Here is a 71,460-nt window from a genome sequence, read left to right as displayed (position 1 = left end):
GTTTAACCATAGTTCTTTCTTGGTTTTTTTGGACACCATAGTCTTAAAACTGGAAAATAATGTTTCTTTATTCAGCGCTACGTGTAACATTATGTCCATTTCCTTTGCTATGAAGCTGTGGGACCGCTTATTTCAGTTTTTTTCCGTCATATCTTATGTAAAAAAATAAAAATAAAAAATAAAATGTTGATTTTGTGTTGGTGCGTTTTGCTTATTGGTGCGCTTTTACTGAAAACGTCAGCTAATCATAGAAAATAGTGAATTACACCAGTAATGTGATGGTGCTTCTGCCAAATCAACCCTGATTGCAAAGTCATTTAAGGCACTATGACAAAGATATTAAAATAATGTAAATAAAACACGACATGCCAAAGAAGGCGTATAGCTACAGTGTATCCGGAAAGTATTCACAGCACTTCACTTTTCCCACATTTTCTTATGTTACAGCCTTATTCCAAAATGGAATAAATGTATTTCTTTTCTACACACAACACCCTATAATGACAACATGAAAGAAGTTTTTTAGAAATGTGTTCAAAATAAAAAACTAAGAAATTTCCTGTTTCCACTGATCAACCTTGAGATGTTTCTACAGCTTAATTGGAGTCCACCTGTGGTAAATTCAGTTGATTGGACATGATTTGGAAAGGCACACACCTGTCTATATAAGGTCCCATAGTTGACAGTGCATGTCAGAGCACAAACCAAGCATGAAGTCAAAGGAATTGTCTGTAGACCTCCGAGAGCACAAATCTGGGGAAGGGTACAGAAAAATTGCTGCTGCTTTGAAGGTCCCAATGAGCGCAGTGGCCTCCATCATCCGTAAATGGAAGAAGTTCGGAACCACCAGGACTCTTCCTAGAGCTGGCCGCCCGTCTAAACTGAGCAATCGGGGAGGAAGGGCCTTAGTCAGGGAGGTGACCAAGACCCTGATGGTTCCTCTGTGGAGAGAGGAGAACCTTCCAGAAGGAAGAGTGTATGGTGGAGTGGCCAGACAGAAGCCACTCCTTAGTAAAAGGCATATGGCCTGGAGGCACCTGAAGGACTCTCAGACCATGAGAAACAAAATTCTCTGGTCTGATGAGACAAAGATTGAACTCTTTGGCGTGAATGCCAGGCGTCATGTTTGGAGGAAACCAGGCACCGCTCATCACCTGGCCAATACCATCCCTACAGTGAAGCATGGTGGTGGCAGCATCATGCTGTGGGGATGTTTTTCAGTGGCAGGAACTGGGAGACTAGTCAGGATTGAGGGAAAGATGAATGCAGCAATGTACAGAGACATCCTGGATGAAAACCTGCTCCAGAGCACTCTTGACCTCAGACTGGGGTGATGGTTCATCTTTCAGCAGGACAACGACCCTAAGCACACAGCCAAGATATCAAAGGAGTGGCTTCAGGACAACTCTTTGAATGTCCTTGAGTGGCCCAGCCGGAGCCCAGACTTGAATCCGATTGAACATCTCTGGAGAGATCTGAAAATGGCTGTGCACCGACGCTCCCCATCCAACCTGATGGAGCTTGAGAGGTGCTGCAAAGAGGAATGGGCGAAACTGCCCAAAGATAGGTGTGCCAAGCTTGTGGCATCATATTCAAAAAGACTTGAGGCTGTAATTGCTGCCAAAGGTGCATCAACAAAGTATTGAGCAAAGGCTGTGAATACTTATGTACATAGTTTTTTATTTTTTATTAATTTGCAAAAAATTCAAAAAAACTTCTTTCATGTCGTCATTATGGGGTGTTGTGTGTAGAATTTTGAGGAAAAAAATGAATTTATTCCATTTCGGAATAAGGCTGTAACATAACAAAATGTGGGAAAAGTGAAGCAGTATGAATACTTTCCGGATGCACCGTAGATGGCGTAGCCAGAAACCGCCTCACTAACCGTATATCGAATTTGGTGAAAATGATATATACGGTTGGATAATTTAGTTTGTACATTTTAAATTCTATTAATACGTTCCCACCAGAAATGATGAATGCAATAAGTATTCCTGCAGTGTTTTATTAAAAAATAAAACTACTTTCTCTCATAACGCAGTCAAACAGTCGCTGCATGGAGTGCATAATGGATCTTAGAGCAAGTCTATGGGCCTAATAACATTGCACGTAGACGCTATCACTTAAGCAACAGCCTAAGTGATAGTTTGGGGAACACACATAGAGAAGTAAACAACCTTAGTAAGGTATACCTTCGAGAGTCTTCGTCAAGCGCTAAGAGACATCGTTATCAGGAAACGCACCCCAGACTGGTTCAAGCTGACAGGAAGTTGACTGTAACTCAAATAACCACGAATTACAACAGTGGTATGCAGAGCATCTCTGAACAAACAACACATTAAACCTTTGATTGGATGGGCTACACAGCAGCAGAAATAAGTAACAGATACCTCAAAGTGGTCACTGCCTCGGAGATATGGAAACTAATACAATTAGAAATGTATCACTGATGGGGCTGCGGTGGCGCAACAGGCTAAGATGCAGCAGACTTGCGGTTGCAGTTCGCTGCAGTTGCACACCGGGGACCGGGGCTCGATTCTCGGTCCTGCCAAAAGCCAAGTTTGGCCGGCTGATGTGGAGTAGCATAATTCTGTGTATCTAATACTAGCTCTAATTGAATTAGATGGGGTACAATTGGCTACCAAATTGGAAGAAAAAAAATAAGCTTAAATGCTGAAAAATTTCCAAAAACTCACCCAACTTGCCAAACTTTATATAATAAACTTTATATGTGCCCAATATGCAATTACAGAGGTAGGACTGTCTGTCCTGTTGTTATCAATGAGAGATGTGACTTGTTTTCATTTAGTGCACAAACTGTCCAAAGAGAAGCCATTCATATTAAAGATCTTGGTAAATGGGTTCATACCCTGTTTAGTAGTCCAGTGAGTCTGTTACTCTGGAGTTTGCATTTATTTTGCTCAACTTTATACATCTAAGACAGGCATTCTGGTGGCCCACAGAATGTCAATTTGTGTTGTCTCTGCTTGCCCCATCTGTTACCAGAAAACACCCTCCCAGTTTACTGCATTCTTTACTGTCTTTCGTGTCAGTTGACCAGTGAATCTGTAACATTTGTATTTCTTGGACTGTTCTTTACTATATGTATATATAATTTGATAAATGACACACATACACGCATACCTCTGATGACATATGACAGAATCGTATTAATCCCTATCATTTTATTAAAGCTGATACTCCAAGAATTTTCTTTTTTTGCCCATTCTTTGTGAAAGAAATTCTCAAGCTTAGTGACGAGTTTCACAGTTAGCCATTTTGCCTCTCGAAGACACAGCAGCATCACTTCTTTCACCATTACTGAATGGCCCTCTCTTGAAAGATGGCCAATGTAAATAAACACAACCAGGGCCACTGCTTCCCTATCCACGACAAAAGGCTTTATTGTCCCCTATTGATTTACGCCTGTATAAACAAATGTTAATAAAGAGGTAATGGGATTTTGGAAATAACTTGGCAAACTGCCAACTTAACCATTCAAAAACCCCAGAGTGAGAGAGAGAGCATATGCAAACATGCTTTGTGCATGTGACTTATGTGTGACATCCATTGTCAGAGACCAGGTAAGAAGGATTGCCTTCATGGCTGAATACTGTCGCTAAGAAGCTAATAACCGCATCAGTTGTGGCATTAGAGACAAACGCCACTTCTGGCCATTGACTGTAGTAGTCTGTAAGAGTGATGGCATAATGGCAGTCCCACCTGGCACACTCAAAGGGACCTGTTATATCAATGGCCACTTTTTTCCAGGGTCCATCTGGCAGTTCCACAGGTGTAAGTGGTGCGGGTGCAGTCACTGCTGTTTTGTCATCATCAATCATATTCTGTACATATTTGTCCATTTGTGGCCACCAATATAGCTCACGCAGTCTTTGATCAGGACCTCTCATGATAAGTGAATTGTCTACAGCTAGTTCATCACGCAGATTAAAGCAAGTTCATCTGACACATTCTTTCGGCTTTTCGGCCAGCCCTTCTGTATCTGGTGTCGCAGTTGTGTTAATTCCGGACAGGACTCACAGGCAGTGGTGGCCTGTAGGGATTGTCGAAAGACCGTAGCCACCATGTCTGGTTCCTCGTCTGCATCAGCTGTAGTAGGCAGGGGAAGCCTGGACAGGCAGTCAGCTGTCACATTTTGTTTCCCTGGACGGTAAGCAACATCATAAGTAAAACGAAGCAGTTTCGCTGACCATCTTGCACGTCGTAGTCCAGCGTGGCCAGTCCCTTTGGACGTGAGCAGGGTTGTAAGTGCTTGGTGGTCAGTACGCAGCACAAAGTGGTGTCCCCAAAGATATGCTCTCCACCGTTCTACTGCCCAAACACATGCCAATGCCTCACGTTTGACAGTTGAATACTTTCTTCCAGCAGGTGAAAGTGTCCTGGATGCAAACGCTAGAATCCTCTCTGTGTTATCTGGATGAAGTTGTGCGAGTACACCCCCTAGTCCATAGTCGGAGGCATCAGTAGTCACATAAGTAGGTAACAAAGGATCATATAGAGCCAAGGCAGGCCTCTCCAATATCAGTCTCTTAATATCAGAGAAACTGGACTCAGCTTCAGCAGTCCATTTGAACCGTAGCGGTTCAACAACGGTAGAGAAGTCAGGAATAAACTTACTGTACCATGATGCAAGGCCCAAGAAGGATCGCAGGGAGGATGTGTCCTTTGGGACAGGGGCGTCGGCCACTGCTCTGACCCGATCTCGGTCAGGGTGAAGTCCTTCTTTGGATACAGTGTGGCCTACAAAACTGAGAGAGGTCTGGTTAAACTTGTTCATCCTGTTTTGAAAAGCAGATGGAGCGGATGCGAGTCCAAATGGAACCCGGCGAAAACAGAAAAGGCCTTTGTGTGTTATGAGTGCAGTTATGTCACGACTGTCTGGGTGTAGTAAGAGCTGGTGGTAAGCAGAGGCTAAGTCAATGGTAGTGAAGACTGTGGCTCCTCGTAGTTCAACGAACAGCTTATCGATATGAGGTAAAGGATGACAATCACTGACAATTGCCTTATTTGGCTCCCTGAAGTCAACACACCTGCGAGGCATTCCTCCCTCCTTTCTCTGGGTCACTGCAATGGGGGAGACCCATGGTGATGCGTCTATACGTTCTATAATGCCCTTTTCCTGTAGGTCTTGGAGCTCATCTCTCACAGCCTGCCTCACCGAGAGTGGAAGCCTCCGCAGTTTCTGTTGTACTGGCACAGCATCTGGTTTAAGTTGTACTTTATGCACAAATCCTTTTGCACACCCAATCTCCTGCACCTGGGCCTCTGATGCAGCCTGTGGATTTGGGCCTGTCGAGTTAATGACTTTATTGCCCTCAATAAGCATGTGCAATGCCACAAATAAATCTAGCCCTAGCAGAGCAGTGCCTGACTTAACCACTGTGAACGAGCCTGGAGTAGAAAACCCATCATGACGTACTGTGGCATGCATACACCCTTTTACAGGTATTATCTCTCTTGAATAAGTGAGCAGATTCACTGTAGGTTCAGCAAGAACACATGTAGGGAAGAGAGTCTGGTAAGTGCTCTCTGGAATAATAGAAACAGAAGAACCTGTGTCCACTATTAGCTCAATATCATGAAAATGTTCATTAGCTTTCACTTGAACAGTACAGAGGATTTTATCCTGTGCAGCATCAGTCATGTAAAGCACAGTCAGTTCATTTATCACTACCTCACGTACCTCCTTGTGGGCAGATTTACAAACTTTGGAAAAATGTCCGACTTTACCGCATGAGTTGCAGGTTACTTTAGCCGCTGGGCATGAAGGCTTGTTAGCTAAGTGGCTGGTGGATCCGCAACGGTAGCAGGAACTACGATTCCCGGTAGATTGGACCGCGGAATCTGCAGTCATTGAAGCAGGTTTCCTCTTTTCCCATGGGCGGCGATTTTTCGGCTGTTTGTGAATTGCCTCATGGGTGCAGCAGCAGTGGAAGTAGCGTCAGAAAGAAGGTCAGCATTCCGTTGTTCAGCTTCGATCTGCAAAGCTAGTGTAATAGCTTTAGCCAGGGTCAGGTCAGATTCTAGCAAAAGTCTATCTCAAATATGCGTATTGGAAACTCGTTCTAGAAATTGATCACAAAGCATTTGCTCCTCCATGGCACAAAACTCACATGGAGCAGCTAGCTCACGTAGTGAGGCAAGAAACTGATTAATAGACTCGTCAGGTCTCTGCGCTCTCTGGCGAAATTTGTGACGTTCAGCAATCACATTAACTTTAGGAACGAAGTGTTTTTTCAGACCCTCAACGGCAGACATGTAGGTAGTACCTGTATTTGGTAAAGCATAAAACAGTCTTTGTCCCTCAGTGCCAAGCGCATGGAGAAGAACAGCACGGTTTCTTAACTCGGGCCAGCTGTCTGGTAGCATCGATAACTAGCATGTAATTTTCAAACATTTTTAACCAAGTAGGGAAAGGAATGGACGGTTCACCTGGACAAGGCATGAAACGTGTGGGTAAAGGTACTGAAACCGACATCCTCGTCGCCAAAATGTGGTATTTTACCGTGTAGAAAGTTCAGTCAGAAAGCAGGCGCCATTAGTATGCATTCAACTTTATCCGAATCCCACCAAGCATTCTCATTCTTTAAATCTCATACATGTTCTCTCGCGCCACCTAGGCATCACTTAATGCCAGAACAGGACACAACACATGCTTTCCCCAGCCTACATGTAAAACCCGGGATTTCCATCTCTCTAGACCATGAGAGGGCGTGCCGGCCACGGTCAGCATGAGACGTTACCTTCCGTATGCAGAATGCGGGTATAATCACTGCAGATTGTGGTCAGCTGCGTGGAGAGCTATTTAAGTCTCTTCCTGGCACTGCTCTGGGCTTTGGTGTTTCATTCTGACACATACATTGAGTAAAGAGGTAAAGATGTGGTTGGAGAACTGAATTGCTTTTAGTCTTGAAAGGCATTACGTTACCTCTTTAGAATTAATTAGAAGCATAGGCACTAGTAGTTCTACTTTGGTTGGGGTGTTCCCCTGGACCTTCTCTATTTTAGTTTCTTAAGTCATCTTCTGTTTAGAAGAGCTAGCGGCAGAGTTCACCTCTTGGGGTTTAGCTTTATCGAAACTCTTCCATTGAGGAATCTCGTTTTTCCCTGACCAACATTATTTCTGAGGTAAATTTTCTGTTGGCGAAACAGCGGGGAGTTTTGGTTGTGTTTTTTCAGTTTTTTTTTTTCACGTGAGACTCGCCCGTTTCCTTGGGCAATCCGTGCTAGTCTGCACATACCCTGTTCTACAGACTTTGCAGTTTTGTTTCAGTTGGCATTTCACCAGGGAGTTTCTTTCCCGTTTTATGTTTTTCCCTCTCCTCTAGTGGCCCCACACATTCGTGAGGGTTTCCAAGATTATATCAGTGGTTATTCAACTTCTCATTTGTAATTTTGTGATCCCGTCCTGGTTGCTCTTGGTCTCTCGCCCCCGCTCCCTCACAGGGAGAAACTGGGAATAACAAATGTTGATTGGATCCAGGCCAAGAACAGAAATGCCACACTGCTGCAGTAATAATGTATCTCACAGGGAGGCTGCACCTGTGGCTCTTATTCCCTAGGCTGCATGTTACACTGCAGTAATATGTCAGAAGCAGCATCACCCGTGTTTCAATTCATTACATCATCACTGAGTGTGGGGGCGGTCCTCTCCTGCCTAAATGAGTGACAGGACAGAGAGGGGAGGGTCCCTAAAGGGCAGGATAAAACCTGAGAACCCGTCAAGAAGAGAGGACTGCTCACCTGAAACCTAAGACAGGTATTTACACCTTTACATTTACAAGTACAGTCATAGAATGGTTCAGTTACTGCGATTCAAACTAGATGATATTGTGTGAGCAATGGGAACAGTACAGATGATTCTTGCAGACATTTGAAATAAAAATAAGTTATTCCAGTTATAATAATGGGATTTCTCTGATATATATATATTTGTTTTCACATCAGTTTTTGGTCTGTTTTCAGGGTCTGCTCTGGGACACAGGCTCTCAGGCACCCAGTCAAGCAGCTTTCTGAACTTAATTAAGGAAATGTGAAAGTCAACCTGACGGACTTCTAGGACTTAGAATATGAGTTGTGTCTTGAAAATAGAATTTCATCTTGGACTAGGCTTCATTGGAGTCTGCAAAATTGGCCCATAGTTCATATTAAATCTGTTTGAACTTTAACCTCATATTCATGGTTTTATTATTTGTCATGTTCTGGTGTATGGAGCCATGTTCAAGAAGTTAGGCACTGCATAATATTCTGCTTTTCTCAGTCTGACAGAATTTCCCAGGAAATCTGTGATGAACATAACCTACAACAGTCCCATCCTGTTGATTCAGGGCATCGACATTCCCCATCGTTTCATTTACCCAGCGTTTGCCCTGCTGTTGGTCCCCTACCTGATCATCCTGACCACCAACATAGGGGTCATGCTGCTTATTTTGATGGAAAGGAGCCTGCAGCAGCCAATGTACTTGCTGTTCTTCAGCCTGTCCTTCAATGACGTCCTGGGAAACACGGTGGTTCTGCCTCGAATGATGTTGGACATCGTCTCCACCAACCCGTCCATCAGCTACTCCTGGTGTGTCTCCCAGGCCTTCTTCACCCACACTTATGGCATATCCTGCCACACAGTGATGATGATCATGGCCTTTGACAGGTATGTGGCCATATGCCACCCTCTGAGGTACACCTCCATCATGAGCCCCACCATGGTGGCTAAGCTGACTGTGTCCGCATGGAGCACATCGATCGCACTGAACTCCATCACACTGGGCCTCGCAGTATGGCTAACACGCTGCCGTTCCATTATTCTGAATGCCTTCTGCGACATTTCATCTCTGTACAAGCTCTCCTGCCAGGACTTAAGCATCAACAACATCACCGGGCTCACCCACATTACCATAATCAATGGATTGTCCATTACCAGCGTGGCCTTCACATATTTCAGGATCCTGATCAGCTGTGTCTCCAAAAAGAACAAGGAGCTCAACAGAAAGGCCGTGCAGACCTGCGCCTCCCATCTGGTCCTCTATCTGATCATGCTCTGGTCCGGATTTCTCGTCATGATTTCGCATCGTCTCCCGATTCACAACGGCTACCGGACATTGGCGGCACTTCTCTTTCTCATCATTCCCGCCAACATGAACCCCATCATATATGCTCTACAGACCAAGGAACTTAGGACCAAGATTGTGCAGATACTTTATTCAAAAGTAACCCAGCTGCAGTAATGAAAAAATGTGGCTTTTAAACCAACTGCAGCATAATGGATGCTCTTATCTACATGTTAAACTAGTGTCTTACACTGTCATATACACTTAGTGACCACTTAATTAGTTACACCTGTACACCGGCTTGTTCATGCAAATATCTAGTCAGCCAATCATATAGCAGCAACTCACTTCATTCAAGCATGCAGAAATGGCTAGGAGGTTCAGTTGCTATTCAGACCAAACATCTGAATTGGGAAGAATTTGACTGTTGGTGATGGTGCAAAAAAACCAAAAACATTCAGTGAGTAGAAGTTCTATGGGCAAAAATGCCTTCTTAATGAGAGAAGTCAGAGGAGAATGGTTAGGGGTGCGTTTCCCGAAGCCTTCTTAATGCTACGTCATTCATAAATTGTACCTTAAGCTCTACCTTAATGCTTTAGTGTGTTTCCCAAAATGTTCTTAACTAAGTATACCTTCTGTACTGAGATAGGTGCGTGGGGCGTTGGACCCAAAATGCACGATTCAGAAACAGGGGTATAATAAAGTCCCGTCAGGGCTTTATTCAGGGAATGTCCAGTGAGCGTAGTCAAAGATCAAGCAATGTTCATCCAGCCAAAAACCAAAGTACAGTACCAAGAGAGAAGGCAGTCTCGTAATCGGTACACCATGCAAAAACGGTAGGCAGGCTCAGGGTCGATGACGGCGCAAGAGTCAAGACCGAATTCTGCTCCACGGGGCAAAAGCACAAAGACAGCAGGCAAAGTCGTGGTACACTTAGGCAATGGTCAACAAAACAGAAGTCAATAATCTTTGGTCAATAAACAGGCTTGGATCGTAACGGGTGGCTTGACAAAAATGCTAAAGAGATCCACTGACGAACAGGAGGCAACAATTTTGCAAAGACAAGACATGGAACTGAGCTTATATGCAGGTGAAGACAGGTGCAGACAATTAGCTTGAGAGCAGCTTGAGAATGGAAATCAGGTGTGGAGGATTGACATGTTAACAGGGTAATTTGTAATCATTAGTAATAAACCTATCCTGCCCTAGCGTTAGTAAATTAGTAAATGACATGCACAAGAAACGTAAGGTAACATGAACACATGGTTAGAATGTTAGTATTACCCAATCCTGATCTAAAGTTAGTAGATTAGTAAGAAGACAAGGGAAATTGAAACAATTAGGTTGTGAGTGACAAAAAGAGAGAGAGAGAAAGCAGGAATGCAAGGTTTGCAGAAAGACATGAAAGAATGTATGCAAAACAATTAACAGAACCACATAACATGAAACAAAGTTAAATTATGACAAACTATATAACATAACATGGCAAGACAAAGAAAAAAATGGTAACAAGAACTAAGCATGAAACATAACATGACAAAACAATAAAATGTAACAAGAAATAAAACATAAAAACATAGCGAGACTAGACTAACATAATACGTGACCTGACAATAAGGTAACCAAGACAATAACTAAACATGAAACATGACGTGACAAACATGAAGCGTGACATGTACGTTGTACGTTCGTAAGTTTGGTCTGGTAAGGTACTATGACAAAGATGTTAAAATAATGTTCAGCAATATGTACACTAATAATTGTACAGTTGTAGTTGGCTTATAATATTACTAAAATACCATTTTAATGGCACTGTTTTCATGCAAATAATAAAATTGTAAATTACGAAGGATGCATGTTGCCTAATTGCCTTTTAAATGATATTCATAAACTGACGATTTCCCACTCTCTCTGTGTCCTGGAGTGATGTTTAACCCTAGTTGTTTCTTGTTTTTTTTTGGACACCGTAGTCTTAAAACTGGAAAATAATGTTTCTTTATTCAGCGCCACATCTAACAATATCTCCTTTGCTATGAAGCTGTGGGACCGCTTATTTCACTTTTTTTCCACCACATCTTATGTAAAAAAAAGAAATAAAAACAAACAAAAAAAATAATGTTGATTTTGTGTTGGGCGGCACGGATGGTGCAGTGGGTAGCACTGCCGCCTCACAGCAAGGAGGTCCTGGGTTCGAATCCCTGTCGGCCGGGGCCTCTCTGTGCGGAGTTTGCATGTTCTCCCCCTGTCTGCGTGGGTTTCCTCCGGGTACTCCGGTTTCCTCCCACAGTCCAAAGACATGCAGGTTAGGCTGATTGGAGAGTCTAAATTGCCCGTAGGTATGAGTGTGTGAATGAATGGTGTGTGTGCCCTGCGATGGACTGGCGCCCTGTCCAGGGTGTATTCCTGCCTTTCGCCCAATGTATGCTGGGATAGGCTCCAGCCCCCCTGCAACCCTGTTCAGGATAAGCAGGTTCAGATAATGGATGGATCTTTTTCTTTTCTTTGCCCATTCTTTGTGAAAAGAATTATCAAGCTTAATGACAAGTTTCACAGTTAGCCATTTTGCCTCTCTAAGAAGCAGCAATGGAGGTTTTGAACATGGCCCACTCCTACTCCATGTCCCCGGTCTCCCCCGGGATGCGTGAGCAGTTCCTCCGGAGGTGGGAGTTGAAGACCTCGCGGACGGGGGGCTCAGCCAGATGTTCCCAGTTCACCCTCACTACACGTTTTGGTTCATGGGGTCTGTCTGGCAGGCTCCCCAGCCACTTGATCAAACTCACCACCAGGTGGTGATCAGTTGGCAGCTCTGCTCCTCTCTTCACCCGAGTGTCCATGGCCGCAGGTCTGATGATACGACCATAAAGTCTATCATTGATCTTTGGCCTAAGGTGCTCTGGTACCAGTACACTTATGAGCTACCCTATGCTCGAAATATGGTGTTTGTTATGGACAATCCATGACCAGCACAGAAGTCCAATAACAAGACACCGCTCGGGTTAAGATCAGGCAGGCCATTCCTCCGAATCACCCCCTTTCAGATTTCTCCGTCATTGCCCACGTGAGTGTTGAAGTCACCCAGCAGAACTATGGAGCCTCCAGGCGGCACCTTTTCCAGGATGCCGCCCAGTGACTCCAAGAAGACCGGATACTCTGAACTGCCATTTGGTGCATAAGCACAAACAAATTAGAATTTGAATTTGAATCTATTTGTTTATAATGTCGTGGACAGTCCCCATTAATTAACTGTAAACAGTAAATGGAGCAGCTTTAGCCTACATGACTAATTTCCAGCTGTAGTCCCCGGCCAGTTGACAATAGGCTCCCTAAAATACATTAGTTAAAAAAATGATAAAATTACAGTTGCAGCAAGCACACACAAATGGAGCAAGACATACAAACATATCAAGCACAATTGGAGCAAGCACAAACATGCGGGGAGACAAGACATGCAAGCACAAATGGCAGCAACATCAATGCAGTACATGAGATAAAACAGTACAAGGGGACAAGGGAAGAGCAAATAGTCATAGCAGACATACAGACACAGCAACATACAGACATAATAGCATACAGACATAGTAGCATACAGACACAGCAGCATACAGGCACAGTAGCATCCAGACATTGAAACAAATACAGACATTTGCAGGTGGGTAGCAAAGATGGAGGTGTACATAACACACGTCATATCTGACAGAGATTAATGTATGCAGTTGTAGTTATCGCAAAGCCATGTTTTAAGGTGTGTTGTAAAGGTGGAGTATGTATGTATATTTTTTATGTAGGTAGTAAACGACAGTCAGAGCTTTCCCCCCAGCGACACATAGTCGCAAAGAGGCGACCCTCACGTTCCCCGGGTGAAACTCCAACACAGTGGCACTCAGCCGATGGCTTGTGAGTATCCCCACACCCGCCCGGCACCTCTCACCCTGAGCAACTCCAGAAAAGAACAGAGTCCAGCCCCTCACCAGGAGTTTGGTTCTGGAACCAGTGCTGTGCGTGGAGGTGAGCCGAACTATATCTAGTTGGTACCGCTCCGCCTCCCGCACTAGCTCTGGTTCCTTCCCAACCAGAGATGTGACGTTCCACGTCCCCAGAAGCAGTCTGCGACGCTGAGGATTAGCACACCCGGATCCTCGCCTTTGCCCACTGCCCGTTGGGCAAAGCACCCATCTCCGATGCTGACCCCTGCAGGTGGTGAGCCCACAGGGTGGCGACCCCACGTTACCAATTCGGGCTGTGCCCAGCTGGGCCCCATGGGATAAGGCCCGGCCACCTATAAGAGAAGGGCAAAATATATTTTAACAATAGAAATGTTGTTAGTGAACACACATATGTGTTGCACTTGTCACCCCCCCACCCCGTACTTGACCTGTTTGACTCTAGGAAACCCTTCACCTGAACTCTGATGCAAGCAACTTGGGCCTTGACGTAGTCCTGTTGCAGCTAATTGAAAAGGGGGAGAAGGTGGTTGCCTTCCTCAGTTGCTAGCTCAGCAAAGAATGCAATTACTGCATGAGGAGATGGGAGCTGCTGGCAGTGGTGGTTGCGCTTCATCCCTTGTAGATGTACCTTCAAAGACAGTAGTTCTGGCTCTGTACATGCCATGCAACTGTCCAGTGGCAGCTCAGATTCAAAGAGACTGGATTGCTTGCTGGATTGAACTATGGCAAAACCTTCACTTCACAGTAGAGGACCAGCAGGGGCCAAGCACAGCAGTGGAGGCGGGTGCTCGCTTGGCCCTTTTACTATGGAGGGCAAAGTGGAGTTTTAGAATGTAGACCGCTGTTTGTGCACGTGAGTTCGCCAATACATTTCTCGCAGAAAACATAATTTCTCCACTTTTTTACTTCACAGTATAGGTGATCAGACTTACAATAACTAATGTTCTAAGCCTTTACTGGTCCCTGTACGAGGTTAGCATGATGTAGCTAGCATAGGCGAATAGCACAAAGCCATAAAATTTGCTTTTTAACGGCACTTGGTCATTCGAACGATAGAAATAAAAGCATTCGATTTCGTTCAACAGCACCAAATATTTCTGTCGCACCCTCCATAAATCGCAAAAGTCCTACCATAGGATTTATTTAAATCTTTAAAAGTTATACATTTTCTGAATCGTCATTAATTTATCTTGTTGCTATCTGTGATTCGGAGTGATCCGAGAGTTCAGTTGCTATGTACATTACGTTAGAAGGATACAACACGGTTATTTGCTACTTAAACGTAGACGCACGCTCGAGAGCGTTAACATGATTGAAGTCTGACATGTCTATTGTCAAAATCCATTGAAACTATTAAAAAGTAACCAGGGACTTTGGACTTATAAGGCTGGACATACCGAGTATCCAGCGAACATATTGACCTGGCTACAGTCACAATTCTGAGAGTTCGAACTGCCACCAACTGCCATGTAAGAGCGCGTGAAGTAAACCAGTAAAAGCTATTGCTGTGTCACCATTTTCGAGCTCCATAAATGTAAACAATGGAATGTTGGGGGAAATCTGCCTGTTTTTTGGTGCCATCGGGGTCCAGCATTTAACATTGATGGAATGCTGGTAAAATGAGCGCTTAAAATCCACAAAAACAGTAATTACATCACATTAAAATTCTGCCTAAGCAGAATTATTATTAACACGTTAATTCAAGGTTAAACTGAGATTTTAATCATAATATTCATGTTGATTTCCGGAAATAAATTTTTCGGTTGTCCTCCCTACTTTTACTAGCAGCTCCTTTCGTCACTGTGAGCAGGCCATGGAGAAATAGTGGGAGTGTCATGGTTTCCCCAGATGACATATGGAATGTCCAGGTTTTACCTCTCTACCACGTGAGGGCGTGCCAGCCATGGTCAGCATGAAATTAACTTCCACATGCTGAATGCGGGTGTAATCATTGACGATTGTGGTCAGCTGTGTGGAGAGCTATGTAAGTCACTTCCTGGCAATGCTCTGGGCTTTGGTGTTTCATTCTGACATTTACACTAAGTAAAGAGGTAAAGAGTTAGTTGAAGGACTGAATTGCTTTTAGTCTTTGGTTGGGCGGTTCCCCTGGACCTTCCCTATTTTGGAGTGAGCGACGTTCCATTGAGGAATCTTGTTTTTCCCTGACCAATGTTATCTCTCAGGTCAATTTTCTGTTGGCGAAATGTTTTGGTCCCCTTTTTTCAGTTATTTTTTCACGAGACTTGCCTGTTCCCAAAGGCATTCCGTGCTAGTCTGCATTTACCCTGTTCGATGGATTTAGCAGTTTTGTTTCAGTTGGCTTTCCACCTGGGAGTTTCTTTCCCGTTTTATGTTTTTTCCCTCTCCTCTAGTGAGGGTTTCCAAGATTATATCAGTGGTTATTCAACTTCTTATTGGTAAGTTTGTGATCCCGATCCGTTCCCTCTTGGTCTCCCGCCCCCCCGCTCCCTCACAGGGAGAAACTGAGAATAACAAATGTTGATTGGATCCAGGCCAAGAACAGAAATGCCACACTGCTGCAGTAATAATGTATCTCACAGGGAGGCTGCACCTGTGGCTCTGATTCCCTAGGCTGCATGTTACACTGCAGTAATATGTCAGAAGCAGCATCACCCGTGTTTCGATTCATAACATCATCCCTGAGTGTGGGGGCGGTCCTCTCCTGCCTAAATGAGTGACAGGACAGAGAGGGGAGGGCCCCTAAAGGGCAGGATAAAACCTGAGAGCCCGTCAAGAAGAGACGACTGCCCACCTGAAACCTGAGACAGGTATTTACACCTTTACATTTACGAGTACAGTCATAGAATGGTTCAGTTACTGCGATTCAAGTTGAACTAGATGATATTGTCTGAGCATTAGGAACAGTACAGATGATTCTTGCAGACCTTAGAAATAAAGATAAGTTATTCCAGTTATAATAATGGGATTTCTCTGATATATATATTTCTCTAATCACGCGTCAGTTTTTGTTCTGTTTTCAGGGTCTGCTCTGGGACACTGAGGCTCTCAGGCACCCAGTCAAGCAGCTTTCTGAACTTAATTAAGGAAATGTGAAAGTCAACCTGACTGACTTTCAGGAGTTAGAATCTGAGTTGTTTATTGAAAATAGAATTTCATCTTGGACTAAGCTTAATTGGAGTCTGCAATATTGGCCCATATTTCATATTAAATCTGTCTGAACTTAAACCTCATATTCATGGTTTTATTATTTGTCATGTTCTGATGTATGGAGCCAAAACACCAGAAACTGTTAATGTTCAAGATGTTAGGCACTGCATAATATTCTGCTTTTCTCAGTCTGACAGAATTTCCCAGGAAATCTGGGATGAACATAACCTACAACAGTCCCATCCTGTTGATTCAGGGCATCGACATTCCCCATCGTTTAATTTACCCAGCGTTTGCCCTGGTTTTGGTCGCCTACCTGATCATCCTGACCACCAACATAGGGATCATGCTGCTTATTTTGATGGACAGGAGCCTTCAGCAGCCAATGTACCTGCTGTTCTTCAGCCTGTCCTTCAACGACGTCCTGGGAAGCACGGTAGTTCTGCCTCGAATGATGTTGGACATCGTCTCCACCAACCCGTCCATCAGCTACTCCTGGTGTGTCTCCCAGGCCTTCTTCACCCACACTTATGGCATATCCTGCCACACAGTGATGATGATCATGGCCTTTGACAGGTATGTGGCCATATGCCACCCTCTGAGGTACACCTCCATCATGAGCCCCACCATGGTGGCTAAACTGACTGTGTCCGCATGGAGCACATCAATAACCATGATCTCCATCGTACTGGGCCTCGCAGTACGGCTAACACGTTGCCGTTCCATTATTCTTAATGCCTTCTGTGACATTGCATCTCTGTACAAGCTCTCCTGCCAGGACTTAAGCATTAACAACATCACTGGGCTTACCAGCAGTATCATACTCATTGGATTGTCCATCGCCAGCGTGGCCTTCACATATTTCAGGATCCTGATCAGCTGTGTCTCCAAAAAGAACAAGGAGCTGAACAGAAAGGCCATGCAGACTTGCGCCTCCCATCTGGTCCTCTATCTGATCATGCTCTGCTCCGGATACCTCCTCATCATTTTGCATCGTCTACAGATTCACAATGGCTACCGGACGTTGGCGGGACTTCTCCATCTCATCATTCCCGCCAATATGAACCCCATCATATATGCTATACAGATCAAGGAACTAAGGACCAAGATTGTGCAGATACTATGTTCAAAAGTAACCCAGCTGCAGTAATGAAATAATGTGGCCTTTAAACAAACTGCAGCATAATGGATGCTCTTATCTACATGTTAAACAAGTGTCTTACACTGTCATATACACTTAGTGACCACTCAATTAGTCACACCTGTACACCGGCTTGTTAATACAAATATCTAGTCAGCCAATAATATAGCAGCAACTCACTTCATTCAACCATGCAGAAATGGCTAGGAGGTTCAGTTGCTATTCAGACCAAACATCTGAATTGGGAAGAAATTTGACTTTGAGCTTTGTTGGTGACAGAGGGAATGGTTTGAGTATTTTAAAAACTGCTGTTCTCCTGGCATTTTCACACACAACAATCTCTAGAGTTTGCAGAGAATGGTGCAAAAAAACCAAAAACCTTCAGTGAGTAGAAGTTCTTTGGGCAAAAATGCCTTCTTAATGAGAGAAGTCAGAGGAGAATGGTTAGGGGTGCGTTTCCCGAAGCCTTCTTAATGCTACGTCATTCATAAGTTGTACCTTAAGCTCTACCTTAACACTTTAGCGTGTTTCCCAAAATGTTCTTAGCTAAGTATACCTTCTGTACGTCGTACATACGTGAGGTTGGTTTGGACCGCTCTTAGCTATACCTTAGCGATGTTGTCAGCTCACTCTGCTTGTGGCCACCACTGTTACGACCGCAATCCTCTGAAATCAGCTGTTGCTCTTAGTTACATCTCAATCTGTTCAGCAATATGTACACTAATAATTCTACAGTTGTAGTTTGCTAATAATATTACTAAAATACCACTTTAATGTCACTGTTTACATGCAAATAATAAAATTGTAAATTACGAAGGATGCATGTTGCCTAATTGACTTTTAAATGATATTCATAAACTGACGATTTCCCACTCTCTCTGTGTGCTGGAGTGATGTTAAACCATAGTCCTTTCTTGTTTTTTTTGGACACCGTAGTCTTAAAACTGGAAAATAATGTTTCTTTATTCAGCGCTACGTGTAACATTATCTCCATTTCCTTTGCTATGAAGCTGCTTATTTCCGTTTTTTTCCACCATACCAAAAAAAAAATATCTATATATATATAAATAACGTTGATTTTGTGTTGGTGCGTTTTGCTTGTTGGTGCGCTTTTACTGAAAACGTCAGCTAATCATAGAAAATTGAGAATGACGCCAGTAATGTGATGGTGCTTCTGCTAAATCAACCCTGATTGCAAAGTCATACAAAGATATTAAAAAAATTTAAATAAAACATGACATGCCAAAGAAGGCATATTGCTAGATGGCGTAGCCAGAAACCGTATCACTAACTGTATATATAATTTGGCGAAAATTATATATACAGTTGGATAATTTAGTTTGTACGATTTTAATTATATTAATACGTTCCCACAAGTCATGATGAATGTAATATTTTAAAGTATTCCTGCTATGTTTTATTAAAAAATAACAGTACTTTCTCTCATAACGCAGTCAAACAGTCACTGCATGGAGTGCATAATCGATATTAGAGCAAGTCGATGGGCCTAACAACGTTGCACGTGGAAGCTATCCCTTAAGCAACAGCCCAAGTGATAGTTTGGGGAACACACGTAGAGAAGTAAACAACTTTAGTAAGGTATACCTTAGAGAGTCTTCGTCAAGCGCTAAGAGACACCGTTATCAGGAAACGCACCCCAAACACACCCCAAACCAAAAGCTTAAATGCTGAAAATTATCCAAAAACTCACCCAACTAGCCCAACTTTTTATAATAAACTTTATATGTGCCCAATATGCAACTCCAGAGGTAGAAGTGTCTGTCACGTTGTTATCAATGAGAGATGTGACTTGTTTTCATTTAGTGCACAATCTGTCCGAATAGAATAAGAAGGCATTCATATTAAAGATCTTGGTAAATGGGTTCATACCCTGTTTAGTTGTCCAGTGAGTCTGTAACTCTGCAGTTTGCATTTATTTTGCTCAACTTTATACATCTAAGACAGGCATTCTGGTGGCCCAGAGAATGTCTATTTATTTTGTCTCTGAAAAGCACTGTAAAACCCCACAGCTAACCCAATGACGGAATTTAGCGGGGGCCGAAGGGGGTTTTGCGTGCTTGTCCTTCTGGCGTTGCTGGGAGAACATTAGTTGGGTTAATTATTATCCTCCGTACAAGAACAGAGCACAATTATGTTTAAGAATATACTGGGTCCGTTGCCATGGGTCGGATATGGATTGACCTGCCCCATATCCCGCTTATAGCTGGCCAGAAACGGATCAGTACAATTCTTAATATTCTCCGTTCTCAAACGGGGCCGTATTGTACGCTTAGTGGTTACTATAGTTTTACTCGTTTATCTGACTCCATTTAAAATATAATTTAGAAATTTGGGTTTGCAACTTACGCGGACCTCGGGAGTGATTACATTCGACTTGTACCTGCGCCACCATTACTCAATATATGCTCCCGGGATTAGCATTACTGCTGAAATCTCAGTTCGGTGGAGAACTCAGAGGCTGAGGGTCCAGTCAACACAATACATGCAAACCTGCCATGATAGTTGCGAGCCCAGGTCGGCGTAGCATTAACTGGGCTCCTTAGAGCTAATTTGGCAGGAACCAGCGCCGTAACGCCCATGGGTTCCCTTCGCACCAGATTACAAGAGCCGTGCGTCCCCCGACCCTTAAGGGACAGAAATTGCTGGCCACACAGCTTAGAACTACCACAGGTGTACCGCCCCGCCGATCGGTCGGTCTTTGGCCACCATTTCCCCCTGAGTATTCAGTTGTAATTTAGGCTGAAAAGGTACAAGATGAATTAGAGTCATGGAGATCACGCAAGTTACAAACAAAATAGTTTATTCGCAGACAGGTAGGTTATTAGCTTCAGAATATCATAATCAATTATAAAATACACAAATTAAGAATAGAGAGTGTAAATAATCATACCTAGCCTGCTTGGACTACACACAAACACAGAGTATAGAATATGCCGTATGGAAAGTCGAATACGATCTTCCTGATACTTACATACACGTACAATATGCTGTGTGGGAAGTCGAATACGATCTTCCACTGCTACACATACATACATACATACATACACAAGACATGTTGTGTGGGAAGTCGAATACGATCTTCCCAGATTGGTCTGTCTCCCTTGCTTTTATGCCAAATCATACGTTTGGAACCAGGCGGCAGTGCCATAAATCAACCTGGAGGGGTGGTCAAATCTGGAATTTAGACCCCCACCGTTGGGGGTTGTTGAGTAGGGAAAATGAGATGATTACCAGGAGAGGACGTGTAGGTTTTCCCTTGGGATACTGAAACTATAGTTTATTAAATTCCATTTGGTATGAAATGTATCTCATCCGATTCCTTGATTTTATCAGATCACATCCATACCAAACAGATTACCCTTATGTTTTATTATGTTGCAGTTATCATGAAACTTCCCTCCTGATTATCCATTTTACATGCAATTCCTGTTACCATTACATAAGACTTAATGCAATAATACAAGGATCACATGGGCAATGTTTTCAAGGTGTTACCGGGTCTATTTACTATCTTAATAGCAGTTTTGAATATTTAATCCAAGAGGGCATTGTCCGGAGTCTTCCCCCTTGGAAGTGACCAGGTATGGGGTCACAGGGAGGTCACCAATGTTCGGGATTCTTTTCCCATGACCCGACTGGCCTTGGACCACTCATACATCTTAACTCCCCAACAGGTAGTCTAAACAACATTGAAACCCCAGCTCTCAGGCCCCTCACAAATGGCAGCCCTTCCTGACCTTAACCACTATGCTACAGGCCGCCCCATCATATCTATGAATGCTGTAGTTGGGAGTTTTCATGATAACTGCATTATGCTGTAAATATGTCTTTGTGCCTCTCATGGTAATATACCTTTGGGATAAACCTGATTTGGGTGAATGAAAGGAAAGGAGACATCTCAGACTGTTTGGTTTCTTCTCCTTATCTCCGAAATCCAGGCCTTAGTTCTTGACCCTAAAAGTGAGTCACCCATCTATAATTTACAGCCAGGCCCACCAGGCAGGGGGCTAAAACACATGGCTTCTACAGAGACAGCTTTTGCCCAGTTTCCCCTCGGCTCCTGAATGGTTATGATATCAACGGTAGACTGTTACAAAAACTAGACCATTACACCAGTCGCATCAGAATAACACCAAACATCAACATATTCTGACCTGGGATTATCATGAAACATCTTCATTCCATCTCCAATATTCCTGTTCTGGAATGTGAGAAAAGATGGCCCAAGAAGGCGCCTCTTAGAATCCTTCTCTAGCTCTCCCCCACAGGCATGTGTGCCAATGGTGGGGGCTAACAATGTATGCTCCAGGAGGGGGAAGTCAGCAAGCTGACCAGCACATGAGACCAAATGTTACTTATGACTGGCTTACAGCACCCTCCCAGTTTACTGCATTCTTTACTTTCTTTCGTGTCAGTTGACCAGTGAATCTGTAACATTTGTATTTCTTGGACTGTTCTTTCCTGTATGTTTATATCATTTGATAAATTACACACATACACGCATACCTCTGATGACATATGACAGAATCGTATTACTCCCTGTCATTTTATTAAAGCTGATAGACCAAGAATTTTCTTTTCTTTGCCAATTCTTTGTGAAACAAATGATCAAGCTTAATGACGAGTTTCACAGTTAGCCATTTTGCCTCTCTAAGAAGCAACAGCATCACTTCTTTCACCAATACTGAATGGCCCTCTCTTAAAAGATGGCCAATGTCAATAAACAAAACCAGGGCCACTGCTTCCCTAACCATGACAAAAGGCTTTATTTTCCCTTAATGATTTCGGCCTGTATAAATAAATGTTAATAAAGAGGTAATGGATTGGAGTGAGAGAGAGTATATGCATACATGCTTTCTGCATTTGATGTATGTGTGCTGTCATACACAGAACATGTTCCAGCAGAGTGCAAAACAGTTTTTGAGCCGTTCCGCCAGAATTGGGCCCTGACAGGATCAGAGTGTAACATTCACAACTTTGGTGACTTTTGCTCTGTTTGTTTGTTTAAAAAAAAAAAAAAAAAAAAAAAAAAAAATGGCCCTTGTCCTTATCTTTGTTGTACAGGTAGCAGTTGAAATTGTACTTACCTCTAGGGTCTTTCAGCGAACTTATCCCTGGTTATGGGTATGCACTTTGTTGTACGTCGCTCTGGATAAGAGCGTCTGCCAAATGCCAATAATGTAATGTAATGTAAATTCTAGGGCTATAATCCATCCATCGATCCATTTTCACCCGCTTATGCGGAGTCGGGTCGCGGTGGCAGTCGGCTAAGCTGGGTATTCCAGGCGTTCCTCTCTTCATCAACACATTCCAGCTCCTCCTGGGGGATCCCGAGGCATTCCCAGGCCAGGAGAGATATATAATCTCCAGCCGGTTCTGGGTCTACCTTGTGGTCTCCGCCTAGTTGGACGTGCCCAGAAAACCTCCAATGGGAGGCGCCCGGGAGGCATCCTGATCAGATGCCCGAACCACCTCAATTGGCTCCTTTCGGCGCGAAGGAGCAGCGGCTCTACTCCGAGCTCCCTCTGGATGTCTGAGCTCCTCACCCTATCTCTAAGGCTGAGCCCAGCCACCCTATGGAGGAAGCTAATTTCGGCCACTTGTATCCGCAATCTCGTTATTTTGGTCACTACCCAAAGCTTGTGACTATAGGTGAAGGTTGGGACTTAGATCGACCGGTAAATCGAGAGCTGATCCGAAGGTCTTCACCACGACGGTCCGGTGCAATTATTATTGCGCATTATTGCTGACGCTGCACCAATCCGCCTGTCGATCTCACGCTCCCTTCTACCTTCACTCGTGAACAAGACCCCGAGATACTTGAACTCCTTCACTGCAATGGCTCGTTCCCAACCTGGAGGGAGCAATCCACCGTTTTCTGGCAGAGAACCATGGCCTCGGATTTGGAGGTGCTGACTCTCATCCTGGCCGCTTCACACTCAGCTGCGAACTGCTCCAGTGGGTGCTGAAGGTCACGGTCTGATGAAGCCAGCAGAACCACGTCGTCCGCAAAAAACAGAGACGTAATTCTAAGGTCACCAAACTGTAAAACCCCGCGCTAACCCAATGACAGAATATAGTGAGCATGCTTGTCCTTCTGGTGTTGCTGGAAGAATATTAGTGGGGTTAAATAGTAATGACCGCTATGCGGAGAGTCTAGATCAGCTAATGAATAAACCACGTTACAAAGACAGTAGTACCACTCTGCCTTCCGCTCTTTACTGGTCCGGGCTGACCAAGAATCTCCACAGTAGGGCCAATACATTTACCTTCGTTATCTGACTCCATTTAAGATATAATTTAGAAATTTGGGTTTGAAACATACGCGAACCTCGGGAGTGATTACACTCGACTTGAGCCACCATTACTCAATATATGCTCCTGGGATTTGCATTATTGCTGAATCTCAGTTTGGCGGAGAACTCAGAGGCTGAGTGTCTGTCTTGCCAACACAATACATGCACTAAATTGACATGATAGTTGCGAGCCCAGGTCGGCGTGCATTTAGAGGGCTCCTTAGAGCAAACTTGACAGGAACCGGAGTAGAAACGCCCATGGGTTCCCTTTGCATCAAATTACAAGAGCCATGCACCACCAATCCTTTGGCCCGAACTTGGCTGCCTTTCCCAGCTTGGAAACACCACAAAAGTACCAAGCCACTGATCAGTTGTAATTTAGGCTGAAAAGGTACAAGATGAATTAGAGTCATGGAGATCACGCAAGTTACAAACTAAATAGTTTATTCGCAGACAGGTAGGTTATTTGCTTTTGAATACCAGTAGTCAATTACAAAATACACAAATTAAGAATAGAGATAGAGTAAATAATCATACCTAGCCTGCTTTGGCTACACACAAACACAGATGCCGTGTGGGAAGTCGAATGCCATCTTCCTGATACTTACATACACAAGACATGTTGTGTGGGAAGTTGAATGTGATCTTTCCAGATTTGTCTGTCTCCCTTGCTTTTATGCCAAATCATGTTTGAACCAGGCGGCAGTGCCATAAATGAACCTGGAGGGGTGGTCAAATCTGGAATTTAGACCCCCACCCTTGAGGGTTGTTAAGTTCGGAAAATTAGATGATTACCAAGAGAGGACATGCAGGTTTTCCACACAGGAGTGACTGAAACGATGGTTTATTAAACTCCATTTGGTATGAAATGTATCTCAACCAATTCCTTGATTTTAGCGGATCACATTCATACCAAACAGATTACCCTCATGTTTTATTATGTTGCAGTTACCATGAAACTTCCCTCCTGATTCTCCATTTTACATGCAATTCCTGTTACCATTACATAAGACATAATGCAATAATACAAGGATCACATGGGCAATGTTTTCAAGGTTTTACCAGGTCTATTTACTATCTCAACAGCAGTTTTGAATATTTAATCCAGGTGAGCAGCCAACGGTGTAATGACAGCAGTGCCCAAATGAGGGCACTGTGGCATTGTCTGGAGTCTTTCCCCTTGGAAGTGACCAGTTGTGGGGTCACGCAGAGGGGGGCACAAATGCCCTGAAGGATTCTTTTCCCATTATTTGGTCAGGGAAACCCCTGTGACCCAACTGCCGTTAAATCACTTCATACAGCCACCATTCATCTTCCCCTTATTTCCTTCGGCGCCGATGGCCCGAACCTCCCCAAAGCTAGTTCAAACAGTATTGTCCTCTGTTCCTTTGACACATACCAGAAGCCCCAGCTCTCAGGTTCCTCACAAATGGCAGCCCTTCCTGAGTCCCACTTTGCCTTTGGATACCCAGTGTCGTAGGGCTGACTGTGGGTTGAGGTGTGTTATGTAAGGAGCGGATCAGATTTCGGATGGTTGGGGGGGAAAGGAGGATAAGCGGGTTCAGATAATGGATGGATGGATGGATGGGGGGAAAGGTTGCAAGATATTATATCTATGAATGTAGTTGGGAGTTTTCATGATAACTGAATTATGCTGTAAGTATGTAGTTGTGCCTCTCATGGTAATATACCTATTGGGTAAACCTGATTTGGGTGAATTAAAGGAAAGGAGACAAAACCCCAGATTGCTTGATTTCTTCTCCTTATCTCCAAAATCCAGGCCTTAGTTCTTGACCCTAAGAATGGGTCACCCATCTGTAATTTACAGCCAAAGTCCCACCAGTGAGACCTTGGTCAGGGAGCTAAAACAAATGGCTTCTACAGAGACAGCGTTTTCCCAGTTTCCCCCCGGCTCCTGGATGGTTATGATATCAAAGGCAGACTGTTACACCAGTCGCACTGAACCAATCAGAATAACACCAAACATTACTATATTCTGACCTGGGATCATCATGAAACATCTTTATGCCATCTCCAGTATTCCTGTGCTCAACCTGTAAGGAATGTGAGAGAAGGGGGGCTCCCCAGGGGGCCCAGGAAAACTCCTCCAGGATCACTTTTCTAGTTCTCCCCCACAGGCATGGGTGCCAAAAGGTGGGGGCTAACAATATATGCTCCGGGAGGGGGAAGTCAGCGAGCTGACCAGTGCATGAAACCAAATGTTAATTATTACTGGTTTAGAGATTCCCCCCTTGGCCCCGTGGGACAAACAACACAGTTCCAAGGGGTCACTGTGAAAGTCGTGGCTGTACATGTAATTCCCTGCGGATGCTTGGGGTCTCAATCCCGACAGTGTTGGCACCTGCAGGGGGCTGATCACCGAAGCAGAAGGGGTAGAGGATTTTAGGGAGTGGATGATGACGGACCCTCAGAACACCCAGTCCCACCAGTCCCACCATGTGTAGGCATCCTGGGCAGAGCTGGTAGATGAGCTAGCCCTGGACGACCTGTTGCACCGGGTCCATTGCGAAGTCCTCAATCACTTCCAGTTGATCAATTGACTCGCTGGACAGGTCAGACCTTCATGCGTGAAGGAGCTCATCTCGCTGATGACGTACTACTGTGGGTGAGACACCTGGATGATCTCAGCGTGGCCATACAAAAACTGAACACTAATACATTTGGTACAAATGTGGGAAAATATTGTTACACATAAATCATGGCAAGATGTTACATGACAACCAGTGCGAGTGGTGAATATGGTTTCCGTGTCCCTTATAGAGATATGCACCAATTTAAATACCTGATTCTTCACTACTACGCAGGTTGAGCGTATGGTAGTGGAAATTTAGATAGACCTGTTTTAGGTGAATCAAAGGAAAAGAAACCAAAACTCCAATAAACACAGTACAACTACTTATAATAAACATACAAACAATACATACATACATTAAAGAGGTGGATAATGAATATTTTCACTTTGCTCTGACAAAATCCACCTATGCCAGTCTAAGGCTTCAATGAACTCCCTTAGGACATGACTAGGGTTCTTGTGCAGACAAAAGTCCAGAATCTCTTGCTTGGCAGCAGCAAACCAACCCTCGGCATATGTTCTGCAGGCTAAGACACGCTCGATGGTATGGGTCCGATTGACAAGTGAACGGCTGATAGAAAGGAGCGCCTGCGCTTCAGATCTAACAGCCGTGAATATATTTTTTGTTAACTATTAATGATATGTTTGAGACCAGTGATCATCTGGTTTAACAAACTTGTTGAAAATTTAGGATAATTAATTATCCTATAAGTTTTGGACGGCACGTCTGCCGAAGAATTCAGAAACTAAATTATCAAGCTGTGCCTGTAGCCTGTAGAATGCAATTACTGCATGAGGAGATGGGAGCTGCTGGCAGTGGTGGTTGTGCTTCATCCCTTATAGATGTACCTTCAAAGACAGTAGTTCTGGCTCTGTACATGCCATGCAACTGTCCAGTGGCAGCTCAGATTCAAAGAGACTGGATTGCTTGCTGGATTGAACTATGGCAAAACCTTCACTTCACAGTAGAGGACCAGCAGGGGCCAAGCACAGCAATGCAGGCGGGTGCTCGCTTTTGGCGCGCTTTTACTAGGGAGGTCAAAGTGGAGTTTTAGAATGTAGACCGCTGTTTGTGCATGTGAGTTTGCCAATACATTTCTCGCAGAAAACATAATTTGTCCACTTTTTTACTTCATAGTATAGGTGATCAAACTTACAATAACTAAGTGCTAGCGTGTTCTAAGCCTTTACTGATCCCTGTACGAGGTTAGCATGATGTAGCTAGCATACGCGAATAGCACAAAGCCATAAAATTTGCTTTTTAACGGCACTTGGTCATTCGAACGATAGAAATAAAAGCATTCGATTTCGTTCAACAGCACCGAATATTTCTGTCGCACCCTCCATAAATCACAAAAGTCCCACCATAGGATTTATTTAAATCTTTTCTGAATCGTCATTAATTTATCTTGTTGCAATCTGTGATTCGGCGTGATCCGAGAGTTCAGTTGCTATGTAAATTACGTTAGAAGGATACAACACGGTTATTTGCTACTTAAACGTAGACGCACGCTCGAGAGCGTTAACATGATTGAAGTCTGACCTGTCTATTGTCAACATCCATTGAAACTATTAAAAAGTAACCAGGGACTTTGGACTTATAAGGCTGGACATACTGAGTATCCAGCGAAAATTTTGACCTGGCTACAGTCACAATTCTGAGAGTTCCAACTGCCACCAACTGCCATGTAAGAGCGCGTGAAGTAAACCAGTAAAAGCTATTGCTGCGTCACCATTTTCGAGCTCCATAAATGTAAACAATGGAATGTTGGGTGAAATCTGCCTGTTTTTCGGTGCCGTCGGGGTCCAGCATTTAACATTTAACACAAAGCCACAAAAACAGTCATTTCATCACATTAAAATTCCACCTAAGCAGAATTATTGTCCATAACACGTTAATTTAAGGCTAAACTGAGATTTTAATCATAATATTCATGTTGATTTCCGGAAATACATTTTTCGGTTGTCCTCCCTACTTTTACGAGCAGCTCCTTTCGCCACTGTGAGCAGGCCATGGAGAAATAGTGGGAGTGTCATGGTTTCCCCAGATGACATATGGAATTTCCAGGTTTTACCTCTCTACCACGTGAGGGCGTGCCAGCCATGGTCAGCATGAAATTAACTTCCACATGCGGAATGCGGGTGTAATCATTGCCGATTGCAGTCAGCTGTGTGGAGAGCTATGTAAGTCACTTCCTGGCAATGCTCTGGGCTTTGGTGTTTCATTCTGACATGTACACTAAGTAAAGAGGTAAAGAGTTAGTTGGAGGACTGTATTGCTTTTAGTCTTTGGTTGGGTGGTTCCCCTGGACCTTCCCTATTTTGGAGCGAGCGACGTTCCATTGAGGAATCTTGTTTTTCCCTGACCAATGTTATCTCTCAGGTCAATTTTCTGTTGGCGAAATGTTTTGTTCCCTTTTTTTCAGTTCTTTTTTCACGAGACTTGCCTGTTCCCAAAGGCATTCCGTGCTAGTCTGCATTTACCCTGTTCAACGGATTTTGCAGTTTTGTTTCAGTTGGCTTTCCACCTGGGAGTTTCTTTGCCGTTTTATGTTTTTTCCCTCTCCTCTAGTGGCCCCACACGTGAGGGTTTCCAAGATTATATCAGTGGTTATTCAACTTCTTATTGGTAAGTTTGTGTTCCCGATCCGTTCCCTCTTGGTCTACCGCCCCCGCTCCCTCACAGGGAGAAACTGAGAATAACAAATGTTGATTGAATCCAGGCCAAGAACAGAAATGCCACACTGCTGCAGTAATAATGTATCTCACAGGGAGGCTGCACCTGTGGCTCTGATTCCCTAGGCAGCATGTTACACTGCAGTAATATGTCAGAAGCAGCATCACCCGTGTTTCGATTCATTACATCATCACTGAGTGTGGGGGCGGCCACTCCTGCCTAAATGAGTGACAGGACAGAGAGGGGAGGGTCCCTAAAGGGCAGGATAAAAACTGAGAGCCCGTCAGGAAGAGAGGACTGCTCACCTGAAACCTAAGACAGGTATTTACACTTTACAGTACAGTCATAGAATGCTTCAGTTACTGCAGTTGTACTAGATGATATTGTGTGAGCACTGGGAACAGTACAGATGATTCTTGCAGACCTTAGAAATAAAGATAAGTTATTCCAGTTATAATAATGGGATTTCTCTGATATATATATATTCATCTAATCAGTTTTTGATCTGTTTTCAGGGTCTGCTCTGGGTCACTGAGGCTCTCAGGCACCCAGTCAAGCAGCTTTCTGAACTTAATTAAGGAAATGTGAAAGTCAACCTGACGGACTTCCAGGACTTAGAATCTGAGTTGTGTCTTGAAAATAGAATTTCATCTCGGACTAGGCTTCATTGGAGTCTGCAAAATTGGCCCATAGTTCATATTAAATCTGTTTGAACTTTAACCTCATATTCATGGTTTTATTATTAGTCATGTTCTGGTGTATGGAGCCATGTTCAAGAAGTTAGGCACTGCATAATATTCTGCTTTTCTCAGTCTGACAGAATTTCCCAGGAAATCTGGGATGAACATAACCTACAACAGTCCCATCCTGTTGATTCAGGGCATCGACATTCCCCATCGTTTCATTTACCCAGCGTTTGCCCTGGTGTTGGTCGCCTACCTGATCATCCTGACCACCAACTTAGGGGTCATGCTGCTTATTTTGATGGACAGGAGCCTTCAGCAGCCAATGTACCTGCTGTTCTTCAGCCTGTCCTTCAACGACGTCCTGGGAAGCACGGTGGTTCTGCCTCGAATGATGTTGGACATCGTCTCCACCAACCCATCCATCAGCTACTCCTTGTGTGTCTCCCAGGCCTTCTTCGGCCAAACTTATACCGTTTCCTGCCACACGGTGATGATGATCATGGCCTTTGATAGGTATGTGGCCATATGCCACCCTCTGAGGTACACCTCCATCATGAGCCCCACCATGGTGGCTAAACTGACTGTGTTCGCATGGAGCACATCGATCGTTCTGATCTCCATCGTACTGGGCCTCGCAGTACGGCTAACACGCTGCCGTTCCATTATTCTAAATGCCTTCTGTGACATTGCATCTCTGTACAAGCTCTCCTGTCAGGATTTAACCATTAACAATATCACTGGGCTTACCTGCAGTATCATAATCAATGGATTGTCCATCGCCAGCATGGCCTTCACATATTTCAGGATCCTGATCAGCTGTGTCTCCAAAAAGAACAAGGAGCTGAACAGAAAGGCCATGCAGACTTGCTCCTCCCATCTGGTCCTCTATCTGATCATGCTCTGCTCCGGATACCTCGTTATCATTTTGCATCGTCTTCAGATTCACAACGGCTACCGGACGTTGGTGGGACTTCTCTTTCTCATCATTCCCGCCAACATGAACCCCATCATATATGCTATACAGACCAAGGAACTAAGGACCAAGATTGTGCAGATACTTTATTCAAAAGTAACCCAGCTGCAGTAATGAAAAAATGTGGCCTTTAAACCAACTGCAGCATAATGGATGCTCTTATCTATTATGTTAAACTAGTGTCTTACACTGTCGTATGCACTTAGTGACCACTTAATTAGTTACACCTGTACACCAGCTTGTTCATGCAAATTTCTAGTCAGCCAATCATATAGCAGCAACTCAATTCATTCAAGCATGCAGAAATGGCTAGGAGGTTCAGTTGCTATTCAGACCAAACATCTGAATTGGGAAGACTTTGACTGTTGGTGATGGTGCAAAAAAACCAAAAACATTCAGTGAGTAGAAGTTCTATGGCCAAAAGTGCCTTCTTAATGAGAGAAGTAAGAGGAGAATGGCCAGGGGTGCTTTTCCCCAAGCCTTCTTAACGCTACGTCATTCATAAGTTGTGCCTTAAGCTCTACCTTAATGCTTTAGCGTGTTTCCCAAAATGTTCTTCGCTAAGTATACCTTCTGTACTGAGATGGGTGCGTGGGGGGTTGGACCCAAAATGCACGACTCAGAAACAGGGGTGTAATAAAGTCCCGTCAGGGCTTTATTCAGGGAATGTCCTGTGAGCGTAGTCAAAAAACAAGCAATGTTCATACACGTAAAATCCAGCCAGAAACCAAAGTATAGTACCGAGAAAGAAGGCAGTCTCGTAATCGGTACACCATGCAAAAAGTCCGGTAGCCAGGAAAGCTGTCAGCAGGGCAGAAGTACAAGCTGTGGACGGTAGGCAGGCTCAAGGTCGATGACACCACAAGAGTCAAGACCGAAGTCTGCGCAGCGGGGCAAAAGCACAAAGATAGCAGGCTAAGTCGTGGTACAGGCAGGCAATGGTCAACAAAACAGAAGTAAATAATCTTTGGTCAATAAACAGGCTTGGATCGTAACGGGTAGACAATGGCTTGACAAAAATGCTCAATAGATGCACTGATGAACAGGAGGCAACAATTTTGCAAAGACAAGACATGGAACTGAGCTTATATGCAGGTATAGACAGGTGCAGACAATTAGCTTGAGAGCAGCATGAGAATGGAAATCCGGTGTGGAGGATTGACGAGGTAATTAGTAATCGTTAGTAATAAACCTATCCTGCCCTAGCATTAGTAAATTAGTAAATGACATGCACAAGAAAGGTAAGGTAACATGAACACATGGTTAGAATGTTAGTATTACCCAATCCTGATCTAAAGTTAGTAGATTTGTAAGAAGACAAGGGAAATTGAAACAATTAGGGTGTGACAGAAAGGGAGAGAGAGAAAGCAGGAATGCAAGGTTTGTAGAAAGACACAAAAAAGTGTTTGCTAAACAATTAACAGAACCACATAACATGAAACAAACATAAATCATGACACAAAAAGTTTGCGAAATTATGACAATAAACTATATAACATGACATGGCAAGACGAATAAATGGTAACAAGAACTAATCATGAAACATAACATGACAAAACAATAAAATGTAACAAGAAATAAAACATAAAAACATGGCGAGAATAGATTAACATAATACGTGACCTGACAATAAGGTAACCAAGACAATAACTAAACATGAAACATGACGTGACAAACATGAAATGTGACATGTATGTTGTACGTTCGTAAGGTTGGTCTGGACCGCTCTTAGCTATACCTTAGCGATGTTGTCAGCTCACTCTGCTTGTGGCCACCACTGTTATGACCGCAAGCCTCTGAAATCAGCTGTTGCTCTTAGTTACATCTCAATCTGTTAAGCAATATGTACACTAATAATTGTGCAGTTGTAGTTGGCTTATAATATTACTAAAATACCATTTTAATGGCACTGTTTTCATGCAAATAATAAAATTGTAAATTACGAAGGATGCATGTTGCCTAATTGCCTTTTAAATGATATTCATAAACTGACGATTTCCCACTCTCTCTGTGTGCTGGAGCGATGTTTAACCATTGTTTTTTCTTGTTTTTTTTGGACACCGTAGTCTTAAACTGGAAAATAATGTTTCTTTATGCAGCGCCACATCTAACATTATCTCCATTTCCTTTGCTATGAAGCTGTGGGACCGCTTATTTCAGTTTTTTTCCACAATATCTTTTGTCAATAAATAAATAAATAAATAAATCAAAAATGTTGATTTTGTGTTGGTGCGTTTTGCTTGTTGTTGCGCTTTTACTGAAAACGTCAGCTAATGATAGAAAATAGTGAATTACACCAGGAATGAGATGGTGCTTCTGCCAAATCAACCCTGATTGCAAAGTCATTTAAGGTACTATGACAAAGATATTAAAATAATGTACATAAAACATGACATGCCAAAGAAGGCGTTTTGCTAGATGGCGTAGCCAGAAACCGTATCACGAACCGTATATATAATTTGGTGAAAATAATACATACGGTTGGATGTATATGTATACAGTCATGGTAAATGCAATATTGTAAAGTATTCCTGCAGTGTTTTATTAAAAAATAACACTACTTTCTCTCATAACGCAGTCAAACAGTCGCTGCATGGAGTGCATAATCGATCTTAGAGCAAGTCGATGGGCCTAATAACGTTGCACATAGAAGCTATCCCTTAAGCAACAGCCTAAGTGATAGTTGGGGAAGATAGATGGGGAACACACGTAGAGAAGTGAACAACCTTAGTAAGGTATACCTTAGAGAGTCTTCGTCAAGCACTAAGAGACACCGTTATCAGGAAACGCACCCCAGACTGGTTCAAGCTGACAGGAAGTTGACTGTAACTCAAATAACCATGAATTACAACAGTGGTATGCAGAGCATCTCTGAACAAACAACACATTAAACCTTTGATTGGATGGGCTACACAGCAGCAGAAATAAGTAACAGATACCTCAAAGTGGTCACTGCCTCGGAGATATGGAAACTAATACAATTAGAAATGTATCACTGATGGGGCTGCGGTGGCGCAACAGGCTAAGATGCAGCAGACTTGTGGTTGCAGTTGCACACCGGGGAATGGGGCTCGATTCTCGGTCCTGCCAAAAGCCAAGTTTGGCCGGCTCACGTGGAGCAGCATAATTCTGTGTATCCAATACTAGCTCTAATTGAATTAGATGCGGTACAATTGGCTACCAAATCGGGAGAAAAAAGGGAAAACATCTGAAAAAAAATTATTTTAAAAGAAAAAAAAAGAAATGTATCACTGATAATCATACAAACCATAAGCTTAAATGCTGAAAATTTTCCGAAAACTCACCCAACTTGCCCAACTTTATATAATAAACTTTATATGTGCCCAATATGCAATTACAGAGGTAGAACTGTCTGTCCTGTTGTTATCAATGAGAGATGTGACTTGTTTTCATTTAGTGCACAATCTGTCCAAATAGAACAAGAAGGCATTCATATTAAAGATCTTGGTAAATGGGTTCATACCCTGTTTAGTTGTCCAGTGAGTCTGTAACTGTGGAGTTTGCATTTATTTTGCTCAATGTTATACATCTAAGACAGGCATTCTGGTGGCCCACAGAATGTCAATTTGTTTTGTCTCTGCTTGCCCCATCTGTTACCAGAAAACACCCTCCCAGTGTACTGCATTCTTTACTGTCTTTCGTGTCAGTTGACCAGTGAGTCTGTAACATTTGTATTTCTTGGACTGTTCTTTACTGTATGTATATATCATTTGATAAATTCTGTACATATTTGTCCATTTGTGGCCACCAATATAGCTCACACAGGCTTTGTTTAGTACGAACTATCCCTTGGTGCCCAATATGTGCTAAATCTACCACTTTGGACAGCAGGGACGCGGGAACTATCAAACGATCAGGACCTCTCATGATAAGGGAATTGTCTACACCTAGTTCATCACGCAGATTAAAGCAAGTTCATCTGACACATTCTTTCGGCTTTTCGGCCAGCCCTTCTGTATCTGGTGTCGCAGTTGTGTTAATTCCGGACAGGACTCACAGGCAGTGGTGAACTCTGGGACAGATATAGCCTGTAGGGATTGTCGAAAGACCGTAGCCACCATGTCTGGTTCCTCGTCTGCATCTGCTGTAGTAGGCAGGGGAAACCTGGACAGGTAGTCAGCTGTCACATTTTGTTTCCCTGGACGGTAAGCAACATCATAAGTAAAACGAAGCAGTCTCGCTGACCATCTTGCACGTCGCAGTCCAGCGTGGTCAGTCCCTTTGGACGTGAGCAGGCTTGCAAGTGCTTGGTGGTCAGTACGCAGCACAAAGTGGTGTCCCCAAAGATATGTTCTCCACCGTTCTACTGCCCAAACACATGCCAATGCCTCACGTTGGACAGTTGAATACTTTCTTCCAGCAGGTGAAAGTGTCCTGGATGCAAACGCTATAATCCTCTCTGTGTTATCTGGATGAAGTTGTGTGAATACACCCCCCAGTCCATAGTCGGAGGCATCAGTAGTCACATAACTAGGTAACAAAGGATCATATAGAGCCAAGGCAGGCCTCTCCAATATCAGTCTCTTAATATCAGAGAAACTGGACTCAGCTTCAGCAGTCAATTTGAACCGTAGCGGCTCAACAACGGTAGAGAAGTCAGGAATAAACTTACTGTACCATGATGCAAGGCCCAAGAAGGATCGCAGGGAGAATGTGTTCTTTGGGAAAGGGGCGTCGGCCACTGCTCTGACCCGATCTCGGTCAGGGTGAAGTCCTTCTTTGGATACAGTGTGGCCTACAAAACTGAGAGAGGTCTGGTTAAACTTACACTTGTGCATGTTCATCCTGTTTTGAAAAGCAGATGGAGCGGATGCGAGTCCAAATGGAACCCGGCGAAAACAGAAAAGGCCTTTGTGTGTTATGAGTGCAGTTATGTCACGACTGTCTGGGTGTAGTAAGAGCTGGTGGTAAGCAGAGGCTAAGTCAATGGTAGTGAAGACTGTGGCTCCTCGTAGTTCAACGAACAGCTTATCGATATGAGGTAAAGGATGACAATCACTGACAATTGCCTTATTTGGCTCCCTGAAGTCAACACACCTGCGAGGCATTCCTCCCTCCTTTCTCTGGGTCACTGCAATGGGGGAGACCCATGGTGATGCGTCTATACGTTCTATAATGCCCTTTTCCTGTAGGTCTTGGAGCTCATCTCTCACAGCCTGCCTCACCGAGAGTGGAAGCCTCCGCAGTTTCTGTTGTACTGGCACAGCATCTGGTTTAAGTTGTACTTTATGCACAAATCCTTTTGCACACCCAATCTCCTGCACCTGGGCCTCTGATGCAGCCTGTGGATTTGGGCCTGTCGAGTTAATGACTTTATTGCCCTCAATAAGCATGTGCAATGCCACAAATAAATCTAGCCCTAGCAGAGCAGTGCCTGACTTAACCACTGTGAACGAGCCTGGAGTAGAAAACCCATCATGACGTACTGTGACATGCATACACCCTTTTACAGGTATTATCTCTCTTGAATAAGTGAGCAGATTCACTGTAGGTTCAGCAAGAACACATGTAGGGAAGAGAGTCTGGTAAGTGCTCTCTGGAATAATAGAAACAGAAGAACCTGTGTCCACTATTAGCTCAATATCATGAAAATGTTCATTAGCTTTCACTTGAACAGTACAGAGGATTTTATCCTGTGCAGCATCAGTCATGTAAAGCACAGTCAGTTCATCTATCACTACCTCACGTACCTCCTTGTGGGCAGATTTACAAACTTTGGAAAAATGTCCGACTTTACCGCATGAGTTGCAGGTTACTTTAGCCGCTGGGCATGAATGCTTGCTAGCTAAGTGGCTGGTGGATCCGCAACGGTAGCAGGAACTACGATTCCCGGTAGATTGGACCGCGGAATCTGCAGTCATTGAAGCAGGTTTCCTCTTTTCCCATGGGCGGCGATTTTTCGGCTGTTTGTGAATTGCCTCATGGGTGCAGCAGCAGTGGAAGTAGCGTCAGAAAGAAGGTCAGCATTCTGTTGTCCAGCTTCGATCTGCAAAGCTAGTGTAATAGCTTTAGCCAGGGTCAGGTCAGATTCTAGCAAAAGTCTATCTCGAATATGCGAGAAACTGCAAGAAACTGATTAATAGACTCGTCAGGTCTCTGCGCTCTCTGGCGAAATTTGTGATGTTCAGCAATCACATTAACTTTAGGAACAAAGTGTTTTTTCAGACCCTCAACAGCAGACATGTAGGTAGTACCTGTATTTGGTAAAGCATAAAGCAGTCTTTGTCCCTCAGTGCCAAGCGCATGGAGAAGAACAGCACGTTTTCTTAACTCGGGCCAGCTGTCTGGTAGCATCGATAACTAGCATGTCATTTTCACACATTTTTAACCAAGTAGGGAAAGGAATGGACGGTTCACCTGGACAAGGCATGAAACGTGTGGGTAAAGGTACTGAAACCGACATCCTCATCGCCAAAATGTGGTATTTTACCGTGTAGAAAGTTCAGTCAGAAAGCAGGCACCATTAGTATGCATTCAACTTTATCCGAATCCCACCAAGCATTCTCATTCTTTAAATCTCATACATGTTCTCTTGCGCCACCTAGGCATCACTTAATGCCAGAACAGGACACAACACATGCTTTCCCCAGCCTACATGTAAAACCCGGGATTTCCATCTCTCTAGACCATGAGAGGGCGTGCCGGCCACGGTCAGCATGAGACGTTACCTTCCGCATGCAGAATGCGGGTGTAATCACTGCAGATTGTGGTCAGCTGCGTGTGGAGCTATTTAAGTCTCTTCCTGGCACTGCTCTGGGCTTTGGTGTTTCATTCTGACACGTACACTGAGTAAAGAGGTAAAGATGTGGTTGGAGAACTGAATTGCTTTTAGTCTTGAAAGGCATTACGTTACCTCTTTAGAATTAATTAGAAGCATAGGCACTAGTAGTTCTACTTTGGTTGGGGTGTTCCCCTGGACCTTCTCTATTTTAGTTTCTTAAGTCATCTTCTGTTTAGAAGAGCTAGCGGCAGAGTTCACCTCTTGAGGTTTAGCTTTATTGAAACTCTTCCATTGAGGAATCTCGTTTTTCCCTGACCGACGTTATCTCTGTGATCAATTTTCTGTTGCCGAAAAGGAGGTGAGTATTGGTTCCGTTTTCTCAGTTATTTTTTTACATGAGACTCACCCGTTTCCTTGGGCATTCCGTGCTAGTCTGCACATACCCTGTTCTACAGACTTTGCAGTTTTGTTTCAGTTGGCATTTCACCGGGGAGTTTCTTTCCCGTTTTATGTTTGTTTCCTCTCCTCTAGTGGCCCCACACATTTGTGAGGGTTTCCAAGATTATATCAGTGGTTATTCAACTTCTCATTGGTAACTTTGTGATCCCGTCCTGGTCGCTCTTGGTCTCCCGCCCACGCTCCCTCACAAGGAGAGACTGGGAATAACAAATGTTGATTGGATCCAGGCCAAGAACAGAAATGCCACACTGCTGCAGTAATAATGTATCTCATAGGGAGGCTGAACCTGTGGCTCTGATTCCCTAGGCTGCATGTTACACTGCAGTAATATGTCAGAAGCAGCATTACCCGTGTTTCCATTCATTACATCATCACTGAGTGTGGGGGCGGTCCTCTCCTGCCTAAATGAGTGACAGGACAGAGAGGGGAGGGCCCCTAAAGGGCAGGATAAAACCTGAGAGCCCGTCAAGAAGAGAGGACTGCCCACCTGAAACCTAAGACAGGTATTTACACCTTTACATTTACAAGTACAGTCATAGAATGCCTCAGTTACTGCGATTCAAGTTGTACTAGATGATATTGTGTAAGCATTTGGAACAGTACAGATGATTCTTGCAGACCTTAGAAATAAAGATAAGTTATAATAATGGGATTTCTCTGATATATATATTTCTCAAGTACAGTCATAGAATGGTTTAGTTACTGCGATTCAAACTAGATGATATTGTGTGAGCAATGGGAACAGTACAGATGATTCTTGCAGACCTTTGAAATAAAAATAAGTTATTCCAGTTATAATAATGGGATTTCTCTGATATATATATATTTGTTTTCACATCAGTTTTTGGTCTGTTTTCAGGGTCTGCTCTTGGACGCAGGCTCTCATGCACCCAGTCAAGCAGCTTTCTGAACTTAATTAAGGAAATGTGAAAGTCAACCTGACGGACTTCCAGGACTTAGAATCTGAGTTGTGTCTTGAAAATAGAATTTCATCTCGGACTAGGCTTCATTGGAGTCTGCAAAATTGGCCCATAGTTCATATTAAATCTGTTTTAACTTTAACCTCATATTCATGGTTTTATTATTTGTCATGTTCTGGTGTATGGAGCCATGTTCAAGAAGTTAGGCACTGCATAATATTCTGCTTTTCTCAGTCTGACAGAATTTTCCAGGAAATCTGGGATGAACATAACCTACAACAGTCCCATCCTGTTGATTCAGGGCATCGACATTCCCCATCGTTTCATTTACCCAGCGTTTGCCCTGCTGTTGGTCCCCTACCTGATCATCCTGACCACCAACATAGGGGTCATGCTGCTTATTTTGATGGAAAGGAGCCTGCAGCAGCCAATGTACTTGCTGTTCTTCAGCCTGTCCTTCAATGACGTCCTGGGAAACACGGTGGTTCTGCCTCGAATGATGTTGGACATCGTCTCCACCATCCCATCCATCAGCTACTCCTGGTGTGTCTCCCAGGCCTTCTTCAGCCAAACTTATGGCATGTCCTGCCACACGGTGATGATGATCATGGCCTTTGACAGGTATGTGGCCATATGCCACCCTCTGAGGTACACCTCCATCATGAGCCCCGCCATGGTGGCTAAGCTGACTGTGTCCGCATGGAGCACATCGATCGCCCTGAACTCCATCACACTGGGCCTCGCAGTACGACTAACACGCTGCCATTCCATTATTCTGAATGCCTTCTGCGACACTGCATCTCTGTTCAAGCTCTCCTGCCAGGACTTAAGCATCAACAACATCACCGGGCTCACCATCATTACCATAATCAATGGATTGTCGATTACCAGCGTGGCCTTCACATATTTCAGGATCCTGATCAGCTGTGTCTCCAAAAAGAACAAGGAGCTCAACAGAAAGGCCATGCAGACTTGCGCCTCCCATCTGGTCCTCTACATGATCATGCTCTGGTCCGGCTTCCTCGTTCTCATTTCGCATCGTCTCCCGATTCACAACGGCTACCGGACATTGGCGGCACTTCTCTTTCTCATCATTCCCGCCAACATGAACCCCATCATATATGCTCTACAGACCAAGGAACTTAGGACCAAAATTGTGCAGATACTTTATTCAAAAGTAACCCAGCTGCAGTAATGAAAAAATGTGGCTTTTAAACCAACTGCAGCATAATGGATGCTCTGATCTACATGTTAAACTAGTGTCTTACACTGTCGTATACTCTTAGTGACCACTTAATTAGTTACACCTGTACACCAGCTTGTTCATGCAAATATCTAGTCAGCCAATCATGTAGCAGCAACTCACTTCATTCAAGCATGCAGAAATGGCTAGGAGGTTCAGTTGCTATTCGGACCAAACATCTGAATTGGGAAGAATTTGACTGTTGGTGATGGTGCAAAAAACCCAAAAACATTCAGTGAGTAGAAGTTCTATGGGCAAAAATGCCTTCTTAATGAGAGAAGTCAGAGGAGAATGGTTAGGGGTGCGTTTCCCGAAGCCTTCTTAACGCTACGTCATTCATAAATTGTACCTTAAGCTCTACCTTAATGCTTTAGTGTGTTTCCCAAAATGTTCTTAACTAAGTATACCTTCTGTACTGAGATAGGTGCGTGGGGCGTTGGACCCAAAATGCATGACTCAGAAACAGGGGTGTAATAAAGTCCCGTCAGGGCTTTATTCAGGGAATGTCCTGTGAGCGTAGTCAAAGAACAAGCAATGTTCATCCAGCCAAAAACCAAAGTACAGTACCAAGAGAGAAGGCAGTCTTGTAATCGGTACACCATGCAAAAACGGTAGGCAGGCTCAGGGTCGATGACGGCGCAAGAGTCAAGACCGAATTCTGCTCCACGGGGCAAAAGCACAAAGACAGCAGGCGAAGTCGTGGTACACTTAGGCAATGGTCAACAAAACAGAAGTCAATAATCTTTGGTCAATAAACAGGCTTGGATCGTAACGGGTAGACAATGGCTTGACAAAAATGCTAAAGCGATCCACTGACGAACAGGAGGCAACAATTTTGCAAAGACAAGACATTGAACTGAGCTTATATGCAGGTGAAGACAGGTGCAGACAATTAGCTTGAGAGCAGCATGAGAATGGAAATCAGGTGTGGAGGATTGACAAGTTAATGAGGTAATTATTAATCATTAGTAATAAACCTATCCTGCCCTAGCGTTAGTAAATTAGTAAATGACATGCACAAGAAATGTAAGGTAACATGAACACATGGTTAGAATGTTAGTATGACCCAATCCTGATCTAAAGTTAGTAGATGAGAAAAGAAGACAAGGGAAATTGAAACAATTAGGGTGTGAGTGACAGAAAGGGAGAGAGAGAAAGCAGGAATGCAAGGTTTGCAGAAAGACACGAAAGAATGTATGCAAAACAATTAACAGAACCACATAACATGAAACAAAAAGTTTGCCAAATTATGACAATAAACTATATAACATGACATGGCAAGACAAAAAAATAAATGGTAACAAGAACTAAGCATGAAACATAACATGACAAAACAGTAAAATGTAACAAGAAATGAAACAGAGAAACATGGCGAGACTAGACTAACATAATACGTGACCTGACAATAAGGTAACCAAGACAATAACAAAACATGAAACATGACGTGACAAACATGAAACGTGACATGTACGTTGTACGTTCGTAAGGTTGGTCTGGACCGCTCTTAGCTATACCTTAGCGATGTTGTCAGCTCACTCCACATGTGGCCACCACTGTTACGACCGCAAGCCTCTGAAATCAGCTGTTCTTAGTTTGATCTTAATCGGATAACCAATATGTACACTAATAATTCTCCAGTTGTAGTTGGCTAATAATATTACTGATATACCAATTTAATGGAACTGTTTTCATGCAAATAATAAAACTGTAAATTACGAAGGATGCATGTTGCCTAATTGCCTTTTAAATGATTTTCATGAACTGACGATTTCCCACTCTCTCTGTGTGCTGGAGCAATGTTTAACCATAGTTCTTTCTTGTTTTTTTTGGACACCGTAGTCTTAAAACTGGAAAATAATGTTTCTTTATTCAGCGCTACGTGTAACATTATCTCCATTTCCTTTGCTATGAAGCTGTGGGACCGCTTATTTCAGTTTTTTTCCACCATATCTCAGGTAAAAAAATAAAATAAAATGTTGATTTCGTGTTGGTGCGTTTTGCTTGTTGGTGCGCTTTTACTGAAAACGTCAGCTAATCATAGAAAATTGTGAATTACACCAGTAATGTGATGATGGTTGATTTGGCACAAGCACCATCATTTAAGGTACTATGACAAAGATGTTAAAATAATGTAAATAAAACATGACATGCCAAAGAAGGCGTATTGCTAAATGGCATAGCCAGAAACCGTATCACAAACCGTATATATAATTTGGTGAAAATTATATATACGGTTGGATAATTTAGTTTGTACGTTTTTAATTCTATTAATACGTTCCCACAAGTCATGGTAAATGCAATATTTTAAAGTATTCCTGCAGTGTTTTATTAAAAAATAACACTACTTTCTCTCATAATGCAGTCAAACAGTTGCTGCATGGAGTACATAATGGATCTTAGAGCAAGTCGATGGGCCTAATAACGTTGCAAGTAGAAGCTGTCCCTTAAGCAACAGCCTAAGTGATAGTTTGGGGAACACACGTAGAGAAGTAAACAACTTTAGTAAGGTATACCTTAGAGAGTCTTCGTCAAGCGCTAAGAGACACCGTTATCAGGAAACGCACCCCAAACGCACCCCAAACCATAAGCTTAAATGCTGAAAATTATCCAAAAACTCACCCAACTAGCCCAACTTTATATAATAAACTTTATATGTGCCTGTCGCCCCCGGCTTTGCCCTGCTCGGTGTGCTCCCCTTCGCGTGGCCTTACGTGGGATATCCTGTGTTTGCCTGCTGTGTTTTGTCTCGCCTCCAGGGGGAGCTGGGCCATGCCGGGCTAATTGCCGGGCTGATTGGAGGGTGGTTAAATCCAGCCCTTCCAGTCAGCTCACTCACTCTCACTTTGCTGCTCGGCCTGACGCTCGAAGGCTGGCTGCAGCACCGCTCCTTATTTTCCCTTACCTGTTTTGCCTTACACGACACCTGCTGATATGCACTACACTTTTTTTGCTTTGGCTTTCCATCTACTGACTTATGTTTTGTAAATAGTTATCAAATAAACTGGTTTGGTGTAATTTACGATCAGTGTGGTCTCCCCGTTCATGTCAGCTCTACTTGAGCCATGTGGTTCTGACAATGCCCAATATGCAGTGACAGAGGTAGAAGTGTCTGTCCTGTTGTTATCAATGAGAGATGTGACTTGTTTTCATTGAGTGCACAATCTGTCCTAATAGAACGAGAAGGCATTCATATTAAAGACCTTGGTAAATGGGTTCATACCCTGTTTAGTTGTCCAGTGAGTCTGTAACTCTGGACTTTGCATTTATTTTGCTCAACTTTATACATCGAAAACAGGCATTCTGGTGGCCCACAGAATGTCAATTTGTTTTGTCTCTGCTTGCCCCATCTGTTACCAGAAAGCACCCTCCCAGTTTGCTGCATTCTTTACTGTCTTTTGTGTCAGTTCACCAGTGAATCTGTAAAATTTGTATTTCTTGGATTGTACTTTACTGTATGTACATCGTATTACTCCCTATCATTTTATTAAAGCTGATAGACCAAGAATTTTCTTTTCTTTTCCCATTCTTTGTGAAAAAAATGATGAAGCTTAATGACGAGTTTCACAGTTAGCCATTTTGCCTCTCTAAGAAGCAGCAGCATCACTTCTTTCACCATTACTGAATGGCCCTCTCTTGAAAGATGGCCAATGTAAATAAACAAAACCAGGGCCACTGCTTCCCTAACCACAATAAAATGCTTTGTCCCCGATTGATTTTGGCCAGAATGAATAAATGTTAATAAAGAGGTCATTGGATTTTGGAAATAACTTGGCAAACTGTCAACTTAACCATTCAAAAACCCCAGAGTGAGAGAGAGAGCATATGCATACATGCTTTGTGCTTGTGACGTATGTGTGCTGTCATACACAGAACATGTTCCAGCAGAAAGCAAAACAGTTTTTTGAGCAGTTCTGTCAGAATTGGGCCCTGGCAGGATCGCAGTGTAACACTCGAGCGCTATAAGAGAAGGGCAATACAGGCGGGTTCTCGCGTGGCCCTTTTGCGAGCAGCTCCTGTCACCACTGTGAGCAGGCCATGGAGAAGTAATGGGAGTGTCATGCTTTCCCCAGCCCACATGGAAAACCCGGAATTTCCATCTCTCTAGACCATGAGAGGGCGTGCCGGCCACGGTCAGCATGAGACGTTACCTTCCGCATGCAGAATGCAGGTGTAATCACTGCGGATTGTGGTCAGCTGCGTGGAGAGCTATTTAAGTCTCTTCCTGGCACTGCTCTGGGCTTTGGTATTTCATTCTGACACGTACACTGAGTAAAGAGGTAAAGATGTAGTTGGAGAACTGAATTGCTTTTCGTCTTGAAAGGCATTACGTTACCTCTTTAGAATTTATTTGAAGCATAGGCACTAGTAGTTCTACTTTTCTTTGGTTGGGGCGTTCCCTTGTACCTTCTCTATTTTAGTTTCTTAAGTCATCTTCTGTTTAGAAGAGCTAGTGGCGGAGTTCGCCTCTTGAGGTTTAGCCTTATCAAAACTCTTCCATTGAGGCATCTCGTTTTTCCCTGACCGACGTTATCTCTGTGATCAATTTTCTGTTGCCGAAACGGAGGTGAGTATTGGTTCCATTTTCCCAGTTATTTTTTTACATGAGACTCACCCGTTTCCTTGGGCATTCCGTGCTAGTCTGCACATACCCTGTTCTACAGACTTTGCAGTTTTGTTTCAGTTGGCATTTCACCGGGGAGTTTCTTTCCCGTTTTATGTTTGTTCCCTCTCCTCTAGTGGCCCCACACAATTGTGAGGGTTTCCAAGATTATATCAGTGGTTATTCAACTTCTCATTGGTAACTTTGTGATCCCGTCCTGGTCGCTCTTGGTCTCCCGCCCACGCTCCCTCACAAGGAGAAACTGGGAATAACAAATGTTGATTGGATCCAGGCCAAGAACAGAAATGCCACACTGCTGCAGTAATAATGTATCTCACAGGGAGGCTGCACCTGTGGCTCTGATTCCCTAGGCTGCATGTTACACTGCAGTAATATGTCAGAAGCAGCAGCACCCGTGTTTCAATTCATTACATCATCACTGAGTGTGGGGGCGGTCCTCTCCTGCCTAAATGAGTGACAGGACAGAGAGGGGAGGGCCCCTAAAGGACAGGATAAAACCTGAGAGCCCATCAGGAAGAGAGGACTGCCCACCTGAAACCTAAGACAGGTATTTACAGCTTCACATTTACAAGTGCAGTCATAGAATGCTTCAGTTACTGCGATTCAAGTTGTACTAGATGATATTGTGTGAGCATTGGGAACAGTACAGATGATTCTTGCAGACCTTAGAAATAAAGATAAGTTATTCCAGTTATAATAATGGGATTTCTCTGATACATATATATTTCTCTCATCACGTTTCAGTTTTTGGTCTGTTTTCTGAGTCTGCTCTACGACACTGAGGCTCTCAGGCACCCAGTCAAGCAGCTTTCTGAACTTAATTAAGGAAATGTGAAAGTCTACCTGACAGATTTCAGGAGTTAGAATCTGAGTTGTGTATTGAAAATAGAATTTCATTTCAAACTAGGCTTAATTAGAGTCTGCAAAATTGGCCCACTTTTCATATTAAATCTGTCTGAACTTTAACGTCATATTCATGGTTTTATTATTTGTCATGTTCTGGTGTATGGAGCCAAAACACCAGAAACTGTTAATGTTCAAGAAGTTAGGCACTGCATAATATTTTGCTTTTCTCAGTCTGACAGAATTTCCCAGGAAATCTGGGATGAACATAACCTACAACAGTCCCATCCTGTTGATTCAGGGCATTGACATTCCCCATCGTTTCATTTACCCAGCATTTGCCCTGCTTTTGGTCATCTACCTGATCATCCTGACCACCAACTTAGGGGTCATGCTGCTTATTTTGATGGACAGGAGCCTTCAGCAGCCAATGTACCTGCTGTTCTTCAGCCTGTCCTTCAACGACGTCCTGGGGAACACGGTGGTTCTGCCTCGATTGATGTTGGACATCGTCTCCACCAACCCGTCCATCAGCTACTCCTGGTGTGTCTCCCAGGCCTTCTTCAGCCAAGCTTATAGCACGTCCTGCCACACGGTGATGATGATCATGGCCTTTGACAGGTATTTGGCCATATGCCACCCTCTGAGGTACACCTCCATCATGAGCCCCACCATGGTGGCTAAGCTGACTGTGTCCGCCTGGAGCACATCGATCGCTGTGAACTCCATCCCACTGGGCCTCGCAGTACGGCTAACACGCTGCCGTTCCATTATTCTTAATGCCTTCTGCGACATTGCATCTCTGTACAAGCTCTCCTGCCAGGACTTGAGCATTAATAACATCACTGGGCTTACCTGCAGTATCATACTCATTGGATTGTCCATCGCCAGCGTGGCCTTCACATATTTCAGGATCCTGATCAGCTGTGTCTCCAAAAAGAAGAAGGAGCTCAACAGAAAGGCCATGCAGACTTGCGCCTCCCATCTGGTCCTCTATCTGATCATGCTCTGGTCCGGATACCTCATCATCATTTTGCATCGTCTTCAGATTCACAACGGCTACCGGACGTTGGCGGGACTTCTCCATCTCATCATTCCCGCCAATATGAACCCCATCCTATATGCTATACAGACCAAGGAACTAAGGACCAAGATTGGGCAGATACTTTATTCAAAAGTAACCCACCTGCAGTAATGAAAAAATGTGGCCTTTAAACCAACTGCAGCATAATGGATGCTCCTATCTACATGTTAAACTAGTGTCTTACATTGTCATATACACTTAGTGAATCTCATCCGATTCCTTGATTTTCCCGATCACATCCATACCAAACAGATTACCCTCATGTTTGTAGTCATCATGAAACTTCCCTCCTGATTATCCATTTTACATGCAATTCCTGTTACCATTACATAAGACATAATGCAATAATACAAGGATCACATGGGCAATGTTTTCAAGGTTTTACCAGGTCTATTTAATATCTCAACAGCAGTTTTGAATATTTAATCCAGGTGAGCAGTCACCGGTGTAATGACAGCAGTGCCCAAATGAGGGCACTGTGGCATTGTCTGGAGTCTTTCCCCTTGGAAGTGACCAGTTGTGGGGTCACGGGAGAGGGGGGCACAAATGCCCTGAAGGATTCTTTTCCCATGATTTGGTCAGGGAAACCCCTGTGACCCAACTGCCGTTAAATAACTTCACAGCCACCATTCATCTTCCCCTTATCTCCTTCGGTGCCGATGGCCCGAACCTCCCCAAAGCTAGTTCAAACAGTATTGTCCTCTGTTCCTTTGAAACATACCAGAAGCCCCAGCTCCGGGTTCCTCATAAATGGCAGCCCTTCCTGAGTCCCACTTTGCCTTTGGATACCCAGTGTCGTAGGGCTGACTGTGGGTTGAGGTGTGTTATGTAAGGAGCGGATCAGATTACGGATGCAAGATATTATATCTATGAATGTAGTTGGGAGTTTTCATGATAACTGCATTATGCTGTAAATATGTATTTGTACCTTGTCATGGTAATATACCTTTTGGATAAACCTGATTTGGGTGAATTAAAGGAAAGGAGACAAAACCCCAGATTGCTTGGTTTCTTCTCCTTATCTCCAAAATCCAGGCCTTAGTTCTTGACCCTAAGAATGGGTCACCCATCTGGAATTTACAGCCAAACTCCCACCAGTGAGACCTTGGTCAGGGAGCTAAAACAAATGGCTTCTACAGAGACAACTTTTGCCCAGTTTCCCCAGTTTCCCCTTGGCTCCTTGATGGCTGCAAGGTCAGTGGTTCTAATCCCGGTGTAGCCACAAAAAGATCCGCACAGCCATTGGGCCCTTGAGCAAGGCCCTTAACCCTGCATTGCTCCAGGGGAGGATTGTCTCCTGCTTAGTCTAATCAATTGTACGTCGCTCTGGGTAAGAGCGTCTGCCAAATGGCAATAATGTAATGTAAATGGTTATGATATCAAAGGCAGACTGTTACAAAAACTAGACCATTATACCAGTCGCACTGAACCAATCAGAATAACACCAAACATTCCTATTTTCTGACCTGGGATTATTATGGAACATCTTTATGCCATCTCCAGTATTCCTGTGCTCAAAACCTGTAAGGAATGTGAGAGAAGGGGGGCTCCCGAGGAGGCCCAGGAAAACTCCTCCAGGAGCCCTTTTCTAGTTCTTGGTGTATGAAACCAAATGTTAATTATTACTGGCTTACAGAATCCCCCTTGGCCCCGTGGGACAAACAACACAGTTCCAAGGGGTCACTGTGAAAGCCGTGGCTGTACAGGTAATTCCCTGCGGATGCTTGGGGTCTCCATCCCGACAGGGCACCTGCAGGGGGCTGATCACCAAAGCAGAAGGGGTAGAGGATTTTAGGGAGTGGATGATGACGGACCCTCAGAACACCCAGTCCCACCAGTCCCACCATGTGTAGGCATCCTGGGCAGAGCTGGTAGAGGAGCTAGCCCTGGACGACCTGTTGCACCGGGTCCATTAGGTCAGTCAGAGACCATGCACACTGTCCAGAAATAGTGTCCTTCCACCACAGAGAGACGTCCACCTCCAGCGGAATTCTCCTCAGGACGCAGATCTGACCCATTGCGAAGTCCTCAATCACTTCCAGTCGATCAAGTGACTCGCTGGACAGGTCAGACCTTCATGCGTGAAGGAGCTCATCTCGCTGATGACGTACTACTGTGGGTGAGACACCTGGATGATCTCAGCGTGGCCATACAAAAACTGAACACTAATACATTTGGTACAAATGTGGGAAAATATTGTTACACATAAATCATGGCAAGATGTTACATGACAACCAGTGCGAGTGGTGAATATGGTCTCCTTGTCCCTTGTAGAGATATGCACCAATTTAAATACCTGACTCTTCACTACTACGCAGGTTGAGCGTATGGCAGTGGAATTTTAGATAGACCTGTTTTAGGTGAATCAAAGGAAAATAAACCAAAAATCCAATAAACACAATACAACTACTTATAATAAACATACAAACAATACATACATACATTAAAGAGGTGGATAATGAATATTTTCCCTTTGCTTTGAAAAAATCCACCGATGCCAGTCTAAGGCTTCAATGAACTCCCTTACGACATGACTAGGGTTCTTGTGCAGACAAAAGTCCAGAATCTCTTGCTTGGCAGCAGCAAACCAACCCTCGGCATATGTTCTGCAGGCTAAGACACGCTCGATGGTATGGGTCCTATTGACAAGTGAACGGCTGATAGAAAGGAGCGCCTGCGCTTCAGATCTAACAGCCGTGAATATATTTTTTGTTCACTATTAATGATATGTTTGAGGCCAGTGATCATCTGGTTTAACAAACTTGATGAAATTTAGGATAATTAATGGATAATTAATTACACTCCCTCAAGATAAATCATTGGGAGTGCAGGTTCACTGCTCTTACAAGACGAAACACCACAGGTGACAAACAATTGGGGAAGGAGAGACAAGACGCACAAAGGGAGCAGTGGGAAGCTGTGAGGGGGGCAGTGAGGAACTGAGAAGTTTGAAACTGTGGGGGGGAGTAGAATGACCCATAAACATGTAAACATTATACATTTGGCCTTTGCCTAAATAATTTAATTCATCCTATAGGATAAATGATATAATCAGGGAATTCATCCTTTTTATTAAGGATGTATCCCTACAAGGGCAAAGCTTATTTGACGTTTATTACAGAACATTAGGTATATTTAACTCTCCACATGCCCATAAGAAATGCTTTCTAAACTATAGCCTATGTATTTAATTACAAGTATACAACTGTTGCCAATACTGGCAGCACAGGCCAGAGGACTCAGCTTCCAGCAGCTCAAAAAGACAGACATTCTGTGAGGCCACACCCCACACCAGTCTCAGAGGTCTAGACATAGGCACCACATGCAGCAGATTCCCCAACCTTGTAGCAGCACATCAGAGGGGCGGAGACTTGTATCTGCTGTGGCACCCAGCAGCCCTAGGACTGCTGGGCCCAGTACACAGAGGTATTGCAACCACTGATACAGGCCTCAATCACTGAGACTTAAAACTGCAGTTCCCTATGGACAGTGTGGCGGGCTGCTGGTTGAGAGAGAGAGAGAGAGAGAGAGTAAAATTGGTGCAAAACAGTGCTTTTATTCTGTTCACACGTGCCTTAAGGGCACTGCCAAGCTATTTAGCTCAGCCAGGGGTTTTTCCTTGTCCCACAACTCAAAAATCAAAAAGGAAAAAATCAAAAACTCAAAACGAAAAAAAGACCGGAAAAAAAGTCATCGGCCACAAAATTAGGGACGCGGGAATTCGGTGCGTCTTTCCTCCGTCCGTGGGATTGGTGCGGGTCCTGCGGCTTTCCGGCTGCCTAGTCGTCCGCCCGGGAGGCGTCGTGCTGGGTGCAGAGAGGGAGAGATTAGCGGGGTTAGGGGGGGTTATTTCCTCACGTGCGTCTTTGCTGTTGAAGGTTTCGTTCGCGGACTTTCGTTCAGTGCCCCTGGGCTCTCGCGGTCCGTCCAGGCTCTTGGCGTTTCTCCTGTTGCTGGTTTAGCTCGGGCTTCCCTAGTAGGGTTTTTACTCACTCCGGCTCCAGGTAACCCTCCTCCGTGCTGAGCCCCGCTTGGCGTTTCTTTTCTCCTTTTAAACGCTGCCGCTCCCTTCCGCGAACTCGGCGCAGCTGTGCCTGTGTAATTAGAGGAGGTTAGTAATTTCCCGTCCCATTCCTCACGCGTCTCGTCTCGGGGCCGCTGTCCTCGGTGCTGATCCTCCTCCCGGCCTCTCTCCACGGTGCCGCTCTTAGACACGTCAGGGGAAAATATTCACCGTTAATTATTTTCCCCAGCGCTTGGCGCCGGCGCACTGGCTGTTCGACCCCAGTGGTGTACCGATCGCAGGTCGGGCCACCACAACAGATACCCGATAATCTCAAGTCTTGTTGCAAACACCACACTGGTTGTAACCACCAGAATCAGAGGGCTTGAGACGTATACCCGCCATGGAACACAGACACCCTGGGTTCAGTATCAGCACTCTCCAGACTCTGCTTCTAGGTCTGGAACCTAGAACCTAGGCTATGCCCCTGATTCAGCACTCAGTTGCAACTTATAACGATTTATGCAATTATAATGGAGAAGCTTGCCACCTTTAACGGAGCTCAAGCTTACTCCAAAATTAATATTATATATACGCATCCTAACAGACCGCACACATATATGTATTATTATTCATACATGTGCTGTCATACACAGAACATGTTCCAGCAGAAAGCAAAACTGTTTTTTGAGCAGTTCTGTGAGAATTGGGCGCTGGCAGGACCGCAGTGTAACACTCGAGCGCTATAAGAGAAGGGCAATGCAGGCGGGTTCTCGCTTGGCCGTTTTGCTAGCAGCTCCTGTCACCACTGTGAGCAGGCCATGGAGAAATAATGGGAGTGTCATGCTTTCCCCAGACGACATGTAAAACCCGGAATTTCCATCTCTCGAGACCACGGTCAGCATGAGACGTTGCCTTCCGCCTGCAGAATGCGGGTGTAATCACTGCGGATTGTGGTCAGCAGCGTGGGGAGCTATTTAAGTCTCTTCCTGGCACTGCTCTGGGCTTTGGTGTTTCATTCTGACACGTACACTGAGTAAAGAGGTAAAGATGTAGTTGGAGAACTGAATTGCTTTTCGTCTTGAAAGGCATTACGTTACCTCTTTAGAATGAATTTGAAGCATAGGCACTAGTAGTTCTACTTTTCTTTGGTTGGGGCGTTCCCTTGTACCTTCTCTATTTTAGTTTCTTAAGTCATCTTCTGTTTAGAAGAGCTAGCGGCGGAGTTCGCCTCTTGAGGTTTAGCCTTATCAAAGCTCTTCCATTGAGGCATCTCGTTTTTCCCTGACCGACCTTATCTCTGTGATCAATTTTCTGTTGTCGAAAAGGAGGTGAGTATTGGTTCCGTTTTCTCAGTTATTTTTTTACATGAGACTCACCCGTTTCCTTGGGCATTCCGTGCTAGTCTGCACATACCCTGTTCTACAGACTTTGCAGTTTTGTTTCAGTTGGCATTTCACCGGGGAGTTTCTTTCCCGTTTTATGTTTGTTTCCTCTCCTCTAGTGGCCCCACACATTTGTGAGGGTTTCCAAGATTATATCAGTGGTTATTCAACTTCTCATTGGTAACTTTGTGATCCCGTCCTGGTCGCTCTTGGTCTCCCGCCCACGCTCCCTCACAAGGAGAGACTGGGAATAACAAATGTTGATTGGATCCAGGCCAAGAACAGAAGTGCCACACTACTGCAGTAATAATGTATCTCACAGGGAGGCTGCACCTGTGGCTCTGATTCCCTAGGCTGCATGTTACACTGCAGAAATATGTCAGAAGCAGCATCACCCGTGTTTGGATTCATTACATCATCACTGAGTGTGGGGGCGGTCCTCTCCTGCCTAAACGAGTGACAGGACAGAGAGGGGAGGGTCCCTAAAGGGCAGGATAAAACCTGAGAGCCCGTCAAGAAGAGAGGACTGCCCACCTGAAACCTAAGACAGGTATTTACACCTTTACATTTCCAAGTAAGGTCTTAGAATGGTTCAGTTACTGCGATTCAAGTTGTACTAGATGATATTGTCTGAGCATTGGGAACAGTACAGATGATTCTTGCAGACCTTAGAAATAAAGATAAGTTATTCCAGTTATAATAATGGGATTTCTCTGATATATATATATTTCTCTCATCACGTTTCAGTTTTTGGTCTGTTATCAGGGTCTGCTCCAGGACACTGAGGCTCTCAGGCACCCAGTCAAGCAGCTTTCTGAACTTAATTAAGGAAATGTGAAAGTCAACCTGACGGACTTTCAGGAGTTAGAATCTGAGTTGTGTATTGAAAATAGAATTTCATCTCAAACTAGGCTTAATTGGAGTCTGCAAAATTAGCCCATATTTCATATTAAATCTGTCTGAACTTTAACCTCATATTCATGGTTTTATTATTTGTCATGTTCTGGTGTATGGAGCCAAAACACCAGAAACGGTTAATGTTCAAGATGTTAGGCACTGCATAATATTTTGCTTTTCTCAGTCTGACAGAATTTCCCAGGAAATCTGGGATGAACATAACCTACAACAGTCCCATCCTGTTGATTCAGGGCATCGGCATTCCCCATCGTTTCATTTACCCAGCATTTGCCCTGCTTTTGGTCATCTACCTGATCATCCTGACCACCAACATAGGGGTCATGCTGCTTATTTTGATGGACAGGAGCCTTCAGCAGCCAATGTACCTGCTGTTCTTCAGCCTGTCCTTCAACGACGTCCTGGGGAACACGGTGGTTCTGCCTCGATTGATGTTGGACATCGTCTCCACCAACCCGTCCATCAGCTACTCCTGGTGTGTCTCCCAGGCCTTCTTCAGCCAAGCTTATAGCACGTCCTGCCACACGGTGATGATGATCATGGCCTTTGACAGGTATTTGGCCATATGCCACCCTCTGAGGTACACCTCCATCATGAGCCCCACCATGGTGGCTAAGCTGACTGTGTCCGCATGGAGCACATCGATCGCCGTGAACTCCATCCCACTGGGCCTCGCAGTACGGCTAACACGCTGCCGTTCCATTATTCTTAATGCCTTCTGCGACATTGCATCTCTGTACAAGCTCTCCTGCCAGGACTTGAGCATTAATAACATCACTGGGCTTACCTGCAGTATCATACTCATTGGATTGTCCATCGCCAGCGTGGCCTTCACATATTTCAGGATCCTGATCAGCTGTGTCTCCAAAAAGAACAAGGAGCTGAACAGAAAGGCCATGCAGACTTGCGCCTCCCATCTGGTCCTCTATCTGATCATGCTCTGGTCTGGATACCTCATCATCATTTTGCATCGTCTTCAGATTCACAATAGCTACCGGACGTTGGCGGCACTTCTCTTTCTCATCATTCCCGCCAACATGAACCCCATCAATATATGCTATACAGACCAAGGAACTAAGGACCAAGATTGTGCAGATACTTCATTCAAAAGTAACCCAGCTGCAGTAATGAAACAATGTGGCCTTTAAACCAACTGCAGCATAATGGATGCTCTTATCTACATGTTATTCAGACCAAACATCTGATTTGGGAAGAAATTTGACTTTGACCTTTGTTGATGACAGACGGAATGGTTTGAGTATTTTAAAAACTGTTGTTCTCCTGGCATTTTCACGTACAACAGTCTCTAGAGTTGACAGAGAATGGTGCAAAAAACCCAAAAACATTCAGTGAGTAGAAGTTCTATGGGCAAAAATGCCTTCTTAATGAGAGAAGTCAGAGGAGAATGGTTAGGGGTGCGTTTCCCGAAGCCTTCTTAACGCTACGTCGTTCATAACTTGTACCTTAAGCTCTACCTTAATGCTTTAGTGTGTTTCCAAAATGTTCTTAGCTAAGTATACCTTCTGTACATTGTACTTTCGTGAGGCTGTTCTGGACCGCTCTTTACTATACCTTAGCGATGTTGTCAGCTCACTCTGCTTGTGGCCACCACTGTTACGACCGCAAGCCTCTGAAATCAGCTGATGCTCTTAGTTACATCTCAATCTGTTCAGCAATATGTACACTAATAATTCTCCAGTTGTAGTTGGCTAATAACATTACTAAAATACCACTTTAATGGCACTGTTTTCATGCAAATAATAAAATTGTAAATTACGAAGGATGCATGTTGCCTAATTGCCTTTTAAATGATATTCATAAACTGACAATTTCCCACTCTCTCTGTGTCCTGGAGTGATGTTTAACCCTAGTTCTTTCTTGTTTTTTTTGGACACTGTAGTCTTAAAACTGGAAAATAATGTTTCTTTATTCAGCGCCACATCAAACAATATCTTCATTTCATTTGCTATGAAGCTGTGGGACCGCTTATTTCAGTTTTTTTCCACCATATCTTATTTTAAAAAAATATATAAAAACAAAAAAAATAAATTATGTTGATTTTGTGTTGGGCGGCACGGATGGTGCAGTGGGTAGCACTGCCGCCTCACATCAAGGAGGTCCTGGGTTCGAATCCCTGTCGGCCGGGGCCTCTCTGTGCGGAGTTTGCATGTTCTCCCCCTGTCTGCGTGGGTTTCCTCCGGGTACTCCGGTTTCCTCCCACAGTCCAAAGACATGCAGCTTAGGCTGATTGGAGAGTCTAAATTGCCCGTAGGTATGAGTGTGTGAATGAATGGTGTGTGTGCCCTGCGATGGACTGACGCCCTGTCCAGGGTGTATTCCTGCCTTTCGCCCAATGTATGCTGGGATAGGCTCCAGCCCCCCTGCGATCCTGTTCAGGTAATGGATGGATTAATGGATCTTTTTCTTTTCTTTGCCCATTCTTTGTGAAAAGAATTATCAAGCTTAATGATGAGTTTCACAGTTTGCCATTTTGCCTCTCTAAGAAGCAGCAGCATCACTTCTTTCACCATTACTGAATATAAATAAACAAAACCTGGGCCATTGCTTCCCTAACCATGACAAAAGGCTTTATTTTCCCTTAATGATTTCGGCCTGTATAAATAAATGTTAATAAAGAGGTAATGGGATTTTGGAAATAACTTGGCAAACTGCCAACTTAACCATTCAAAAACCCCAGAGTGAGAGAGAGAGAGAGCATATGCATACATGTTTTGTGCATGTGACGTATGTGTGCTGTCACACACAGAACATGTTCCAGCAGAATGCAAGAGCGGTTCTGTCAGAATTGGGCCCTGGCAGGATCAGAGTGTGACATTCTAGGGCTATAATCCATCCATCCATCCATTTTCACCCGCTTATGCGGAGTCGGGTCACGGTGGCAGTCGGCTAAACTGGGTAATCCAGGCGTTCCTCTCCCCATCAACGGATTCCAGCTCCTCCTGGGGGATCCCGAGGCATTCCCAGGCCAGGAGACATATTTAATCTCCAGCGGGTTCTGGGTCTACCTTGGGGTCTCCACCCAGTTGGACGTGCCCGGAAAACCTCCAATGGGAGGCGCCGGGAAGCATCCTGATCAGATGCCCGAACCACCTCAATTGGCTCCTTTGGACGCGAAGGAGCAGCGGCTCTACTCCGAGCTCCCTCTGGATGTCCCTCTGGATGTCCGAGCTCCTCACCCTATCTCTAGCGGACACAGCTCTCACTTTGGTTATAAAAGGACCGGATGGCTTGTAAAGTCCTTCTCCATAGCGTCCCCGAACTCCTGCCATACCCGGGTTTTTGTTTCAGCAACTGCCGAAGCCCCAGCCCGCCAGATGTTCCCAGTTCACGCTCACTACACGTTTGGGTTCATAGGGTCTGTCCGGCAGCCTCCCCGGCCACTTGATCCAACTCACCACCAGGTGGTGATCAGTTGACAGCTCTGCTCTTCTCTTCACCCGAGTGTCCATGGCCGCAGGTCTGATGATACGACCATAAAGTCGATCATTGATCTTTGGCCTAAGGTGCTCTGGTACCAAGTACACTTATGAGCTACCCTATGCTCGAACATGGTGTTTGTTATGGACAATCCATGACCAGCACAGAAGTCCAATAACAAGACACCGCTCGGGTTAAGATCAGGCAGGCCATTCCTCCGAATCACCCCCTTTCAGGTTTCTCCGTCATTGCCCACGTGAGTGTTGAAGTTACCCAGCAGAACTATGGAGTCTCCAGGCGGCACCTTTTCCAGGATGCCGCCTGGTGACTCCAAGAACACCGGATACTCTGAACTGCCGTTTGGTGCATAAGCACAAACGACAGTCAGAGCTTTCCCCCCAGTGACACGTAGTCGCAAAGAGGCGACCCTCTTGTTACCCGGGTGAAACTCCTACACAGTGGCACTCAGCCGGTGGCTTGTGAGCCGATGAGCTCTCCTCCCGGGTCTGGCTCCAGAAGGGGGCCCCGGTTTCCCTTTTCTGGGTGAGGTAGCTTGGTGTTTGTGTGGCCCCTCACCCGGGACCAATTTGCCTTGGGAGACCCAGTGCTAACAATGCTAATGCTAATGCCCCCGACAACATAGCTCCCAGAACCGGGACACACAAATCCCTCCACCACATTAAGGTGCCGATTCCTTGGAGAGGCCACCAATAAGTGAAGGGCAAAATATATTTTAACATTAGAAATATTGCTAGTGAACACACATATGCGTTGCACTTGTCACCCCCCCACCCCGTACTTGACCTGTTTGACTCTAGGAAACCCTTCACTTGAACTCTGATGCAAGCAACTTGGGCCTTGACGTAGTCCTGTTGCAGCTAATTGAAAAGGGGAGAAGGTGGTTGCCTTCCTCAGTTGCTAGCTCAGCCAAGAATGCAATTACTGCATGAGGAGATGGGAGCTGCTGGCAGTGGTGGTTGCGCTTCATCCCTTATAGATGTACCTTCAAAGACAGTAGATCTGGCTCTGTACATGCCATGCAACTGTCCAGTGGCAGCTCAAAGAGACTGGATTGCTTGCTGGATTGAACTATGGCAAAACCTTCACTTCACAGTAGAGGACCAGCAGGGGCCAAGCACAGCAATGGAGGCGGGTGCTCGCTTGGCGCTTTTACTAGGGAGGGCAAAGTGGAGTTTTAGAATGTAGACCGCTGTTTGTGCACGTGAGTTCGCCAATACATTTCTCGCAGAAAACATAACTTGTCCACTTTTTTACTTTACAGTATAGGTGATCAAACTTACAATAACTAAGTGCTAGCGTGTTCTAAGCCTTTACTGATCCCTGTACGAGGTTAGCATGATGTAGCTAGCATACGCGAATAGCACAAAGCCATAAAATTTGCTTTTTAACGGCACTTGGTCATTCGAACGCATTCGCATTCGATTTCGTTCAACAGCACCGAATATTTCTGTCGCACCCTCCATAAATCGCAAAAGTCCCACCATAGGATTTATTTAAATCTTTAAAAGTTATACATTTTCTGAATCGTCATTAATTTATCTTATTGCTATCTGTGATTCGGTGTGATCCGAGAGTTCAGTTGCTATGTAAATTACATTAGAAGGATACAACACGGTTATTTGCTACTTAAACGTAGACACACGCTCGAGAGCGTTAACATGATTGAAGTCTGACATGTCTATTGTCAAAATCCATTGAAACTATTAAAAAGTAGTAAAATATTGACCTGGCTACAGTCACAATTCTGAGAGTTCGAACTGCCACCAACTGCCATGTAAGAGCGTGTGAAGTAAACCAGTAAAAGCTATTGCTGCGTCACCATTTTCGAGCTCCATAAATGTAATGGAATGTTGGGTGAAATCTGCCTGTTTTCCGATGCCGTTGGGGTCCAGCATTTAACATTTAACACTTAAAAGCCACAAAAACAGTCATTTCATCACATTAATCACGTTAATTTAAGGTTAAACTGGGATTTTAATCATAATATTCATGTTGATTTCCGGAAATAAATTTTTCGGTTGTCCTCCCTACGTTTACTAGCAGCTCCTTTCGCCACTGTGAGCAGGCCATGGAGAAATAGTGGGAGTGTCATGCTTTCCCCAGATGACAGATGGAATTTCCAGGTTTTACCTCTCTAGACCACGTGAGGACGTGCCAGCCATGGTCAGCATGAAATTAACTTCCACATGCGGAATGCGGGTATATCAATCATTGCCGATTGTGGTCAACTGTGTGGAGAGCGATGTAAGTCACTTCCTGGCATTGCTCTGGGCTTTGCTGTTTCATTAAGTAAAGAGGTAAAGAGGTAGTTGTAGGACTGAATTGCTTTTAGTCTTTGGTTGGGTGGTTCCCCTGGACCTTCCCTATTTTGGAGCGAGCGACGTTCCATTGAGGAATCTTGTTTTTCCCTGACCAATGTTATCTCTCAGGTCAATTTTCTGTTGCCGAAATGTTTTGGTCCCCTTTTTTCAGCTCTTTTTTCACGAGACTTGCCTGTTCCCAAAGGCATTCCGTGCTAGTCTGCATTTACCCTGTTCGACGGATTTTGCAGTTTTGTTTCAGTTGGCTTTCCACCTGGGAGTTTCTTTCCCGTTTTATGTTTTTTCCCTCTCCTCTAGTGGCCCCACACATTTGTGAGGGTTTCCAAGATTATATCAGTGGTTATTCAACTTCTTATTGGTAAGTTTGTGATCCCGATCCATTCCCTCTTGGTCTCCCGCCCCCGCTCCCTTGTCATGAGCCACGGACCCCTTGCCGAGCTCAGACCTCACGTTCCCACGAGCAGTACCTCACAATGAGGTGTCTCGGGGACGAACTCAAGTACTCCGAACGTCCTGGAGCCCTGGTAAGTTCTACTGAACTTCCAGCCCAGTCTCGAAGTGAAGGGTGTGATGCAAATCTGGTAATCGATGTCCTGTATTCAATGTATTCCTCTAAAGAATCTTTATCACATATGATTATAGTAAGATATACTTTATTATAATCAATCAAAAGAATAGAGTTGTACAGATTACAGTGTACATATCATCTTTTGCAGTTTGCTAATCACATGCAAGTTACATATACCCCTCTTAGCTCTTTCTAAATTACCTTTCCACCACGATGTTTAAAAATCAAGGTACACCCCTCCAATATCCATCCTCCTCTTTGGCCTTTACCTTATCTTATGGCTCCCCCTTCTTGACGTTTAAAAAGAAACTATTCCTATAATATTATATTTATCTAAATATGATAATTTCTCTACATTTTTCTACTTTATATAGTACTCTAATGAGAAATAAAAGATATATAAAAGTAAACTTATAATATGTTACTTTTCCTACTTCTACAAGTAATACAGATTATAATTACCACTCCAGCTTGGTTAAAATTGTTCTGCGTGGCTCTTTCTTCAGATGAGTCCACACCGCGTACGTCACTCCTCTCTCCATATCCATATCCTGGAGTGGCGCGCAGAGGGAGCGCGCCACTCCAGCTTGAATACAGCTGTCTTGTGTTGCTCTCTCTTCAACAGCTCGTAGATATCTTCTGAAGCAAAATTCTAAGATCCTGCTCTAAGGTCTAAAAGCTTATTCCTTATATATCTTTTTTGCATACAAAAGTGTACCTTTTTTGATAAGAAATGCCCCCATTATGTCAAGCGGGAAGACATTTATCTCTTATATAACCTGTTTTTTAATGACCATATTAATTATTTCTGTTTTTCCAATTGTCATTTTCTCATACCTCAAAAGAACTGTCCCCAATATTTTATTTCATGGGCCCCTCTGGTTTGGGAATTTCCACCATCTTAATATACGAGTGGAAAAACACTAGCCCTTATGTTGTTTTTAATGAACCACTGGTGTCTGTGTCAGTTTCATAATCTCTCCTTGACTTCCTCCAAACTTTTATTTCATGCAAGCCAGACGTTAAAGCCTGCCACCATCTCAACACCCTCTTCAGGTGCCCCTTTTTGTGGCGCCTTAAGGGATCTACAAAGGACATCCAGCCAATAGCTGAGTGTAAATCATCCGCCATTAATCATTAATTTTCTTTCGGTATTGACATCCCTTCCGTTTTCCTTATTTTTGTTTTTCTTTAGCCAGGCATTGTGCCCCTCCCCTGTAGGGTTGGGGTATTCTCAGTCAGAACTTTAACCTTGCTCCTTAAAACCCTAAATCTAAGTCTCCCGACTTCAGACTCCTCTACTGACAAGTATGGCTGCTCATTCTCTGAACCTCATATTTTTCTTCTTACGGGCGTTCTTACTACCACCTCGATGGCGTGTGCGAGGGGTTAACAATGCATTCCTTTCTAACCCATCCCCCGTCAATCTCTCATCAGGGGGGCCTAGGGCCGGGTCCTCGACACCCTCACAGGGAGAAACTGGGAATAACAAATGTTGATTGGATCCAGGCCAAGAACAGAAATGCCACACTGCTGCAGTAATAATGTATCTCTTAGGGTGGCTGCACCTGTGGCTCTGATTCCCTAGGCTGCATGTTACACTGCAGTAATATGTCTGAAGCAGCATCACCCGTGTTTCGATTCATAACATCATCACTGAGTGTGGGGGCGGTCCTCTCCTGCCTAAATGAGTGACAGGACAGAGAGGGGAGGGTCCCTAAAGGGCAGGATAAAACCTGAGAGCCCGTCAAGAAGAGAGGACTGCCCACCTGAAACCTGAGACAGGTATTTACAGCTTCACATTTACAAGTACAGTCATAGAATTCTTCAGTTACTGCGATTCAAGTTGTACTAGATGATATTGTGTGAGCATGGGGAACAGTACAGATGATTCTTGCAGACCTTAGAAATAAAGATAAGTTATACCAGTTATAATAATGGGATTTCTCTGATATATATATTTCTCTAATCACGCGTCAGTTTTTGATCTGTTTTCAGGGTCTGCTCTGGGACACTGAGGCTCTCAGGCACCCAGTCAAGCAGCTTTCTGAACTTAATTAAGGAAATGTGAAAGTCAACCTGGCGGACTTTCAGGAGTTAGAATCTGAGTTGTGTATTGAAAATAGAATTTCATCTCGGACTAGGCTTAATTGGAGTCTGCAAAATTAGCCCATATTTCATATTAAATGTGTCTGATTTTTAACCTTCATTTGTCATGTTCTGGTGTATGGAGCCAAAACACCAGAAACTGTTAATGTTCAAGAAGTTAGGCACTGCATAATATTTTGCTTTTCTCAGTCTGACAGAATTTCTGGGATGAACATAACCTACAACAGTCCCATCCTGTTGATTCAGGGCATCGACATTCCCCATCGTTTCATTTACCCAGCATTTGCCCTGCTGTTGGTCGCCTACCTGATCATCCTGACCACCAACATAGGGGTCATGCTGCTTATTTTGATGGACAGGAGCCTGCAGCAGCCAATGTACCTGCTGTTCTTCAGCCTGTCCTTCAACGACGTCCTGGGAAACACGGTGGTTCTGCCTCGGATTATGTTGTACATTGTCTCCACCAACCCGTCCATCAGCTACTCCTGGTGTTTCTCCCAGGCCTTCTTCAGCCAGGCTTACAGCATATCCTGCCACACGGTGATGATGATCATGGCCTTTGACAGGTATGTGGCCATATGCCACCCTCTGAGGTACACCTCTATCATGAGCCCCACCATGGTGGCTAAGCTGACTGTGTCCGCATGGAGCACATCGATCGCTGTGACCTCCATCCCACTGGGCCTTGCAGTACGGCTAACACGCTGCCGTTCCATTATTCTTAATGCCTTCTGCGACATTGCATCTCTGTTCAAGCTCTCCTGCCAGGACTTAAGCATTAACTACATCACTGGGCTCACCTGCGGTATCATAATCAATGGATTGTCCATCGCCAGCATAGCCTTCACATATTTCAGGATCCTGATCAGCTGTGTCTCCAAAAAGAACAAGGAACTCAACAGAAAGGCCATGCAGACTTGCGCCTCCCATCTGGTCCTCTATCTGATCATGCTCTGGTCTGGATACCTCATCATCATTTCGCATCGTCTTCAGATTCACAATGGCTACCGGACGTTGGCGGCACTTCTGTTTCTCATCATTCCCGCCAACATGAACCCCATCATATATGCTATACAGACCAAGGAACTAAGGACCAAGATTGTGCAGATACTTTATTCAAAAGTAACCCAGCTGCAGTAATGAAAAAATGTGGTCTTTAAACCAACTGCAGCATAATGCATGCTCTTGTCTACATGTTAAACTAGTGTCTTACACTGTCGTATACACTTAGTGACCACTTATTAAGTTACACCTACACTACATTCAAGCATGCAGAAATGGCTAGGAGGTTCTAAAACCCCACGCTATCCCAATGACGGAATTTAGTGAGGGCCGAAGGTATTTGCATGCTTGTCCTTCTGGTGATGCTGGAAGAAGATTAGTCGGGTTAAATAATAATGACCGCTATGCAGAGAGTCTAGATCAGCCAATGAATAAACCACATTACAAAGACAGTAGTACCACTCTGCCTTCCGTTCTTTACTGGTCCGGGCTGACCAAGAATCTCCACAGTATGGCCAATACATTTACCTTCGTTATCTGACTCCATTTAAGATATAATTTAGGAAATTTGGGTTTGAAACATATGCAAACCTCGGGAGTGATTACACTCAACGTGCGCCACTATTACTCAATATATGCTCCCGGGATTAGCATTATTGCTGAATCTCAGTTCGGCAGAGAACTCAGAGGCTGAGGGTCTAGCCAACACAATACATGCACTATATTGACATGATAGTTGCGAGCCCAGGTCGGCGTGCATTTAGAGGGCTCCTTCGAGCTAACTTGACAGGAACCGGCGTAGAAACGCACATGGGTTTCCTTCGCATCAAATTACAAGAGCCATGCACCACCAATCCTTTTCATGGGCCGAACTTGGCTGCCTTTCCCTGCTTGGTGACACCACTAAAGTACCAAGCCACTGATCAGTTGGTCTTTGGTCAATATTGTCCCGCTGAGTATTCAGCCGTAATTTAGGCTGAAAAGGTACAAGATGAATTAGAGTCATAGAGATCATGCAAGTTACAAACAAAATAACTTCTTCGCAGACAGCTGGTTATTAGCTTTAGAATACCAATAGTCAATTACAAAATACACAAATTAAGAATAGAGATAGAGTAAATAATCATACCTAGCCTGCTTTGGCTACACACAAACACAAAACGTACATATGGAACGTGCATAGTGTGGGAAGCCGGTTACAGTCTTCCCAGATTGGTCTGTCTCCCTTGCTTTTATGCCAAATCATACGTTTGAACCAGGCGGCAGTGCCATAAATTAACCTGGAGGGGTGGTCAAATCTGGAATTTAGACCCCCACCCTTGGGGGTTGTTAAGTTGGGAAAATTAGATGATTCCCATAGAGGACCTGTAGGTTTAGTTGAGTTACTGAAAACTATGGTTTATTAAACTCCATTTGGTATGAAATGTATCTCATCCGATTCCTTGATCACATCCGTACCAAACAGATTATCCTTATGTTTTATTCTAATGTAGTTGTCACAAAAAGTCCACCACTAACCCAGGGGAGAAGTGTAGGGTGTAATGACAGAAGTGCCCAAATGGGGGCACTGTGGGAGTGTCCTGAGCCTTTCCCATAGGAGCTGTCCAGGTGGTGGGTCATGGACGCATTCTTTTCCCATGACTTACTGACCCCTCAACCAAAACACCCGCAGAACACCCCCACAGCCACAGTCCATCTTCTCCTTATCTCAGTCTCCCAGTCTTGGGAGCCAATGGTTTGAATCCCCCAAAGGAAGTCTGAATCAGAGAGCTTACTGGAGATACCTGGAGAGAGATGTATTTGAGAGTTTTCCTGACAACCGTATTATGTGATAAATATGTTTTGTGCCTCTCATGGTAATATACCTTTTGGATAAACCTGATTTGGGTGAATTGAAGGAAAGGAGACAAAACCCCAGATTGCTTGGTTTCTTCTCCTTGTCTACAAAATCCAGGCCTTAGTTCTTGACCCTAAAAATGGGTCAACCATCTGGAATTTAGAGCCAGACCCCCAGCAGACCTTGGTCAGGGGGTTAACACAAATGGCTCCTACAGAGACAGCTTTTGCCCAGTTTCCCCTCGGCTCCTGGACGGTTATGATATCAACGGTAGACTTTTACAAAAACTAGACCATTATACCAGTTGCGCTGAACCAATCAGAATAACACAAAACATTACTATATTCTGACGTGGGATTATCATGAAACATCTTTATGCCAAGGCGGCACGGATGGTGCAGTGGGTCGCCCCCTGCAACCCTGTGACGGGATAAGCGGGTTCAGATAATGGATGGATGGATGGATGATTTTGTGTTGGTGCGTTTTGCTTGTTGGTGAGCTTTTACTGAAAAAGTCAGCTAATCATAGAAAATAGTGAATTACACCAGTAATGTGATAGTGCTTCTGCCAAATCAAGCCTGATGGCAAAGTCATTTTAGGTACTATGACAAAGATATAAAAATAATGTACATAAAACATGACATGCCAAAGAAGGCGTTTTGCTAGATGGTGTAGCCAGAAACCGTATCACTAATTTCACCAAATTATATATATACGGTTGGATAATTTAGTTCGTAGGTTTTTAATTCTATTAATACGTTCCCACAAGTCTTGATGAATGCAATATTTTAAAGTATTCCGGCAGTGTTTTATGAAAAAATAACACTACTTTCTCTCATAACGCAGTCAAACAGTCACTGCATGAAGTGCATAATCGATCCTAGAGCAAGTCGATGGGCCTAATAATGTTGCACGTAGAAGCTATCACTTAAGCAACAGCCTAAGTGATAGTTTGGGGAAGACACGTAGAGAAGTAAACAACCTTAGTAAGGTATACCTTCGAGAGTCTTCATCAAGCGCTAAGAGACACCGTTATCAGGAAACGCACCCCAGACTGGTTCAAGCTGACAGGAAGTTGACTGTAACTCAAATAACCACAAATTACAACAGTGGTATGCAGAGCATCTCTGAACAAACAACACATTAAACCTTTGATTGGATGGGCTACACCGCAGTAGAAATAAGTAACAGATACCTAATAAAGTGGTCACTGCCTCAGAGATATGGAAACTAATACAAATAGAAATGTTACACTGATAATCATACAAACCACAAGCTTAAATGCTAAATTATCCAGAAACTCACCCAACTAGCCCAACTTTATATAATAAACTTTATATGTGCCCAATATGCAGTTACAAAGGTAGAAGTGTCTGTCCTGTTGTTATCAATGAGAGATGTGACTTTTTTTCATTTAGTGCACAATCTGTCCTTATCAAACAAGAAGCCATTCCTATTAAAGATCTTCGTAAATGGGTTCATACCTTGTTTAGTTGTCCAGTCAGCAACATTTCTTTTGCTCTACTTTATACATCTAAGATAGGCATTCTGGTGACCCACCTTTGAACAGAATATCAATTTGTTGTGTCTCTGCTTGCCCCACCTGTTACCAGGAAGCACCCTCCCAGTTTACTGCCTTCTTCACTGTCTTTTGTGTCAGTTGACCAGATAATCTGTAACAGTTGTATTTCTTGGACTGTTCTTTACTGTATGTATATATAATTTGATAAATGACACACATACACACATACCTCTGATGACATATAACAGAATTGTATTGCTCCCTATCATTTTATTAAAGCTGATAGACCAAGAATGTTATTTTCTTTGCCCATTCTTTGTGAAAGAATTATCAAGCTTAATGACGAGTTTCACAGTTAGCCATTTTGCCTCTCGATTAAGCAGCTTCTTTCACCATTTCTGAATGGCTCTCTCTTGAAAAATGGCCAAATAAACTGCTTCCCAAACCATGACAAAAGGCCTTATTTTCCCGTATTGATTTAGGCCTGTATAAATAAATGTTAATGAAGAGGTAATGGAATTTTGGAAATAACTTGGCAAACTGCCAACTTAACCATTCAAAAACCCCAGAGTGAGAGAGAGCATATGCATACATGCTTTGTGCATGTGACGTATGTTTGCTGTCATACACAGAACATGTTACAGCAGAACGCAAAACCGTTTTTGAGCAGTTCTGTCAGAATTGGCCCATGTCACGATCGGAGTGTAACATTCTAGTGCTATAAAAGAATGGCTAAATATATTTTGCAGCTGGTTTAACATTAGAAATGTTGCTAGTGAACACACATATTGCACTTGTCACCCCCCCACCCCATGCTCGACCTGTTGGACTCTAGGAAACCCTTCACCTGAACTCTGATGCAAGCAACTTGGGCCTTGACGTAGTCCTGTTGCAGCTAATTGAAAAGGGGGAGAAGGTGGTTGCCTTCCTCAGTTGCTAGCTCAGTAAAGAATGCAATTACTGCATGAGGAGATGGGAGCTGCTGGCAGTGGTGGTTGCGCTTCATCCTTTATAGATGTACCTTCAAAGACAGTAGTTCTGGCTCTGTACATGCCATGCCACTCTCCAGTGGCAGCTCAGATTCAAAGAGACTGGATTGCTTGCTGGATTGAACTATGGCAAAACCTTCACTTCACAGTAGAGGACCAGCAGGGGCCAAGCACAGCAATGCAGGCGGGTGCTCGCTTGGCCCTTTTACTAGCAGCTCCTTTCGCCACTGTGAGCAGGCCCTGGAGAAATAGTGGGAGTGTCATGGTTTCCCCTGGCATTGCTCTGGGCTTTGGTGTTTCATTCTGACATGTACACTAAGTAAAGAGGTAAAGAGGTAGTTGGAGGACTGTATTGCTTTTAGTCTTTGGTTGGGCGGTTCCCCTGGACCTTCCCTATTTTGGAGCGAGGCGTTCCATTGAGGAATCTTGTTTTTCCCTGACCAATGTTATCTCTCAGGTCAATGTTTTGTTGCCAAAATGTTTTGTTCCCCTTTTTTCAGTTATTTTTTCATGAGACTTGCCTGTTTCTGAGGGCATTCCGTGCTAGTCTGCATTTACCCTGTTCAACCGAACTTCTCATTTCTAACTTTGTGATCCCGTCCTGGTCGCTCTTCGTCCGCCCCTGCTCCCTCACATGGAGAAACTGGGAAAAACAAATGTTGATTGGACCCAAGCCAAGAACAGAAATGCCACACTGCTGCAGTAATAATGTATCTCACAGGGAGGCTGAACCTGTGGCTCTGATTCCCTAGGCTGCATGTTACACTGCAGTAATATGTGAGAAGCAGCATCACCCGTTTTTCGATTCATTACATCATCCCTGAGTCTGGGGGTGGTCCTCTCCTGCCTAAATGAGTGACAGGACAGAGAGGGGAGGGTCCCTCAAGGGCAGGATAAAACCTGAGAGCCCGTCAAGAAGAGAGGACTGCCCACCTGAAACCTGAGACAGGTATTTACACCTTTACATTAACAAGTACAGTCATAGAATGCTTCAGTTACTGCAAAGTTGTACTAGATGATATTGTGTGAGCACTGGGAACAATACAGATGATTCTTGCAGACCTTAGAAATAAAGATAAGTTATTCCAGTTATAATAATGGGATTTCTCTGATATATATATATTTATCTAATCACGCGTCAGTTTTTGGTCTGTTTTCAGGGTCTGCTCTGGGACACTGAGGCTCTCAGGCACCCAGTCAAGCAGCTTTCTGAACTTAATTTAGGAAATGTGAAAGTCAACCTGACGGACTTTCAGGAGTTCGAATCTGAGTTATGTATTGAAAATAGAATTTCATCTCTGACTAGGCTTTATTGGAGTCTGCAAAATTGGCCCATATTTCATATTAAATCTGTCTGAACTTTAACCTCACATTCATGGTTATATTTGTCATGTTCTAGTGAATGGAGCCAAAACACCAGAAACTGGAAGTGTTCAAGAAGTTAGGCACTGCATAATATTCTGCTTTTCTCAGTCTGACAGAATTTCCCAGGAAATCTGGGATGAACATAACCTACAACAGTCCCATCCTGTTGATTCAGGGCATCGACATTCCCCATCGTTTCATTTACCCAGCATTTGCCCTGCTGTTGGTCACCTACCTGATCATCCTGACCACCAACATAGGGGTCATGCTGCTTATTTTGATGGACAGGAGCCTTCAGCAGCCAATGTACCTGCTGTTCTTCAGCCTGTCATTCAACGACGTCCTGGGAAGCACGGTGGTTCTGCCTCGAATGATGTTGGACATCGTCTCCACCAACCCGTCCATCAGCTACTCCTGGTGTGTCTCCCAGGCCTTCTTCAGCCAAACTTATAGTGCTTCCTGCCACACGGTGATGATGATCATGGCTTTTGACAGGTATGTGGCCATATGCCACCCTCTGAGGTACACCTCCATCATGAGCCCCACCATGGTGGCTAAGCTGACTGTGTCCGCATGGAGCACATCGATCGTTCTGATCTCCATTATACTGGGCCTCGCAGTACGGCTAACACGCTGCCGTTCCATTATTCTTAATGCCTTCTGTGACATTGCATCTCTGTACAAGCTCTCCTGTCAGGACTTAACCATTAACAATATCACTGGGCTTACCTGCAGTATCATAATCAATGGATTGTCCATCGCCAGCATGGCCTTCACATATTTCAGGATCCTGATCAGCTGTGTCTCCAAAAAGAACAAGGAGCTCAACAGAAAGGCCATGCAGACTTGCGCCTCCCATCTGGTCCTCTATCTGATCATGCTCTGCTCCGGATACCTCCTCATCATTTTGCATCGTCTTCAGATTCACAACGGCTACCGGACGTTGGTGGGACTTCTCTTTCTCATCATTCCCGCCAACATGAACCCCATCCTATATGCTATACAGACCAAGGAACTAAGGACCAAGATTGTGCAGATACTTCATTCAAAAGTAACCTCGCTGCAGTAATGAAATAATGTGGCTTTTAAACCAACTCCAGCATAATGTATGCTCTTATCTACATGTTAAACTAGTGTCTTACACTGTCGTATACACTTAGTGACCACTTAATTCGTTACACCTGTACACCGGCTTGTTCATGCAAATATCTAGTCAGCAACTCACTTCATTCAAGCATGTGTAACAGGTGAGAAATTGCCTGAATCCGAGGTGGGATTTGAACCCCGGCCTCTCACTTGTCCAAATATTTGTGGAACGAACGCATTACCAGTCAGCTAAAGACGAACTCGCCCTGAGCCAAGGGCAACAACGTTCTTTTTGAATATGAGGGTTACGTCATTAGGGAGTGTTGTCGCGTGACAACCTGCTTCCAGCCTTCGCTTTCACTGCACTTCACCATGCTTACTAGCGAACTAGCTGAGCTAACCATGCTACACATGCAGAAATGGCTATGAGGTTCAGTTGCTATTCAGATCAAACATCTGAATTGGGAAGAAATTTGACTTTGACCTTTGTTGGTGACAGATGGAATGGTTTGAGTATTTTAAAAACTGCTGTTCTCCTGGCATGTTCACACACAACAGTCTCTAGAGTTGACAGAGAATGGTGCAAAAAAAAAAAACATTCAGTGAGTAGAAGTTCTATGGGCAAAAATGCCTTCTTAATGAGAGAAGTCAGAGGAGAATGGTTAGGGGTGCGTTTCCTGAAGCCTTCTTAATGCTACGTCATTCATAAGTTGTACCTTAAGCTCTACCTTAACGCTTTAGCGCGTTTCCCAAAATGTTCTTAGCTAAGTATACCTTCTGTACGTCGTATGTTCCTAAGGTTGTTCTGGACCGCTCTTAGCTATACCTTAGTGATGTTGTCAGCTCACTCTGCATGTGGCCACCACTGTTACGACCGCAAGCCTCTGAAATCAGCTGTTGCTCTTAGTTAGATCTCAATCGGTTAAGCAATATGTACACTAATAATTCTACAGTTGTAGTTGGCTAATAATATTACTAAAATACCACTTTAATGTCACTGTTTACATGCAAATAATAAAATTGTAAATTACGAAGGATGCATGTTGCCTAATTGCCTTTTAAATGATATTCATAAACTGACGATTTCCCACTCTCTCTGTGTGCTGGAGCGATGTTTAACCATAGTTCTTTCTTGGTTTTTTTGGACACCGTAGTCTTAAAACTGGAAAATAATGTTTCTTTATTCAGCGCTACGTGTAACATTATGTCCATTTCCTTTGCTATGAAGCTGTGGGACCGCTTATTTCAGTTTTTTTCCGTCATATCTTATGTAAAAAAATAAAAATTAAAAATAAAATGTTGATTTTGTGTTGGTGCGTTTTGCTTATTGGTGCGCTTTTACTGAAAACGTCAGCTAATCATAGAAAATAGTGAATTACACCAGTAATGTGATGGTGCTTCTGCCAAATCAACCCTGATTGCAAAGTCATTTAAGGCACTATGACAAAGATATTAAAATAATGTAAATAAAACACGACATGCCAAAGAAGGCGTATAGCTACAGTGTATCCGGAAAGTATTCACAGCACTTCACTTTTCCCACATTTTCTTATGTTACAGCCTTATTCCAAAATGGAATAAATGTATTTCTTTTCTACACACAACACCCTATAATGACAACATGAAAGAAGTTTTTTAGAAATGTATTCAAAATAAAAAACTAAGAAATTTCCTGTTTCCACTGATCAACCTTGAGATGTTTCTACAGCTTAATTGGAGTCCACCTGTGGTAAATTCAGTTGATTGGACATGATTTGGAAAGGCACACACCTGTCTATATAAGGTCCCATAGTTGACAGTGCATGTCAGAGCACAAACCAAGCATGAAGTCAAAGGAATTGTCTGTAGACCTCCGAGAGCACAAATCTGGGGAAGGGTACAGAAAAATTGCTGCTGCTTTGAAGGTCCCAATGAGCGCAGTGGCCTCCATCATCCGTAAATGGAAGAAGTTCGGAACCACCAGGACTCTTCCTAGAGCTGGCCGCCCGTCTAAACTGAGCAATCGGGGAGGAAGGGCCTTAGTCAGGGAGGTGACCAAGACCCTGATGGTTCCTCTGTGGAGAGAGGAGAACCTTCCAGAAGGAAGAGTGTATGGTGGAGTGGCCAGACAGAAGCCACTCCTTAGTAAAAGGCATATGGCCTGGAGGCACCTGAAGGACTCTCAGACCATGAGAAACAAAATTCTCTGGTCTGATGAGACAAAGATTGAACTCTTTGGCGTGAATGCCAGGCGTCATGTTTGGAGGAAACCAGGCACCGCTCATCACCTGGCCAATACCATCCCTACAGTGAAGCATGGTGGTGGCAGCATCATGCTGTGGGGATGTTTTTCAGTGGCAGGAACTGGGAGACTAGTCAGGATTGAGGGAAAGATGAATGCAGCAATGTACAGAGACATCCTGGATGAAAACCTGCTCCAGAGCACTCTTGACCTCAGACTGGGGTGATGGTTCATCTTTCAG

At 44.0% G+C, this 71,460-nt stretch overlaps 8 protein-coding genes across 8 annotated transcripts; all 8 read left to right on the top strand.

The window, feature by feature from the left end:
- Positions 1 to 8,309: 8,309 nt before the first annotated feature.
- Positions 8,310 to 9,242, top strand: LOC133133545 (putative gustatory receptor clone PTE01). The gene has a single exon (XM_061249644.1). It carries the CDS (start codon positions 8,310 to 8,312, stop codon positions 9,240 to 9,242), a length of 933 nt encoding a protein of 310 aa, XP_061105628.1.
- A 7,113-nt stretch (positions 9,243 to 16,355) lies between these two features.
- Positions 16,356 to 17,288, top strand: LOC133133544 (putative gustatory receptor clone PTE03). Its single transcript, XM_061249643.1, has one exon. It carries the CDS (start codon positions 16,356 to 16,358, stop codon positions 17,286 to 17,288), a length of 933 nt encoding a protein of 310 aa, XP_061105627.1.
- A 12,418-nt stretch (positions 17,289 to 29,706) lies between these two features.
- On the top strand, positions 29,707 to 30,639 carry LOC133133543 (putative gustatory receptor clone PTE03). Its single transcript, XM_061249642.1, has one exon. The coding sequence runs from the start codon at positions 29,707 to 29,709 to the stop codon at positions 30,637 to 30,639; it is 933 nt and encodes a 310-aa protein (XP_061105626.1).
- An 8,269-nt stretch (positions 30,640 to 38,908) lies between these two features.
- On the top strand, positions 38,909 to 39,841 carry LOC133133542 (putative gustatory receptor clone PTE01). Its single transcript, XM_061249641.1, has one exon. The coding sequence runs from the start codon at positions 38,909 to 38,911 to the stop codon at positions 39,839 to 39,841; it is 933 nt and encodes a 310-aa protein (XP_061105625.1).
- Positions 39,842 to 45,615: 5,774 nt separating this feature from the next.
- LOC133133541 (putative gustatory receptor clone PTE01) lies at positions 45,616 to 48,290 on the top strand. The gene is made up of 2 exons (XM_061249640.1): positions 45,616 to 46,530; positions 48,183 to 48,290. The coding sequence occupies exons 1-2, from the start codon at positions 45,616 to 45,618 to the stop codon at positions 48,288 to 48,290; spliced, it is 1,023 nt and encodes a 340-aa protein (XP_061105624.1).
- Positions 48,291 to 52,934: 4,644 nt separating this feature from the next.
- Positions 52,935 to 56,506, top strand: LOC133133538 (putative gustatory receptor clone PTE01). The gene is made up of 2 exons (XM_061249638.1): positions 52,935 to 53,850; positions 56,415 to 56,506. Exons 1-2 carry the CDS (start codon positions 52,935 to 52,937, stop codon positions 56,504 to 56,506), a joined length of 1,008 nt encoding a protein of 335 aa, XP_061105622.1.
- Positions 56,507 to 61,404: 4,898 nt separating this feature from the next.
- LOC133133537 (olfactory receptor 1500-like) lies at positions 61,405 to 62,337 on the top strand. Its single transcript, XM_061249637.1, has one exon. It carries the CDS (start codon positions 61,405 to 61,407, stop codon positions 62,335 to 62,337), a length of 933 nt encoding a protein of 310 aa, XP_061105621.1.
- Positions 62,338 to 68,048: 5,711 nt separating this feature from the next.
- On the top strand, positions 68,049 to 68,981 carry LOC133133536 (putative gustatory receptor clone PTE03). The gene has a single exon (XM_061249636.1). It carries the CDS (start codon positions 68,049 to 68,051, stop codon positions 68,979 to 68,981), a length of 933 nt encoding a protein of 310 aa, XP_061105620.1.
- Positions 68,982 to 71,460: the final 2,479 nt, after the last annotated feature.

Source organism: Conger conger, chromosome 7 (genome assembly GCF_963514075.1).
Source record: "Conger conger chromosome 7, fConCon1.1, whole genome shotgun sequence".
NCBI classification, from domain to species: Eukaryota; Metazoa; Chordata; class Actinopteri; order Anguilliformes; family Congridae; genus Conger; species Conger conger.
Note: the sequence above shows the minus strand (reverse complement) of the source record. Positions and strands in the feature narration are given on the sequence as shown.

What these genes read in the sequence shown, in the direction of transcription:
- LOC133133537 (XM_061249637.1), top strand. Translation starts at nt 61,405, where the DNA reads ATGAACATAACCTACAACAGTCCCATCCTGTTGATTCAGGGCATCGAC.
- LOC133133543 (XM_061249642.1), top strand. Translation starts at nt 29,707, where the DNA reads ATGAACATAACCTACAACAGTCCCATCCTGTTGATTCAGGGCATCGAC.
- LOC133133538 (XM_061249638.1), top strand. Translation starts at nt 52,935, where the DNA reads ATGAACATAACCTACAACAGTCCCATCCTGTTGATTCAGGGCATCGGC. An exon ending in TGCAGATACTTCATTCAAAA is followed by an intron (nt 53,851 to 56,414) that starts GTAACCCAGCTG and finishes ACCCCCTTTCAG; the next exon opens with GTTTCTCCGTCATTGCCCAC.
- LOC133133541 (XM_061249640.1), top strand. Translation starts at nt 45,616, where the DNA reads ATGAACATAACCTACAACAGTCCCATCCTGTTGATTCAGGGCATTGAC. An exon ending in GGCAGATACTTTATTCAAAA is followed by an intron (nt 46,531 to 48,182) that starts GTAACCCACCTG and finishes CCATCCCGACAG; the next exon opens with GGCACCTGCAGGGGGCTGAT.
- LOC133133545 (XM_061249644.1), top strand. Translation starts at nt 8,310, where the DNA reads ATGAACATAACCTACAACAGTCCCATCCTGTTGATTCAGGGCATCGAC.
- LOC133133542 (XM_061249641.1), top strand. Translation starts at nt 38,909, where the DNA reads ATGAACATAACCTACAACAGTCCCATCCTGTTGATTCAGGGCATCGAC.
- LOC133133544 (XM_061249643.1), top strand. Translation starts at nt 16,356, where the DNA reads ATGAACATAACCTACAACAGTCCCATCCTGTTGATTCAGGGCATCGAC.
- LOC133133536 (XM_061249636.1), top strand. Translation starts at nt 68,049, where the DNA reads ATGAACATAACCTACAACAGTCCCATCCTGTTGATTCAGGGCATCGAC.